The sequence below is a fragment of the Dendropsophus ebraccatus genome, chromosome 2, assembly GCF_027789765.1.
Source record: "Dendropsophus ebraccatus isolate aDenEbr1 chromosome 2, aDenEbr1.pat, whole genome shotgun sequence".
Taxonomy (NCBI): domain Eukaryota; kingdom Metazoa; phylum Chordata; class Amphibia; order Anura; family Hylidae; genus Dendropsophus; species Dendropsophus ebraccatus.
The window spans coordinates 202,719,717-202,791,805 of NC_091455.1; the positions used below are offsets into that span (position 1 = coordinate 202,719,717).

Sequence of the window (72,089 nt, forward strand, 5' to 3'; positions counted from 1 at the left end):
TACACACCGGTGCAGTATAAATCATATACACAGACACAGGTATACATTATATACATAAAGGTACAATACACAATGCATACACACACAGGTATAGATTATATACTGATATACAGCATATGCATACATACATATACACACACACAGGTATAGTACAAATCATATACATAAAGTAATACATTATATACATACACACAGGTACAGTACATACCACATACATACACAACAGTATACATTATATACATACACATAATATACATATAGGGACAGTATAAATCATATCATATACACATACAGGTATACATTACATACAGGTATAGTACACGTCATATACATGAAATCTTATATACACACACACACACACAAGTATACATTACACATTCTAAACATACAGATACATATTATACACACACACACGCTTTCCTGGTAGACACCTTGCTGACACATAACTGCCCTGTGTCTTGCCATGGTGTGTGACCTGACCCCGTCCTCCTTCACCTTTCCAGCAGAGTTTGGCTCTTCCTCCAAGTTTTAATCCTCAGGCACAGTTCTTTCTGTTTTAGTTAATGGATATAACAATATTATCTGGGAGTTCTAGAGCTACAACCACCTGCCTCCTCATAGTAGGAAGAACCCCCCACTGTACAGGAGAGTGGTGCCCTCTACTGGCTGCTACTGGTAATGCTAGTAATGGATAAGGGGTGGGAATGATAGGGAGAATAGATTGTAAGCTCCTGTGGGCAGGGATGCTGAATGTTCTGTATTGTATATAAAATAGGGGGATTAGATGGTGGTCTCCTAGTCTGAGATGATGGGAGTGATTAGATTGTAAGCTCCTGGGCTCAGTCCTCACTGTAGTTGGCTCTGGCTCTTTCCAGAAGCTGCTCCCTGCCCCCTCCCAGTGTAATGGACACCAGGCTCATTAATTAGTGATCCCCAGAGAGGCGGCACACTGCTCACTATATACCGCACTGTACACACTCATCACTACATACCGCACACTATATACCACACTGTACACACTCATCACTACATACCGCACACTGCTCACTATATACCGCACTGTACACACTCATCACTACATACCGCACACTGCTCACTATATACCGCACTGTACACACTCATCACTACATACCGCACACTGTACACACTCATCACTACATACCGCACACTGTACACACTCATCACTACATACCGCACACTGCTCACTATATACCGCACACTATATACCGGTCACTGTACACACTCATCACTACATACCGCACACTGTACACACTCATCACAATATACTGCACACTGCTCACTATATACCACACTGTACACACTCATCACTACATACCGCACACTATATACCGGTCACTGTACACACTGCACACCACACTGTGCACACTACATACCACACACTACATACCACACTGTGCACACTACATACCGCACACTACATACCACACTGTGCACACTACATACCGCACACCACATACCACACTGTGCACACTACACGGCTCCCCGGCTGTAGCAGCCGCTGTCCAGGTGTCCGGAGAGGAAGAGGCCGATCAGAAGGAAGATGGCGAGGAGCCGGGGGCTGCGGCTTCTCCTTCCTCATCTCCTCTACATCCTGTCCGTCAGATGCGCCCAGTGTCAGATGGTGGAGGTGAGACGTGCTGCAGCCGCAGAGCATTGCGCCACTCGCGCTGTATCCTTGTTGGTACAAGTTTTGTTTTGTGTTTATGTAACAAACTTTTCTCCTCCTGATACAGTGTGTGCGGTACCGCTGAGTGTGCACGAGGGGAAGGATGCGTTATATACAGGGAAGGCTGTGTTATATATCTCTGGATTGATGATTGATTTGCATCGGGTCCTTTATTCTCTGTATTGCATTAGGCTGATGTATTTTGGGGATCCTTCCCTGAACCCCTTAAATATCTACAAGCTGTGAGATCCTGCACAGGATCCTGTTCTTATTATATTATGTTGTAGCTTGTTTTGCATATGGGATTTTCTATACAGCAGCAGGAAGAGTTATATCACCTATAATAGAAGACATTATATCACCTATAATAGAAGAGTTATATCACCTATAATGAGGAGCACAACAATCATCACAATTACAACACACACCACACACTACAACAGCCCAGGACTGTATACACCGGCGCACACTATCACCTCTACCGCTCACTGCAATCATCACAATTACTGATATTAGTACAATAAGCAAAGTTATCACAACAGTCATCACAACACCTAAAGAGGAGCACAACCATCATCACACCACACACACCGCACACTACAATCATCACAACAGTCATCACAATACCTAAAGAGGAGCACAACCATCATCACACCACACACACCGCACACTACAATCATCACAACAGTCATCACAATACCTAAAGAGGAGCACAACCATTATCACACCACACACACCGCACACTACAATCATCACAACAGTCATCACAATACCTAAAGAGGAGCACAACCATTATCACACCACACACACCGCACACTACAATCATCACAACAGTCATCACAATACCTAAAGAAGAGCACAACCATCATCACAATCACACCACACACTACAATCATCACAACAGTCATCACAATACCTAAAGAAGAGCACAACCATCATCACAATCACACCACACACTACAATCATCACAACAGTCATCACAATACCTAAAGAAGAGCACAACCATCATCACAATCACACCACACACTACAATCATCACAACAGTCATCACAATACCTAAAGAAGAGCACAACCATCATCACAATCACACCACACACTACAATCATCACAACAGTCATCACAACACCTAAAGAGGAGCACAACCATCATCACACCACACACACCGCACACTACAATCATCACAACAGTCATCACAATACCTAAAGAGGAGCACAACCATTATCACACCACACACTACAATCATCACAACAGTCATCACAATACCTACAGAGGAGCACAACCATCATCACACCACACACACCGCACACTACAATCATCACAACAGTCATCACAATACCTACAGAGGAGCACAACCATCATCACAATGACAACACACACACACACACACCACACAATACAATCATCACAATGACAACACACACCACACACTACAATCATCACAATGACAACACACACCACTCCGCACAATCACTGGAATAAGTACAATAAGCAATGTTATCACAAAAGTCATCACAATAACTAAAGAGGAGCACAACAATCATCACAGTGACAACACACACACACCACACACTACAATCATCACAATGGCAACACACACAATAATCCGTACAATCACTGGAATAAGTACAATAAGCAATATTATCACAACAATCATCAGGATAGCTATAGAGGAGCACAACAATCATCACAGTGACAATGTTCACATCACACACTACAATCATCACAACACACACAACAATCCGCACAATCACTGGAATAAGTACAATAAGCAATATTATCACAACAATCATCAGGATAGCCAAACAGGAGCACAACAATCATCACAATGACAACACACACTACAATGATCACAATCACAACACTCATGACAATAATAACAACACAGACCACAAACTACAGTTCTGACAATCATTGCAATAAGTACAATTAGCAATGTAATCACAACAATCATTGCAATGACAACACACACTACAGTCACCATGGGCTTAATCACAACACGCAACAATCATCACACTATATAAGAGGAGCACAACAATCACAACACACAACAATAATCACGACAGACACCACAAATTACAGTCATTCCAATCACTCAAATAAGTACAAACAGCAATGTTATCACAACAATCATTATAATGACAATACACACCACACACAACAATCATCACAATCACAACATGCACAACAATCGTTAGCTAAAAAGGAGCACAACAATTATCACAATCAAAACACAAGCCTCACACTACAATCATCACAAGCACTGGAACAAGTACAATCAGCAATGTTATCACAACAATCATCATCATCACATCACCCATTACAATTATAAAAATCACCAGAATTATCACAATCCTGACCCACACACAACAATCATCAGGATAGCTATAGAGGAGCACAACAATCATCACAATGGCAACACACACCACACAACACAATCATCACAATGACAACACTCATGACAATAATACCAGTAACAACACAGACCACAAACTACAGTCTTGACAATCATTGTAATGTACTTATTTCAATGATTGTCAAGACTGTAGTTTGCCGTCTGTGTTGTTATTGTTATTACTGTCATGAGTGTTGTCATTGTGATTATTGTAGTGTGTGGTGTGTGTTGCCATTGTGATGATTGTTGTGCTCCTCTATAGCTATCCTGATGATTGTTGTCATAATATTGCTGTTTGTACTAATTCCAGTGATTGTGAGGATTGCTGTGTGTGTTGTAATTGTCATGATTGTTGTGCTTTTCTTTAAATAGTGTGATGATTGTTGTGTGTGGGTCGGGATTGTGATAATTCTGGTGATTTTTATAATTGTACTTTATAATAATTGTTGTGATAACATTGCTTATTATGTTAACACACACCACATACTACAGTCATCACAATCATGACACAACAATCATTATGATAGCTATAGAGGAGCACAACAATCATCACAATCACAACACATGCCTCACACTACAATCATCACAATCACAAGTAATCAGCAATGTTATAACAACAATCATTGTAATCACACCACCCATTACAATTATAAGAATGCTCTGTGAGCTCTAGAGCCTGGACTCCAGACTGATAAAATATAGCACTAAATTTATGCAGGTTGCTCCTGATATCTTTAGCTCACAGAGCATTGTCTGGACTGGATACAATGGTATTACTTCTCAGCATGATGGGAGTCGTGTCCTGTGACATTCCAGGAGAGTTTATTCTAGAATCCTCCTTATCTGCAGGGTCAGGAGTGGAGGGTAAATCTAGCGTGTCGGCTCAGATCCATCAACAGCTCTGCCCTATCAGCCATTGTCAGGATCAGTTCCCAGCAGAGCAGCTGCCACATTGTACAGGCTGTATTACACGGCTCGATAACGGTGCGGCCAGGGCTGGATACTTAATGTTACCGATGTCTGCGCAGTCCTTGCTTTAAAGGGGTACTCCGGCATCAGTATACAGAGAAAAATAAAGAAGCCATACTTACCTCTCCACGCTCCCCAGGTGCCCTCCTGTCTTGTCTTTATTACACGGGAGGGATATCTGCCTGATTAATAATCGATTTGTGCAATAGGGTCTCACACGCGGGGGAAATTCTGGAACTTTACACAGTGGTATGGAGCAGCTGTAGATGTTATGGTGGAGCTGTAGATGTTATGGTGGAGCTGTAGATGTTATGGAGGAGCTGTAGGTGTTATGGAGGAGCTGTAGGTGTTATGGAGGAGCTCTAGGTGTTATGGAGGAGCTGTAGATATTATGGAGGAGCTCTAGGTGTTATGGAGGAGATGTAGATGTTATGGAGGAGATGTAGATATTATGGAGGAGATGTAGGTGTTATGGAGGAGCTGTAGATGTTGATGTTATGGAGGAGATGTAGATGTTATGGAGGAGATGTAGGTGTTATGGAGGAGCTGTAGATGTTGATGTTATGGAGGAGCTGTAGATGTAGATGTAGATGTTATTGAGCTGTAGATGTAGATGTTATGGAGGATCTGTAGATGTAGATATTATGGAGGAGCTGTAGGTGTTATGGAGGAGATGTATATGTTATGGAGGAGCTGTAGCTGTAGATGTTATGGAGGAGCTGTAGGTGTAGGTGTTATGGAGGAGCTGTAGATGTTATGGAGGAGCTGTAGGTGTAGATGTTATGGAGGAGCTGTAGGTGTAGATGTTATGGAGGAGCTGTAGATGTTATGGAGGAGCTGTAGGTGTAGATGTTATGGAGGAGCTGTAGGTGTAGATGTTATGGAGGAGCTGTAGATGTTATGGAGGAGCTGTAGATGTTATGGAGGAGCTGTAGGTGTAGATGTTATGGAGGAGCTGTAGATGTTATGGAGGAGCTGTAGGTGTAGATGATATGGAGGAGCTGTAGGTGTTATGGTGGAGCTGTAGATGTTATGGTGGAGCTGTAGATGTAATGGAGGAGATGTAGGTGTTATGGAGGAGATGTAGATGTTATGGAGGAGCTGTAGATGTAGATGTTATGGAGGAGATGTAGGTGTTATGGAGGAGATGTAGGTGTTATGGAGGAGCTGTAGGTGTTATGGAGGAGCTGTAGGTGTTATGGAGGAGATGTAGATGTAGGTGTTATGGAGGAGATGTAGATGTAGATGTTATGGAGGAGCTGTAGATGTAGGTGTTATGGAGGAGCTGTAGATGTTATGGAGGAGATGTAGATGTAGATGTTATGGAGGAGATGTAGGTGTTATGGAGGAGATGTAGATGTAGATGTTATGGAGGAGCTGTAGGTGTTATGGAGGAGATGTAGATGTAGATGTTATGGAGGAGATGTAGATGTTATGGAGGAGATGTAGATGTTATGGAGGAGATGTAGATGTTATGGAGGAGATGTAGATGTTATGGAGGAGATGTAGGTGTTATGGAGGAGATGTAGGTGTAGATGTTATGGAGGAGATGTAGATGTTATGGAGGAGATGTAGGTGTTATGGTGGAGCTGTAGATATTATGGAGGAGATGTAGGTGTTATGGAGGAGCTGTAGATGTTATGGAGGAGATGTAGATGTTATGGAGGAGCTGTAGATGTAGATGTTATGGAGGAGCTGTAGGTGTAGATGTTATGGAGGAGATGTAGATGTTATGGAGTAGATGTAGGTGTTATGGAGGAGCTGTAGATGTTATGGAGGAGATGTAGATGTTATGGAGGAGCTGTAGGTGTTATGGAGGAGCTGTAGATGTAGATGTTATGGAGGAGCTGTAGATGTTATGGAGGAGATGTAGATGTTATGGAGGAGCTGTAGGTGTAGATGATATGGAGGAGCTGTAGATGTAGATGTTATGGAGGAGCTGTAGATGTTATGGAGGAGCTGTAGGTGTAGATGATATGGAGGAGCTGTAGGTGTTATGGTGGAGCTGTAGATGTTATGGTGGAGCTGTAGATGTAATGGAGGAGATGTAGGTGTTATGGAGGAGATGTAGATGTTATGGAGGAGCTGTAGATGTAGATGTTATGGAGGAGATGTAGGTGTTATGGAGGAGCTGTAGATGTTATGGAGGAGCTGTAGGTGTTATGGAGGAGCTGTAGGTGTTATGGAGGAGCTGTAGGTGTTATGGAGGAGATGTAGATGTAGGTGTTATGGAGGAGATGTAGATGTAGATGTTATGGAGGAGCTGTAGATGTAGGTGTTATGGAGGAGCTGTAGATGTTATGGAGGAGATGTAGATGTAGATGTTATGGAGGAGATGTAGGTGTTATGGAGGAGATGTAGATGTAGATGTTATGGAGGAGCTGTAGGTGTTATGGAGGAGATGTAGATGTAGATGTTATGGAGGAGATGTAGATGTTATGGAGGAGATGTAGATGTTATGGAGGAGATGTAGATGTTATGGAGGAGATGTAGATGTTATGGAGGAGATGTAGGTGTTATGGAGGAGATGTAGGTGTAGATGTTATGGAGGAGATGTAGATGTTATGGAGGAGATGTAGGTGTTATGGTGGAGCTGTAGATATTATGGAGGAGATGTAGGTGTTATGGAGGAGCTGTAGATGTTATGGAGGAGATGTAGATGTTATGGAGGAGCTGTAGATGTAGATGTTATGGAGGAGCTGTAGGTGTAGATGTTATGGAGGAGATGTAGATGTTATGGAGTAGATGTAGGTGTTATGGAGGAGCTGTAGATGTTATGGAGGAGATGTAGATGTTATGGAGGAGCTGTAGGTGTTATGGAGGAGCTGTAGATGTAGATGTTATGGAGGAGCTGTAGATGTTATGGAGGAGATGTAGATGTTACGGAGGAGCTGTAGGTGTTATGGAGGAGATGTAGATGTTACGGAGGAGCTGTAGGTGTTATGGAGGAGATGTAGATGTTACGGAGGAGCTGTAGATGTTATGGAGGAGATGTAGATGTTATGGAGGAGCTGTAGATGTAGATGTTATGGAGGAGCTGTAAATGGAGATGTAGGTTTCAGTGTTAGTGGTTAGTCTTTCAGTTTGCCTGTGATCTTGTTCTCTCTCTCCTATCAATGGATATACTACATACATATAATATTGACACTGTTTCAGCTCTGTCCCTCTGTGCTGGCTGCTCTGTCCTTGACTCTCTCCCATAATGCACTGTGCCTAGTAAAATCAAATTATCCTTCTCATATTCCTACAATTATGGGAATGTTGTTCCGTCATCTCATCCACAATAAACAGATCGATCCTGCAGAAGAAAAGGTTTACAGTTTTCTACAATAACCTGCACCCCTGAAGGTATCAGCTAATATTCTGCAGTATTATCAGTCAGTGTTATCAGATGTTATATAAAGCAAGTTTGCAATATACATTCATTATATTGTTGTTATCATGCTGTAAAACAAAGTTGAACTTACCAGAAATCCAGCTCCAGTCTCCTGGAGGCAGCTATATAACAGCTATACTTACTGTATCCAGGTCCAGTCTCCTGAAGGCAGCTATATAACAGCTATACTTACTGTATCCAGGTCCAGTCTCCTGAAGGCAGCTATATAACAGCTATACTTACTGTATCCAGGTCCAGTCTCCTAAAGGCAGCTATATAACAGCTATACTTACTGTAACCAGGTCCAGTCTCCTAAAGGCAGCTATATAACAGCTATACTTACTTTATCCAGGTCCAGTCTCCTGAAGGCAGCTATATAACAGCTATACTTACTGTAACCAGGTCCAGCCTCCTGAAGGCAGCTATATAACAGCTATACTTACTGTAACCAGGTACAGTCTCCTGGAGGCAGCTATATAACAGCTATACTTACTGTAACCAGGTCCACTCTCTTGGAGGCAGCTATATAACAGCTATACTTACTGTATCCAGGTCCAGTCTCTTGGAGGCAGCTATATAACAACTATACTTACTGTATCCAGGTCCAGTCTTCTGAAGGCTGCTATATAACAGCTATACTTACTGTATTCAGGTCCAGCCTCCTGAAAGCAGCTATATAACAGCTATACTTACTGTATCCAGGTCCAGCCTCCTGAAGGCTGCTATATAACAGTTATACTTACTGTATCCTGGTCCAGTCTCCAGAAGGCAGCTATAGAACAGCTATACTTATTGTATCCAAGTCCAGTCTTCTGAAGGCAGCTATGTAACAGCTATACTTACCAGAAATCCAGGTCCAGTCTCCAGAATGCAGATTTTCTGACTCGTGCTGGTTGAAAAAAAACGACTAAACAGGAGTTCCAGCCAGTACAGAGAGTCACAGCTCAATGTGTCCGTCAATCACATGACTGCCTTCTCTCTGTGAGCGCTCAGATGGCCTCAGAAAGGCTATGTTCACACAACGTTACTTTGAGTAAAGAACAGACACTGATTGCAATGGAACGGGAGAGAAAATAATGTACCTGCCTATTATTTCTGGACGCTGTCCACAGAACAGCCCCAGATGATCTACAATCCCTAATGCTGCATTTACACAGAGAGATTTATCTGAAAGATTTTTGAAGCCAAAGCCAGGAATGTATTTGTAAAGAGGACAAAATTCAGTCTTTCCTTTGCAAATTGCTCCTATTTAAAAATCTTCAGTATTCCAGTACTTATCAGCTGCTGTATGTCCTACAGGAAGTGCTGTATTCTTCCCAGTCTGACACAGTGCTTTCTGCTGCCACCTCTGTCCGTGTCAGGAACTGTCCAGAACAGCAGAGGTTTCTATGTGGATTTGCTGCTGCTCAGGACAGTTCCTGATATTGACAGAGGTGGCAGCAGAGATCACTGTGTCAGACTTGAAAGAATACAGCACTTCCTGTAGGACATACAGCAGCTGATCAGTACTGGAAGACTAGAGATTTTTAAATAGAAGTAAATTACAAATATATATAACTTTTTGAAACCAGCTGATTTGAAAAAAAAAAAAAAAAGATTACCCCTTTAATTCACATTGACCTTGTAAAAACTGGAGCAGCTTCAGTCACAGGTCACAATAAGAAACATAAAACTAGGTGAACTATCTGATACAGAGGTGGGAGCAGCCGGCGGGATCGGAAGCTGCAGGTATGGTATGTACTAGGACAGGGCTGTGGAGTCGGAGTCGTGGAGTCGGAGTTGGAGCTAGTTTTGGCTGGAGTCTGAGTCGGAAAAAAAATGTACCGACTCCAGCTTTAAAAAATCTATAAAGAATGTAGAATTGAATTTTAATATGAACTTTACAAGTTTTGCTCATGAATATATATTATGAGCAACATTCTAATAGGACACTGGCCCGATTAGATAAGGGTGGTCGGGGAATATATCAGTAATAGGACACTGGCCCGATTAGATAAGGGTGGTCGGGGAATATATCAGTAATAGGACGCTGGCCCTATTAGATAAGGGTGGTCGGGGAATATATCAGTAATAGGACACTGGCCCGATTACATAAGGGTGGCCAGGGAAAAGTTGTCAGTCACTATTTGGCAGTTTGTTTCTGAGCTGGAAGAGTCCATTGTGTGGGGGGAGATCTGTGCTGTTCTCTTCCTGGATGCTGGATGACTGTATATGAGCAGCAGTGTAATATGAAGATATCCTGTGTAATATAGAGGAGGAGAAGACATAAGTAGTGCAGCAGTAACCTCTGTCCGCAGTGTGGGGTTTTCTCTCTGGGAGAATATTGTGTGTTTTTCTTCCGTGTTCTATGGCTGCAGCTGTGTGTGTGTGTGTGTGCGTGCTATGGCTGCAGTAGGCTGTGTGTGTGCTATGGCTGCAGCAGGCTGTGTGTGTATGCTGTGCGCTATGGCTGCAGCAAGCTGTGTGTGTGCTATGACTACAGCAGGCTGTGTGTGTGCTATGGCTGCAGCAGGCTGTGTGTATGTGTGCTATGGCCGCAGCATGCTGTGTGTGTGTGTGTATGCTGTGCGCTATGGCTGCAGCAAGCTGTGTGTGTGCTATTGCTGCAGCAGGCTGTGTGTGTGCATGTGTGCTATGGCTGCAGCAGGCTGTGTGTGGTGTGTGCTATGGCTGCAGCAAGCTGTATGGGTGTGTGTGTGCTATAGCTGCAGCAGGCTGTGTGGGTGTGTGTGTGCTATAGCTGCAGCAGGCTGTGTGTGTGTGTGTGTGTGTGTGTGTGTGTGCACGCACGTGCTATTGCGTGCCCCCACAGTGACCTTCTATATCACTGTGTGACCCCTCTCTATATCACTATGTGTGACTCCTCTCTATATCACTATGGCTGACCTCACAGGGATCTGGCATTGTTAGCAGCGTTTCTTGTATGGTGAATATTTAGTTAGAAACATAGAAGATTGTCAGCAGGAAAAGACCACCTGCTCTATCTAGTCTAGTTCTGAGTAGTTCAGGACATGGAGGCTGGAGACTGGCTGCATCCACTGCACACACAGGAGAAGCTGCTTTAAATCTTTCCTTATTCCTTCAGAAGTCGACCCAGGATCATGTAGAACATTAGGGAGAAGCTGCAGAGCCAGTCTGATAAATAACTCCCCTGATATATGACCGGCCATTTATGAAGGAGTCGGAGTCGGTCCTTATAAAATTCAGGAGTCTGAGTTCGGAGCTGCGGCCTACCGACTCCACAGCCCTGTACTAGGGTATGGAAAGTGTGAGAGAAGTGTCCACAAACTGCAGCAGGCAGAATGTGTCATGTGCTGCGTGACCACTAGATGGCACTAAGCACCCACATAATATACCAAGCAGCAGTGTACATGTGAGCACTAGGTGGCAGTACTGACAGTGTGACTGATCTCAGGATAGTGTGCCTGTGACTTCATTACTGAGGACAATGGCTATGAACCTCATTGTAATGAATCACATCTTTTCTAATTGTCTTTGATTGGGATTGAATCAAGAACAGAAAAAACACTGTGAGCAGGAGGAAGCTGCGGGATGTCTGCTCTGGAGGGAAAAATCATGTCACTTCTCTCTCCATTTATTGTTTGCTTAAAAAAAAAGTTGCGTGTGTTATTTTGTATATAATATAATGTGACATTACATAAAAGATAATATAATATTACTAAATACTTAACATTGTATCATTGAACATAACAGTATAACATGAAATAATATAACAGAGTTACTTAATACAATAAAACTAGTGATGACCAAACTTGACATAGAAAGGTTTGGCCAAAGGCTAAAGCTCTGCATTGGACTCCTAATGGCTGAAGAAGTTAAATGCCGCCATAGGCAGTCCTGGAAAACATGAATAAAGCAATAGGCTCCATATAACATCTATATAACATTTATAACATCTACAGCTCCTCCATAACACCTACACCTACATCTCCTCCATAACATCTACATCTACTCCATAACATCTACATCTACAGCTCCTCCATAACATCTACAGCTCCTCCATAACATCTACATCTACAGCTCCTCCATAACATCTACAGCTCCTCCATAACATCTACAGCTCCTTCATAACATCTACATCTACTCCATAACATCTACATCTACTCCATAACATCTACATCTACAGCTCCTCCATAACACCTACACCTACAGCTCCTCCATAACATCTACAGCTCCTCCATAACACCTACATCTCCTCCATAACATCTACACCTACAGCTCCTCCATAACACCTACATCTCCTCCATAACATCTACATCTACTCCATAACATCTACATCTACATCTCCTCCATAACATCTACATCTCCTCCATAACATCTACATCTACAGCTCCTCCATAACATCTACAGCTCCTCCATAACATCTACAGCTCCTCCATAACATCTACAGCTCTTCCATAACATCTACAGCTCCTCCATAACATCTACATCTACAGCTCCTCCATAACATCTACAGCTCCTCCATAACATCTACAGCTCCTCCATAACACCTACATCTCCTCCATAACATCTACATCTCCTCCATAACACCAACACCTACAGCTCCACCATAACATCTACATCTACAGCTCCTCCATAACACCAACACCTACAGCTCCACCATAACATCTATATCTACAGCTCCTCCATAACATCTACATCTACAGCTCCTCCATAACATCTATATCTACAGCTCCTCCATAACATATACATCTCCTCCATAACACCTACATCTACAGCTCCTCCATAACATCTATATCTACAGCTCCTCCATAACATATACATCTCCTCCATAACATCTACATCTACAGCTCCTCCATAACATCTACATCTACAGCTCCTCCATAACATCTACAGCTCCTCCATAACACCTACATCTCCTCCATAACACCTACATCTCCTCCATAACATCTACAGCTCCTCCATAACACCTACATTTACAGCTCCTCCATAACATCTACATCTACAGCTCCTCCATAACATCTACAGCTCCTCCATAACATCTACAGCTCCTCCATAACACCTACATCTCCTCCATAACATCTACATCTCCTTCATAACATCTACATCTCCTCCATAACATCTACATCTACAGCTCCTCCATAACATCTACATCTCCTCCATAACATCTACACCTACATCTCCTCCATAACATCTACAGCTCCTCCATAACATCTACAGCTCCTCCATAACACCTACAGCTCCTCCATAACACCTACAGCTCCTCCATAACACCTACATCTCCTCCATAACACCTACAGCTCCTCCATAACATCTACAGCTCCTCCATAACACCTACAGCTCCTCCATAACATCTACATCTACATCTCCTCCATAACATCTACAGCTCCTCCATAACACCTACAGCTCCTCCATAACATCTACATCTACAGCTCCTCCATAACATCTACATCTCCTCCATAACATCTACATCTACATCTCCTCCATAACATCTACAGCTACAGCTCCTCCATAACATCTACATCTCCTCCATAACATCTACAGCTCCTCCATAACATCTACAGCTCCTCCGTAACATCTACAGCTCCTCCATAACATCTACATCTACAGCTCCTCCATAACATCTACTGCTCCTCCATAACATCTACACCTACAGCTCCTCCATAACATCTACACCTCCTCCATAACATCTACTTCTCCTTCATAACATCTACAGCTCCTCCATAACATCTACATCTCCTCCATAACATCTACATCTACATCTCCTCCATAACATCTACAGCTCCTCCATAACATCTACAGCTCCTCCATAACACCTACAGCTCCTCCATAACATCTACAGCTCCTCCATAACATCTACTTCTCCTTCATAACATCTACAGCTCCTCCATAACATCTACATCTACATCTCCTCCATAACATCTACAGCTCCTCCATAACATCTACATCTCCTCCATAACACCTACATCTCCTCCATAACATATACAGCTCCTCCATAACATCTACAGCTCCTCCTTAACACCTACATCTACAGCTCCTCCATAACATCTACATCTCCTCCATAACATATACACTACTGTTCAAAAGTTTGGGGTCACATTGAAATGTCCTTATTTTTGAAGGAAAAGCACTGTACTTTTCAGTGAAGATAACTTTAAACTAGTCCTAACTTTAAACAAATCCCCTCTATACATTGCTAATGTGGTAAATGACTATTCTAGCTGCAAATGTCTGGTTTTTGGTGCAATATCTACATAGGTGTATAGAGTCCCATTTCCAGCAACTATCACTCCAGTGTTCTAATGGTACAATGTGTTTGCTCATTGGCTCAGAAGGCTAATTGATGATTAGAAAACCCTTATGCAATCATGTTCACACATCTGAAAACAGTCTAGCTCGTTACAGAAGCTACAAAACTGACCTTCCTTTGAGCAGATTGTGTTTCTGGAGCATCACATTTGTGGGGTCAATTAAAGCTCAAAATGGCCAGAAAAAGAGAACTTTCATCTGAAACTCGACAGTCTATTCTTGTTCTTAGAAATGAAGGCTATTCCATGTGAGAAATTGCTAAAAAATTGAAGATTTCCTACAACGGTGTGTACTACTTCCTTCAGAGGACAGCACAAACAGGCTCTAACCAGAGTAGAAAAAGAAGTGGGAGGCCGCGTTGCACAACTAAGCAAGAAGATAAGCACATTAGAGTCTCTGGTTTGAGAAACAGACGCCTCACAGGTCCCCAACTGGCATCTTCATTAAATAGTACCCGCAAAACACCAGTGTCACCATCTACAGTGAAGAGGCGGCTGCCGGATTTTGGGCTTCAGGGCAGAGTGGCAAAGAAAAACAGCATAAAAGGAGAATATGTCAGCTCACCCTTGATAGACACAATTAGCGCAGGTGTGTGTGGACCTCCTGGAAGTGAAGCACGTTCTGGCTGTATTGCGGGCCGCAACCCGGAAAGTCCATGAAACGAAAAATTCCATCCATGGCTTCAATAAAATTATGGTACCTTTATTGGGTCATCACAAAAAAGAAAACAAAAAAAATATAATAATAAAAGATAAAAACACGCCGACGCGTTGCAGGGTTAGAACCCCTTAATCATGGCAATCAATTTTTTCGTTTCATGGCAAAGAAAAAGCCATATCTGAGACTGGCCAATAAAAGAAAAAGATTAAGATGGGCAAAAGAACACAGACATTGGACAGAGGAAGACTGGAAAAAAGTGTTGTGGACGGATGAATCCAAGTTTGAGGTGTTTGGATCACAAAGAAGAACGTTTGTGAGACGCAGAACAAATGAAAAGATGCTGGAAGAATGCCTGACGCCATCTGTTAGCATGGTGGAGGTCATGTGATGGTCTGGGGTTGGTGCTGGTAAGGTGGGAGATTTGTACAGGGTAAAAGGGATTGTGAATAAGGAAGGCGATCACTCTGCACCGCCATGCCATACCCAGTGGACAGCGCTTGGTTGGAGACAATTTCATCCTACAACAGGACAATGGCCCTAAACACCTCCAAATTGTGCAAGAACTATTTACAGCAGAAGCAGCAGCTGGTATTCTATCATAGGTAATGGAGTGGCCAGCGCAGTCACCAGATCACCACCCCATTGAGCTGTTGTGGGAGCAGCTGTACCGTATGGTACGCCAGAAGTGCCCATCCAACCAATCCAACTTGTGGGAGCTGCTTCTAGAAGCGTGGGGTGCAATTTCTCCAGCTTACCTCAACAGACTAATAGCTAGAATGCCAAAGGTGTGCAATGCTGGAATTGCTGCAAAAGGAGGATTCTTTGACGAAAGCAAAGTGTGATGTAAGAACAATGTTATTTCACATACAAATCATTATTTCTAACCTTGTCAATGTCTTGGCTCTATTTTCTATTCATTTCACAATGTATGGTGGTGAAGAAGTGTGACTTTTCATGGAAAACACAAAATTGTTTGGGTGACCCCAAACTTTTGAACGGTAGTATATATCTACATCTCCTCCATAACATCTACAGCTCCTTCATAACATCTACAGCTCCTCCATAACATCTACAGCTCCTCCATAACATCTACAGCTCCTTCATAACATCTACACCTACATCTCCTCCATAACATCTACATCTACATCTCCTCCATAACATCTACATCTCCTCCATAACATCTACATCTCCTCCATAACATCTACATCTCCTCCATAACATCTACATCTCCTCCATAACACCTACAGCTCAATAACATCTACATCTACATCTCCTCCATAACATCTACAGCTCCTCCATAACATCTACATCTCCTCCATAACATCTACATCTCCTCCATAACATCTACATCTCCTCCATAACATCTACATCTCCTCCATAACATCTACATCTACAGCTCCTCCATAACACCTACAGCTCCTCCATAACATCTACATCTCCTCCATAACATCTACATCTCCTCCATAACACCTACAGCTCAATAACATCTACATCTACATCTCCTCCATAACACCTACAGCTCCTCCATAACATCTACATCTACAGCTCCTCCATAACATCTACATCTCCTCCATAACATCTACATCTACAGCTCCTCCATAACATCTACAGCTCCTCCATAACACCTACATCTCCTCCATAACATCTACAGCTCCTCCATAACATCTACAGCTCCTCCATAACACCTATATCTCCTCCATAACATCTACATCTACATCTCCTCCATAACATCTACATCTCCTCCATAACATCTACATCTCCTCCATAACATCTACATCTCCTCCATAACATCTACAGCTCCTCCATAACATCTACATCTCCTCCATAACATCTACATCTCCTCCATAACACCTACAGCTCCTCCATAACACCTACAGCTCCTCCATAACATCTACATCTACATCTCCTCCATAACATCTACAGCTCCTCCATAACACCTACAGCTCCTCCATAACATCTACAGCTCCTCCATAAGACTGACAGTCCATTTTGTGGTTTTATGTGATGATTAAAGTTAAATGAACCTCCAGCACATTTTTCCGAAACTAAACTCTGGGCATTTGAATACCGGTGGCTGAAGAAGTTGGATACAGCCTTGTGGCTGCTTGGAAAACATATATAAAGCCATACACTGTATAATGTTTTCCAGGACTCCCCAGGGCTGCATCCAACTTCTTCAGCCTCCGGTATTCAAATGCCCAGAGTTTGGTTTCGGACAAATGTTCTGGAGGTTCCCTCATCTCCAGTAATGATGACCCTCTTTCCCATATTTGACAATGTATAATTCATCACTATTTGATCCTCATGAGGTTTATAAATTCTTTTTTTTCAGGCACCGACAGATCCTCCCAAGCAGAAGCCAGACCCGGTGACATCGGAGACGGTGGTTTTCTGGGGGCTGCGGCTCTGGCAGGTCATTGGGGTCTTTGCCATCTTTGTTCTGGCAGTCAGTAAGTCTCTTTCTGAACTATTGTCTGAACTATTGGTTTATTCTGCAGTCTCATCTTTTGGCCAGATGGTTGCTTAGCAACAAGAATTTCATCCACTGGGTGACCACCATGGCCCTCCTTGCCCTATGTAGACCAGAGTAGTCACCCAGTGTATTTCAGCAGCTAGGGTGAGGTCTATAGGACACCTGGCTCATAGTCCAGTGTAGTATCAGCCCCTTCTGATGGTTATGTAGACACTGTGTGACGTCCTATGCTCATTGTGTCTCGTCCAAGGTTACTCACAGAACAAAATGGATCAGTACGCGCTAATCTTCTGTCCGTGCAGGGGTTGGTCTTTAGACCTCTGAGAAACAGCATTGAACATTGAATGTTCATCATTTCCAGATCTAAGCGACACCTGATACTTTTCCTTCTCAGAGTCACAACTTCTGGGGTGTGGAGCGTACAATGGTTATAACAGTGAGCGGACACCAGGGGGCAGCAGTGATCAGTGAACATTTCACAACCGTCACCGCTCTGCTTATACGCTACAAATCTATAATGGTCTATTAAGAAACTATGATGATTGCAGACGGTTATGAGACCAATGTTTCCACACGCAAACCGAATCAGATATAATAGATCAGATATATGGAATAACATACAGGGGATCAGATATAAGGAATCACAGGGGATCAGATACAGAGGATCAGATATAGCGGATCAGATACTGGATCAGTTACAGGGAATCATATACAGGGGATCAGATATAGGGAAGGGAATCACATATATGGGATCAGATACAGGAGATAAGATACAGGGAATCACAGGGGATCAGATATAGGGAATCACAGGGGATCACATACAGGGGCTCACATACAGATATATGGGATCAGCTATAGGCAATCATATACAGGGGATCAGATATAGGGAATTACAGGGGATCAGGTGCAGGGAATCACATACAGGGCATAAGATATAAGAGATCAGATACAGGGGATCACTTACAGGGGATCAGATATAGGGAATCACATACAGGGAATCAGATATAGGGAATCACAGGGGATCAGATACAGAGGATCAGATATAGCAGATCAGATACTGGATCAGTTACAGGGAATCATATACAGGGGATCAGATATAGGGAAGGGAATCACATATATGGGATCAGATACAGGAGATCAGATATAGGGAATCACAGGGGATCAGATACAGGGAATCACATACAGGGGATTAGACATAGGGGATCACATAAAGGAGATCAGATATAGTGTATCAGATACAGGGAATCATATACAAGGGATCAGATATAGGGAATCACAGGGGATCAGATACAGGGGCTCACATACAGGGAATCAGATATATGGGATCAGCTATAGGGAATCATATACAGGGGATCAGATATAGGGAATCACAGGGGATCAGGTGCAGGGAATCACATACAGGGCATAAGATATAAGAGATCAGATACAGGGGATCACATACAGGGGATCAGGTGCAGGGAATCACATACAGGGCATAAGATATAAGAGATCAGATACAGGGGATCACATACAGGGGATCAGATATAGGGAATCACATACAGGGGATCAGATACAGTCGGTCAAAGTTGGGGGCTAGTTAAGGTCACAGCGCCATTATAGGAATGTTGTCTCCCCCCATGTTGTATACATCTGTGGATAAAGACTCATATTCATTTGTGACTGAATTTAGGGAGTGTCATTTACCTGACACACCCTGCCCCCCAAATATCCCCATACTGTGCGCAAGTGTTAATGTATAAAGTGCTCAAATAATATTTTAATATATTTTAACCATCAATACTGCCATGTAGTGCACCAATAAAGCCGCCATTCACAGTACACGAAATACCGCCATATTGTGCTAAAATAATGTTGAACATACTCCTATGTCTCTAGAATGCTGTTCCCCAACCTCTATCTCATTATTGCAGGTATGATAGGAGTTGTAGGTTTACCAATGCTGGGAAACAGAGGCTGAGGGGCAATGCTGTAGTATATGCCGCCACTTTATGCACAGTCAGGTATCCAGGGGGTTTGCTGAATTGAAGGTGTGTGCAGCATTATAGGTGACAACCTATTATAGAGAGCAGGAATATCTCTTTAAACTCCTAAATAATACCGCCATATATCGCTGAAAAGGGAAATAGCCAATTCTGACAGCGTTTCACCCCCAGAACACATGAATATAAGAAGCCTCAGAATAAGAAGTGTGACAGAAGAGGATGAGTCAAGGACTTGTGATTCCTGGGAGGCTGGCTGTTTCCCTGGCGGGGTCCCTTTAAGAGGACATTCAGCAGCTCGCTTGTCACGGCTGCTCTCATACCGCGGTGACCTCTGCGCTCGCTGCTGCTGCTTGTTAATTCAGCCATCGTTCTCTATTTTTGTGCAGTAAATACATGCGCCCGCCGCAATCCGCTCACAAATGAGTTTCTGTGTAAATGAGTGGCTGTAATGGCTGCTCCCCGTATCATGTGACCGCCCTCGGCCCTCGCTACGTTACTTCACTATATGGATTCACTGATGGAAATGTATTAACCTTGCAGATAGTTATATTGGACTCCTTCCAGCCATGCACTGTTTGTAAATGTGATGTTATAAGATATATTATACTTCGGTCACCTCCAGAGCTGCAGTTATAATTCTGCTATGACACAAAGTCTACCATTCCAGTTACCTCCAGAGCTGCATTTATAGTTCTTCAGGTTACCTTTTTGCTCTCATGGCCTATAATTCTATAATTTGCTTGTAGAGAAGCCGGGCAGATGCTGTGACATCTGTAAGAGGCGGAGCCTGCACCTTACTAACTCCTCCCACTGTTATGTGTCCGCTTCACCCCATTACCCACCATGCCTTGCTGCAGAGTCACCGTCCCTGTCTGTATGGGATCATCATTCTATCAATTGTTATTGCTATTACATTCTATCAGGGAGTGACACTACAACTCCCAGCAGAGCAGTCTGCAGCCTACAGTCCCGGATTGCTATTGGATATATAACTATGAATGACTGCAACAAAGTAACACGATGTAAAGTGTATGGTGTAGATACAGTGTAACAGTCATGTAGATGTGGATACAATGTAACAGTCCTGTAGATGTGGATACAATGTAACAGTCATGTAGATGTGGATACAGTGTAACAGTCCTATAGATGTGGATACAATGTAACAGTTATGTAGATGTGGATATAATGTAGCAGTCACATAGATGTGGATACAATGTAACAGTCCTATAGATGTGGATACAATGTAACAGTCCTGTAGATGTGGATACAATGTAGCAGTCCTATAGATGTGGATACAATGTAACAGTCCTGGAGATGTGGATACAATGTAACAGTCCTATAGATGTGGATACAATGTAACAGTCCTGTAGATGTGGATACAATGTAACAGTCATGTAGATGTGGATACAATGTAACAGTCCTATAGATGTGGATACAATGTAACAGTTATGTAGATGTGGATATAATGTAGCAGTCACATAGATGTGGATACAATGTAACAGTCCTATAGATGTGGATACAATGTAACAGTCCTGTAGATGTGGATACAATGTAAAAGTCCTGTAGATGTGGATACAATGTAGCAGTCCTATAGATGTGGATACAATGTAACAGTCCTGTAGATGTGGATACAATGTAGCAGTCACATAGATGTGGATACAATGTAGCAGTCATGTAGATGTGGATACAATGTAACAGTCCTATAGATGTGGATACAATGTAACAGTCACATAGATGTGGATACAATGTAGCAGTCATGTAGATGTGGATACAATGTAACAGTCATGTAGATGTGGATACAGTGTAACAGTCATGTAGATGTGGATACAATGTAACAGATAACCCTGGTTCCTTCTCTTGCAGTCATCACTCTCTGTTGCATCTTTAAGTGTCGCATCCCCAGGACCAAGAAAGAGATTGAAGCTCGCTATGCACAGCGCCAGGCAGGAAAGGAGTACGCCGACAAGCTGGAGTCTGTCCCGGCATTAAATGAGCTGACCGAGATCCCAGGAGGTAAGGACACAGGCAGCGTAGGGTAGGTGGGTGCAGGAGCCATGGTCATGAGCAAGGTGGTGGTGGTGGGGGGGGGGGGGGTGTATGTCAGAGGTCTCTGATGAGGTTCTGTAGGGGGCACAACCCCCCCAAGTGTAAACTATATCAGATCATCTCTGTGCAATAAGTCATATAGAAGCCTGACCTGGTCATGTGTTATACAATGTGACCTCCTAAGTAAAACTCTTCTGTACACATTGTCAGGTTCTTAAAGGGGTTGTTCAGGATTACAGAAGCATGGTGGCTGTCTTCCAGACCACTTGTCCATGGGTTGCGTCAGGTATTACAGCCCGGCTCCACTGAGCTAAATATGACTGAGCCGCAGACAGCCTGCAGACAGGTTTGGCGCTGTTTCTGAAAGAGAGCAGCCATGCATATTTATTCCTGAATTCCTGCTCAGTGCGTCCACCTTCAGACCACGTAGAGGTCTCGTCCATGTCTGCGGCACGTAGAGGTCTCGTCCATGTCTGCGGCATGTAGAGGTCTCGTCCGAGTCTGCGGCATGTAGAGGTCTCGTCCATGTCTGCGGCAGGTAGAGGTCTCGTCCATGTCTGCGGCAGGTAGAGGTCTCGTCCATGTCTGCGGCACATAGAGGTCTCGTCCGAGTCTGCGGCATGTAGAGGTCTCGCCCGTGTCTGCGGCACGTAGAGGTTTCGTCCGTGTCTGTGGCACGTAGAGGTCTCGTCCTTGTCTGCGCCATGTAGAGGTCTCGTCCATGTCTGTGGCACGTAGAGGTCTCGTCCATGTCTGTGGCACGTAGAGGTCTCGTCCATGTCTGCGGCAGGTAGAGGTCTCATCCATGTCTGCGGCACGTAGAGGTCTTGTCCATGTCTGCGGCACGTAGAGGTCTTGTCCATGTCTGCGGCACGTAGAGGTCTCGTCCATGTCTGCGGCACGTAGAGGTCTCGTCCATGTCTGCGGCACGTAGAGGTCTCGTCCATGTCTGCGGCAGGTAGAGGTCTCGTCCATGTCTGCGGCACGTAGAGGTCTCGTCCATGTCTGCGGCACGTAGAGGTCTCGTCCATGTCTGCGGCAGGTAGAAGTCTCGCCCATGTCTGCGGCAGGTAGAGGTCTCGTCCGTGTCTGCGGCACGTAGAGGTCTCGTCCGTGTCTGCGGCACGTATAGGTCTCGTCCGTGTCTGCGGCACGTAGAGGTCTCGTCCATGTCTGCGGCATGTACAGGTCTCATCCATGTCTGCGGCACGTAGAGGTCTTGTCCATGTCTGCGGCACATAGAGGTCTCGTCCGAGTCTGCGGCATGTAGAGGTCTCGCCCGTGTCTGCGGCATGTAGAGGTCTCGTCAGTGTCTGCGGCACGTAGAGGTCTCGTCCATGTCTGCGGCACGTAGAGGTCTCGTCCATGTCTGCGGCACGTAGAGGTCTCGTCCTTGTCTGCGCCACGTAGAGGTCTCGTCCATGTCTACGGCACGTAGAGGTCTCGTCCATGTCTGCGGCACGTAGAGGTCTCGTCCATGTCTGCGGCATGCAGAGGTCTCGTCCATGTCTGCGGCATGTAGAGGTCTCGTCCATGTCTGCGGCACGTAGAGGTCTTGTCCATGTCTGCGGCACGTAGGGGTCTCGTTTGTGTCTGCGGCACGTAGAGGTGTAATTAGCAGGTTTCCTCGGCTGTGAGGTTATTGAGTTTCTGTAACGATCCCTCCGGCAGAAGCTTCAGAAGTGGCGGCTCCGCCTGGCCGTGTATCTATTGTAATCACAAGATGTCAGCTCCGGAGCCGCGCTGGATACATAAGAGCTGGTGGCTGCGGATAATGGATGTGATACAACGAAAGGCGTCTCATCGCTTTACCTGACGGGACGAACACGTCTTCCCCTAATGTGTCGTTATTACCGCCTGATTCATTAGTCTGGACCGGCAGTGAACTAACCAGACAATCTCCCGGATAATGAACGGCCAATCAGGCGGGAAGGTTTATGTTCCTGTAGAAACGTTATTGATTGGGAATACTTGGTATTATGGAAGGTTTTGTGTGTGATGTGAGACGTATCGGTGGCCGCGGGGGCAGAGGATTATGGTGGTCCAGCTATGAGATGGTGTAGAGCAGGGACCGCACCAGCAGTGGAGAACCACATGACCTTACACATTGTATAACCATTCATCCAGGGGGCAGTGTTATGAATCCCAGGCTTGTGCAGTTCTGTGCGGATTATAGGGTATGTCTGTGACTTTATACCCAGTATTCCTTGTCGCTTGTATGATTCTTGTTCCTTCGGTATTTCTTGGTTATTTGTTTGTATTCCTGCTATTTTCATTAGTTGTTGCTGCAGTTTTGCTCAGTTTGTGTTGTTGCAGGTTATAGTGATTCGGGATTCGGCCTTACTTTTCTTAGAGCCTCCTAGAGTTAGTTAGTCCAGAGTTTCCATTAGGACATTGCAAGAACAGTGAGGTCAGTTTGGTGTTAGGCTGGAGTTCTGTCTTTGTATTTTTACTGTTATTGTCACCTTCTGCTTCATTACCAATCGTATGTGTCTTCATCCATTCCATCATCTCCACTTCCCGTTGCGCCTCCTGTTCTTGTTACTTTCCAGTACCGATACATGAATTACACGGCTTTATGTTTGCATATTATGCTTTTTGGCCTTACTATAAGCCCTGAGGGTCTCTGACCACTTGAGGGACACATGACCCAGGAAAAGCGACTACTAAAGGAAAGCCATCTAGTGACCAGCAGCTCAGTTATGCTTGTTTGCTGACGGTTGTTCCTCAGCTCATTGTGAGGTTTGTGACCGCATCGGTCAGACTTAGTTTCAGCATCTCAGGGCAGTAGCATCGGAACTTTGGTAATTTTACATGATGTTCTGCCTCAAGCTAAGAAAGTCCATGTTCTGCTGCCATCTATATGAGGCAGAATGATATTGTCCTCACTGCTCCATCATCCAGTGGCGTAGATACCATAGAGGCAGGGTAGGCAGTTGCTATGGGGCCCGTGCAGGAGGGGGGCCCGGGAGAGAAGGTAAGAGAGTGTGTCCTTCTGCTTAACCCTTATGTACTGCAGTGAGTAAGTGACCCAATGTTTACTTACATGCTGCAACACAAAGAAAGGGTTAACAAGCAGAAGACAGAGATCTCTGCTTCACTGCACTGGTAACCTCTGACCTCTGTTCTCCAGCTGCGCAATCAAGTAGGAAAGAAAAATGTGCGTGCAGAGGTCAGGGGTTATCAGTGCACGAGCAGTAAAGCAGATATATACATTATATATATATACACACACACACACACACACATGCAGTGCTTTGTGTTGTGCGTAGGGGAGGGGGGCCCCTAAAATTTTTTGCTATGGGGCCCCGTGAATCCTAGCTACGCCCCTGCCATCATCCCTAGAGTAAGATAATATGTGGAGCTCATGTTTGTCCAGTCTTCTTTAGGTATTATTGACATCTGCTATTACAGGAGAAGATTCCGGATCACCGGACACCACTTTATAAGGTTGTTTGTGACATCAAAACTTTTAATTCTTCTTCGAAACAGTTAAAGTCCGGCCATGTTTAGAATTTAGAAGTAAAAACCTACCTCTTCCCGTGCTGGTGGTGAGCGGCGGGACTGGCCTCGGGACCCCTGCCAGAAAGCCTTTTCCCCCAAGTTGTGATGACATCATGACTCGGGTGAGGGGGGGATGATGAGTGGGAGGCCTGTCCCGGCTAATGGACTGGCCGCTCAGCCAATCAGTGGCAAGAGCAGCGTCCCGCCCCAGTCACTATTGGCTGAGCGGCCAGTCTATCAGCTGGGTTGTGACTTGTTAGCGCTGGAGATACCGGAGCCCGGCGGGGGTCCCGAGGCCGGTTCCGTTGCTCACCGTGGGCACGGGGAGAGGTAAGTTAGTACTTGTTATCAAACTCCTCCCTGCCCCTGGCAGCTGCCAAATTTTAAAAATGGCCGGACTTCTCCTTGAAAGAAGGATCTGGGTTTATGTGTAGATCATAGATTTAGGAACAGCTCAATGTCAGTCAGCTGCTTCCGAGGCCAACAGCATATAGTCATGTATTATAGGAGGCCTGGACTTGCTGGACAGGAATATAACATTATCATTGTATAAAGCATTGAGTGATCTCACCTGGATGACGCTGTTCAGATTTGGGCATAGAATGTCCCTTAGCTGGAAACGGTACAAAGACGAGCGGCTGAACCGATCCAGGGCCGGAAGGTCTTACTATGAGAGAGGATTATGAGAAATCCATGTGTTTAGTCTTGAGATGTTTTCTTGTTTTCTTCCTTGACTGTAATACAAGTTCGGCAAAACTATAATTTTCCGAGCTCCAGCGTGGAGTTCTATTTATTGCCTTCTCTTTTCTTCCTCCATTCTTACAGATGTGATCAAATTATATGCTGGTTGCAAAACAATAAAACTTAAAAGTTGAAAAAAAGAAGTATAGAAACAAAAATTCAGTGAAACACACACACACACACAGACACACACACACACACACACACACACACACACACACAGACACACAGACAGACACACACACACACACACACAGACACACACATACGCACACACACACACACTGTGTAAAACACCTCTGGGGTAAAAATGATTCGGTCTCCAGAGGTTACAAAGCTTCTTTACTGTAGGGTCTGTAAGTCTCAGGAGCTGGTTCTTTACTGTAAGAGCTGTGAATCTGTAAGATAGCTACCTGGGCTCAGGCTGGCGAAGGGTGAGCTGGTTCTTTAGTGAAGGAGCTGTAAATCCGTGGAATAGACACCTCAGAAGCAGTTTGTTTTTATTGTGTAAGCTGTGACTTAGTCTACATAGGAGCTGTTTTTTTACTGTCAGAGCTGTAAATCTGTGGAATACTCACCCCAGGAGCTGGTTCTTTTCTGTAGGAGCTATGAAGCTAAGGAGATGGTTCTTTACTGTAAGAGCTGTGAATCTTTGTAATAGATACCTCAGGAGCTGGTTCTTTACTGTAAGAGCTGTGAATCTTTGGAATAGATACCTCAGGAGCTGGTTCTTTACTGTAAGAGCTGTGAATCTTTGGAATAGATACCTCAGGAGCTGGTTCTTTACTGTAAGAGATGTGAATCTTTGGAATAGATACCTCAGGAGCTAGTTCTTTACTATAATAGATGTAAATCTTTGGAATAGACATGTCAGGAGCTGGTTCTATACTGTAAGAGATTTGAAGCTGTGGAGTAAACATCTAGGAAAATGGTTCTTTACTGTAAGAGAGGTAAATCTTTGGAATAGACAACTCAGGAGCTGGTTCTTTACTGTAAAAGCTATGACGCTGTGAAATAAATATATCAGGAACTGGTTCTTTACTGTAAGAGATGTGAATCTGTGTAATAGACACCCCAGGAGCTGGTTCTTTTCTGTACGAGCTATGAAGCTGTGAAATAAACATCTAAGGAAATGGTTCTTTACTGTAAGAGCTGTGAATCTTTGGAATAGATACCTCAGGAGCTGGTTCTTTACTGTAATAGATGTAAATCTTTGCAATAGACACCTCAGGAACTGGTTCTTTAGTGTAAGAGATGTGAAGCTGTGGAGTAAACATCTAAGGAAATGGTTCTTTACTGTAAGAGAGGTAAATCTTTGGAATAGACACCTCATGAGCTGGTTCTTTTTTTTTTTAACTTTCCTTCTGATCAACAGATGTCACAGCTTTATTATTACGCCTGGAGCAAAATCCAACATTTAGACATTTATTGAAGTTCCGAGTTCCATGTAACTACAACAATAAAGTACAATATGTGTAGTGATATGTTAGGTAATGATATAAGTACATTATGTGACTATAGGTAATAATATAAGTATGTTAGATAACTATAGGTAATAATATAAGTATGTTAGATAACTATAGGTAATAATATAAGTATGTTCGATAACTATAGGTAATAATATAAGTATGTTAGATAACTATAGGTAATAATATAAGTATGTTCGATAACTATAGGTAATACTAAGTACTTTATGTAACTGTCACCATGTAAATGTTTCTGGGTAGTTAGTAATTGTCTGTAGGCGAGAAATGATTGGTTCAGTGACAGCATCTATTGTGGAGCGTCATGGCCCTTTGTCACTAATAAGGCATCATGATGGGGGTCCTGGTAATGAATACTCCCAGCAGCTGATGGGAGTGGGCGACCTTCTCATCTATGGCTAATCTTACATTGGTCTCTTCTAGTCCTGTTACATGTTTGCATTGTTCTCACCTCGTCATTTACTTCCGTTTCTCTCTTGTAGTTCACCGCCATCATTGTGCACATGAATACATATGAGCCTTTTCCCGGGTGGAGAGCGCGGTCTCACATGTATGTCTACATTAATCATCACCATTATTCTCATATATACATCCAGTCCCCCAAGTGTCCTCATCATCCATCCAGTGCTGTCTACCCAGGGTCGGTCAGTCCTCATCTGGAAATAAATGGAGGGATGAGATGTAACGGGCTGGCAGTAAGTGGAGTCAGTCACTGACTGGTGTAATTTATACAACCATACCATGACCAACACTGTTGTACAGTGGCCATATAGCAGCTCTGTACATTGTAATGAAACATCAGTGCTGTACCATGGTTGGAGTACATCGTAATATAAAGTCAGTTCCGTACCATGGTTGGAGTACATCGTAATGTAACATCAGTGCTGTACCATGGTTGGTGTACATCGTAATGTAACGTTAATGCAGTACCATGGTTGGTGTATATCGTAATATAAAGTCAGTGCTGTACCATGGTTGGTGTACATCGTAATGTAACGTTAATGCAGTACCATGGTTGGTGTATATCGTAATATAAAGTCAGTGCTGTACCATGGTTGGAGTACATCGTAATGTAACATCAGTGGTTGATGTACATCGTAATGTAACGTCAGTGCTGTACCATGGTTGTTGTATATCGTAATATAAAGTCAGCGCTGTACCATGGTTGGAGTACATTGTAGTGTAATGTCAGTGCCGTACCATGGTTGGAGTACAACGTAATGTCTCATCAGTGGTTGATGTACATCGTAATGTAACGTTAATTCTGTACCATGGTTGGAGTACATCGTAATGTAACATCAGTGGTTGATGTACATCGTAATGTAACGTCAGTGCTGTACCATGGTTGATGTACATCGTAATTTAACGTCAATGCAATACCATGGTTAATGTACTTTGTAATGTAACGTCAGTGCTGTACCATGGTTGGAGTACATCATAATGTAACGTCAGTGCTGTACCATGGTTGGAGTACATCGTAGTGTAACGTCAGTGCTGTACCATGGTTGGAGTACATCATAATGTAACGTCAGTGCTGTACCATGGTTGGAGTACATCATAATGTAACGTCAGTGCTGTACCATGGTTGGAGTACATCGTAGTGTAACGTCAGTGCTGTACCATGGTTGGAGTACATCGCAGTGTAACGTCAGTGCCGTACCATGGTTGGTGGGGAATAGACAGCAAATGTCCCAATATAATAGTCTGGATTGCCACCCCGATGTGCCAGAATTCCATAAAGGAGTGGAGATAGTCAGGGGCCACGTGTAGTGATGAGCGAACCCGGACACTTTCCTGAAGTTCACTCATCACTAGCCACGTTTCTTTTGACCTTCCAAGACCTGTCTACCTTTTCCATCTTCTCTGTCTTACTCTTGTATCTCTGCTTCTTCTCTGCTTCTCCTTCCTCCAGGTTCCTCTGAAAACCTTCACACTCTCTCCAGCCAGGTGCAGTCTCGATCCCACAGGGTCCTACCTGTCGTCAAGGAAGAAGACGAGATGATCCTTCAGGGAAATCAGTGACGACTTCTTCTCCTTCCAGACTCTTCTAATGAACTTTCTCAGAGTTTTTTTTTTCTATTCTTAAATCTTTCCAAATATTTATTTAACTTTAATCTGGAAATATTGTAGATATATTAAAACTTGGTTCATGTGGGAGTCAGACCGGGTGACATGACTTCACTTCATTGTGTGCGGAGCAGCGTGGACAACGTGCCAGATAGATGTGGACAGGGTCTCCTTCTGTGTTCTATTAGTCACTGATCTCTGTACATGTATCCGCATTACCTTTCCGCAAATTTTATACAAGACTCCAATTTCTCATGATACAAAACGCTCCACCGGCTGCAGTTCACATCACAACCACCAGGTGACCACATATAGATACATAGGGGGAGATTTATGAAACATGGTGTAAAGTGAAACTGGCTCAGTTGCCCCTAGCAACCAATCAGATTCCACTTTTCATTCCTCACAGACTCTTTGGAAAATGAAAGGTGGAATCTGATTGGTTGCTAGGGGCAACTGAGCCAGTTTCACCTTACACCATGTTTGATAAATCTCCCCCATAGAGCATAGACTACTCTGAGAGTAATTGGAGATCATGTTATTCATAAAGCCGATGTCTCTGCTCTTCTTGGGATATGTTGAAAGGTAAGGAAAGACTTGTATGTGGATGATAAACACCATGGTGACCATTACCGCTCTACCCAGAATCAGACTTCTCTCCGGGCCTGTATTGTGGTCAGGGCAGCCTCCCTCGTCTTGGAGTGTGGTATACAGTCCAACATAAGACTCTTCTAGGCAGGAGGCACATGAGCTGCCGTTTTCACACGCTGCGGTTTTGCCACTTCTTTCTACGATACCGCTGATACTGTGATTGGAAAATTGCAGGAAAAACAAAGGGAAAAAAAGCTAAAACGTGTTGTGTGAACACAACCTAATACACGTACCTAAGGAACTGGGAGTTGTTTTTGGGCCACGCAGCAGAGAAAGGAATGATGGGTGACCTATCTGTGTCTGTCCAGCAGGGAAGGTGTGCCGTGACCCGGGGTTAGGTAGTAACAGCAGGGGGTAGGTGGTGGTGTTTTGAATGGGCACGTATGGCAATGCCCAGGAGTGGTGATGCCCACCCCCGGGTATACTAACACTGGGGTTTGTAAAAGGTAGAACTAGGTGTGTGGGTGCACGTGTGGCGGAGAGGAATGAGCACAGAGTCCAGCACTTAACCAGAATATCTACTACATTACAATCAAGTAAAATAAGTGCAAAAATAATCACAAAGACTGGTATAACAATGTCCTCCGTCCTGATGGACAACACAGAAGGTTCAGGCTTAGGTGCTTGTAGTAGTGTGGTAGTAAGTAGAAAGGGGGGTTACTTGAGCGTGGTAAGGTTTATGGGCTGTCTTGGGGCTTTGCCTATTAGTACAGTATTCTGCCGGGATGACTTGTAGAAGAAGAATCTCATACTCACGGTTAAGACTGAGAAAGAAGAAGAAGATCACCTTTTGCCAGAAGAGCCCACAGAATGTCAGGTCTGGTAGTACGAGTTCCATATTTGAACAACTGGGTATAGCAAGTTCCAATGGAGTACTTCAGCTTTTGCTCTTTGCTCCCCTGCAGACTAATCCTAGACAGATAGATTGTCCTGAAGAGTAGAGTATCCCAGGCATAGGGAAGGTGTACCCAGGTGTCAGCTACCCACCTCTGGGTTTAGCACTGCATAGCTTTTATCTCATAGGCCCTAACAAACTATCTTCTGTCTTCAAACTCCAGCTTACAGAAAACCCCTGGTCTGAACCAAGCCTGGCTGTAAACTGCAGCAGTAACTCTTTCTCTCTTTTGTTCTCCCACTCTACATTAACAGGTAAAGACCCTCTCACCAAGAACTAACTTTTTTACATAGGGGTGACCAGGACTAACCTCCTATTGGTTGGGAAAGTGCTGGAAGAAAGTGGTGTAAGTGTGTGATAGGCTAAGATAGTGTGAGGTACCTAAACCAGTGATTGGATAACAGCAGAACAGTGAACAGACAAAGTTAACCCTTTCACCTTCAGCTGTGCAGTTAGTAAAGGGGTGAGTGAGACACCAAGTGGTGAAAGTGTGGAAAGGCACTCATCATCCCAGAGTGTGACATCTGACAGAGATTCTTTTTCACAGGTGGAATACAGGACTAAGTGGCACACATGTACTGGGACACTACAGGTGGATTCGGCTTAGGGTTGGTGGTGGCCATGGCACAGGTCAATTTAGAGACTAGTTGTTTTCTTATGTCTGATTCTGTATATTACCTTATGTTACACTTTTCTTCTGTGTCTCTAGAATAATCCAATTAGGCAGATATCACTCTGCATAATAAAGACAATGATCAGTGTAAGAGCCGACCATTGTCTGATCATTGTCTTTCAGCAAGTTAAAAAATTATCAGCCGCCGGCCATGCATCGCTCTGTGTAATACTGATGAGCGACCAGCGCCTCTCCAGCTTCCCCCAGTGTCCTGCTGCCGCTTATTGGCGCTGTCCTGTCTTGGCCAGTGATTGGCTAAGCAGCGGCTGCTACAGGGAGCAGGAGAAAGGCAGCAGGATACCAGGGGAGTCTGAAGAGGTCAGTACTTTATTATTTTCTTCATACATCAAGGGCTGCACAGACATCGCCAAGAATATATATATTTATACAGCCCTTGCTACACAATCATTGAGCCGTATAATAGGCTTGGTAAGCGAGATCTGATCTAGCAGATCAGCACTCGCTTACATAGGGAATGTAATCCATGTAACATAGCTAGTGATGGTGAATTATTGCTAGTGACGGGCTGCACCTGCATTGTCCATTCTTTTCACGCCACAAGGCCTGTCCTACAGCCACTCCCCCCCCCCCCCAGCCTGACATGGCTGATACCAGAGAGTAATAGATTGTATATATACCTGTCCTACAGCCACCTCTTTCCAACCTGACATGGCTGATACCAGAGAGTAATAGATTGTATAAACCTGTACTTTAGTCACCTCTCCCAGCCTGACATGGCTGATACCAGAGAGTAATAGATTGTATATACCTGTCCTACAGTCCCCCCCCCCCCAGCCTGACATGGCTGATACCAGAGAGTAATAGATTGTATATACCTGTCCTACAGTCACCCCCTCCCCCAGCCTGACATGGCTGATACCAGAGAGTAATAGATAGTATATACCTGTCCTACGGTCACCTCCCCCCCAGCCTGACATGGCTGATACCAGAGAGTAATAGATAGTATATACCTGTCCTACAGTCACCTCCTCCCCCCCCCCCACAGCCTGACATGGCTGATACCAGAGAGTAATAGATTGTATATACCTGTCCTACAGTCACCTCCCCCCAGCCTGACATGGCTGATACCAGAGAGTAATAGATTGTATATACCTGTCCTACAGTCACCTCCCCCCCCCCCCCCAGCCTGACATGGCTGATACCAGAGAGTAATAGATTGTATATACCTGTCCTACAGTCACCTCTCTCCCCAGCCTGACATGGCTGATACCAGAGAGTAATAGATAGTATATACCTGTCCTACAGTCACCCCCCCCCCCCAGCCTGACATGGCTGATACCAGAGAGTAATATATTGTATATACCTGTCCTACAGACCCCCCCCCCCCCAGCCTGACATGGCTGATACCAGAGAGTAACAGCTGGGTCCTATTAACCCTGCTTTTCCCACTACACTGGAGCAGGACTGTGATGGCGATACCGGAGATGTGTCTGCTAGGATAATAATGAGGAGATGAAGCAGGAACTGCCGCCGCGCCAAGGTTAATGGAAAGGGTCAATGTAATAAGCTGCAAATTATCCTCATCCTCCATTTTTTCATCCATTTTCATTCTCTGTAATTGATCCCATTGTAATTCACTTATCCCGAATGAATTTATAAATGTCTGCAAATGAACGAAACCTCCGGATCCTGAGATCATGTGACCTGAGCTGTATCAGCGGACGACGCATTATTCTGATATATTGTGCCGCCATCCTGTGCCAACTGGAACATTATGCCATATAATAAAACCCGTAGTCTTTGGCGAAGGGTTGAGAATATTTGGAATTCTCTGACTTTCCTGATAATGCTGAGTGTGTCCGCAGCGCCGGGGAACCTGTAACAAGCCGGCGGTAAAAATAAACCTGTTTTTAACATTTATTTTATTTCTTTTGGCGGCGGCGGCTCGGAATAAATAGCAGAGTTGGACAGAAGTGAAGAGGTCGCGCTCGGCCAAAGTCAACTCCTCGCAAATATGTCGACTATTTTTGCCGTGAAAAGAAGGAAGAGGATCTGAATGCGTTTTAGTCACAGGCATTATAGGAGATTTATTGTTACTGAGGTCACAGATCAGCGCTGATCCTGCGAATCTGAAGTTTGGAGAGTTCTGCTGGAGGAGAAGCAACGCAGATCGGGGGATGGGTGGGAATGTCTGGCGTTTACTCCTCGCTCAGGGTCCAGGCTGTTGCATCCCAGATTATGACAAGCGTGAAAAAAAAAAAAAAAAAAGTTTTTTGGCTTTTAATTACACTTTGTTTAATTTGTTTTAATTATTACCTTAACTCTTCAGGGCACATGGACATTGCTTAGGATCCCTCCTGTGATGCAGAATGGTGAGCCAAGATGTGGAGGCCTGGTGGTAATAGGCACAGATGTGGAGTCCTAGTCGTGGTAGGTCAAGATGTGGAGTCCTGGTGGTGACAGGCCAAGATGTCGAGTCCTGGTGGTGAGAGGCCCAGATCTGTAGTCCTGGTGGTGGTAGGCCAAAATGTGTAGTCCTATTGTGATAGGCCCAGATCTGTAGTCCTGGTGGTAGGCCAAAATGTCGAGTCCTATTGTGATAGGCCAAGATGTGGCGTCCTGTGGTGATAGGCCATGTGGTGGTAGGCCAAGATGTGGAGTCCTGTGGTGATAGGCCCACATGTGAAGTCTTGGTGGTGGTAGGCCAAGATGTGGAGCCATGTGGTGGTAGGCCAAGATGTGGAGCCATGTTGTGATAGGCCCAGATGTAAAGTCCTGGTGGTGGTAGGCCAAGATGTGGAGTCCTGTGGTGATAGGCTGAGATGTGGATTCCTGGTGCTGGTAGGCCAAGATGTGGAGTCCTGGTGGTGGTAGGCCAAGATGTGGAGTCCTGTGGTGATAGGCTGAGATGTGGATTCCTGGTGCTGGTAGGCCTAGATGTAAAGTCCTGGTGGTGGTAGGCCAAGATGTGGAGTCCTGTGGTGGTAGGCCAAGATGTGGATTCCTGGTGGTGGTAGGCCAAGATGTGAAGTCCTGGTGGTGATAGGCCAAGATGTGGAGCCATGTGGTGGTAGGCCAAGATGTGGAGCCATGTGGTGATAGGCCCAGATGTAAAGTCCTGGTGGTGGTAGGCCAAGATGTGGAGTCCTGTGGTGATAGGCTGAGATGTGGATTCCTGGTGCTGGTAGGCCTAGATGTGGAGTCCTGGTGGTGGTAGGCCAAGATGTTGAGTCCTATTGTGATAGGCCAAGATGTGAAGTCCTGGTGGTGATAGGCCCATATGTGGAGTCCTGGTGGTGGTAGGCCAAGATGTGGAGTCCTGTCGTAATAGGCCAAGATGTGGAGTCCTGTCGTAATAGGCCAAGATGTGGAGTCCTGTGGTGATGGCCCAGATGTGGATTCCTGGTGGTGGTAGGCCAAGATGTAATGTAGTGGTCTTGGTGGTGGTAGGCCAAGATGTGGAGTCCTGTGGTAATAGGCCAAGATGTGGAGTCCTGGTGGTGGTAGGCCAAGATGTGGAGTCCTGGTGGTGGTAGGCCAAAATGTGGAGTCCTGGTGGTGGGAGGCCAAGATGTGGAGTCCTGGTGGTGGTAGGCCAAGATGTGGTGTCCTGGCGGTGGTAGGCCAAGATGTGAAGTCCTGGTGGTGGTAGGCCAAGATGTGGAGTCCTGGCGGTGGTAGGCCAAGATGTGGAGTCCTGGCGGTGGTAGGCCAAGATGTGGAGTCCTGGCGGTGGTAGGCCAAGATGTGGAGTCCTGGTGGTGGTAGGCCAAGATGTGGAGTCCTTGGGGTGGTAGGCCAAAATGTGGAGTCCTGGTGGTGGTAGGCCAAGATGTGGAGTCCTTGTGGTGGTAGGCCAAAATGTGGAGTCCTGGTGGTGGGAGGCCAAGATGTGGGGTCCTGGTGGTGGTAGGCCAAGATGTGGTGTCCTGGCGGTGGTAGGCCAAGATGTGAAGTCCTGGTAGTGGTAGGCCAAGATGTGGAGTCCTGGTGGTGGTAGGCCAAGATGTGGAGTCCTGGTGGTGGTAGGCCAAGATGTGGAGTCCTTGTGGTGGTAGGCCAAAATGTGGAGTCCTGGTGGTGGTAGGCCAAGATGTGGAGTCCTAGTGATGATAGGCCCAGATCTGTAGTCCTGGTGGTGGTAGGCCAAAATGTGTAGTCCTATTGTGATAGGCCAAGATGTGGAGTCCTGTGGTGATAGGCCCAGATGTGGATTCTTGGTGGTGGTAGGCCAAGATGTGGTGTCCTGGCGGTGGTAGGCCAAGATGTGGAGTCCTGGTAGTGGTAGGCCAAGATGTGGAGTCCTGGTGGTGGTAACTCCCCCAAAAGACAAAAGCATATGCACAAAAAGGTAGCACATCATAACAATACTTTATTTAGACAATAACAAAATTACAAAAAATACCATCAACTATGCAGGGGTAAAGCAATAAGGGAGACAAATCCCAAACACTACCCTACATTAAAAACACTTAAAATGTCAACATGAGGCATGCCGGTGTACCAGCAAGGTCTAACAACCACTCTGACCCCGGACCATATGAGTTCTAACAAAGCTGCCTAAGCAGTATCCCTATGACATATAATATCAAGAGAAATAATTAACATGAACAAAGGGTAGAGAAATGAAACGATCACCATGTACAGTCCAAAAAAAATTAGGAGCGGGTCAGATAGGCAAGAGTCATCCCACGCGTTCCGCCACCCAGCGGCTTCCTCAGGGATGTAGGTAATGAGACATAGGGACATATTATATATACATGTGGAACATGTGAAAACAATTCCCAACCTTGATGAGATCATGTGCAGGAGAATCCGGCGTCCTATAATGACGGGCGCCATCTTGGGGAGGCCGAGCATGCGCCGTAGGAACCAAAATAAATACAAGAGGCCAAACTAAAAAACTACAAAAACATGGCGACCGCAATTGAATACAGAGCGATCGCGCATGCGCGATGGGAGAATGGGCAACCAATGACATGTACAGATAACTGAAGCATAATGACAATGGCGCCCGCATGCCTCATGTTGACATTTTAAGTGTTTTTAATGTAGGGTAGTGTTTGGGATTTGTCTCCCTTATTGCTTTACCCCTGCATAGTTGATGGTATTTTTTGTAATTTTGTTATTGTCTAAATAAAGTATTGTTATGATGTGCTACCTTTTTGTGCATATGCTTTTGTCTTTTTGGGGAGTTGTCTGTTACTTATATGTATTGGTTTAGCACTCCTTACTTTTAGCGGTGCCCACTAGTCCTATATATCCTGGTGGTGGTAAGGCAAGATGTGGAGTCCTGGTGGTGGTAGGCCAAGATTTGGGGTCCTGTCGTAATAGGCCAAGATGTGGAGTCCTGTGGTGATAGGCCCAGATGTGGATTCCTGGTGGTGGTAGGCCAAAATGTGGAGTCCTGTGGTGATAGGCCAAGATGTGGATTCCTGGTTGTGATAATCCAAGATGTGGAGTCCTGGTGATTCCAAGAATCAGTGTCTCCAGGGCTGTGTACATAGTAGAGAAAGATGCTGTGATGCTGTAACAATTCTTATCTTGAGATAATCTGAGATGCAGCTGCTATCTCACATCAGTCAGGCTCCTCCCTTGCTCCTCCTCCATACCTTACCCTGCAGCTACACTTGATCCAGTTGGTTGTTGTATATAAACTCAGTAAACGTCAGGACGGAAAACCATTTCAGAGACATTGACGAGGAAATGGAAGATCAACCTCACCAGAGAGAACAGTGTGATGGTGTGCCGCCATACGGTGGTGTGTGTACGACCGGTCACTTGCTAGGCGGTAACGTACTACTGTACGTACTGTGGTGGTTGATCAAGATATAGCTCGGCTGGATGGTACAGTGTTGTGACACCAGTGCTAGGTGGGCATACAGGTATGGAGGCACACCTGCTTTTAGTTTAGTGTGGCGAGCTGTACCCTTTCCAATGTGGTCGATGACCTGCTGGGCTGTGAGAGGGTCCCTTGGGTGCTTAGAATACTGAAGACTTGAAAGTAGACATTTACTTGTGCCCATGTTTCGACCTTAACTGTGGTGTACCACCTGTTGCCCACCAGTGTCGGGTGACCCGTCCTAAGAGGGTGACACAAGTCCCAGACCTTGTTACTTGAGTTGAGCAAGGTGGCCAATTTACTTGGTTACACCTGCGCTGCAAGATAGAGTATGTAGGCTTATAGCAACTTTGCTCTATCCTGATCAGTTCATCTGCTATAGGATACCGTCCTGCACCTTTAGACTTTAGACTCAATGTGGTTTGGGGTTTCTCTGAATTGTCCTCTCCATTGAGTGGTTTAGCACTGCATAGTGTGCAGAAGTGCTGCTTTCAAGAAACTGGTGTCTGAGTCTCCCATGTGCGTCTGCTCTACTTAGGAACCTAACTAAGGCCAAGACTGACTAAGACTAACTAAAAGTGGGTGTATGCTTGGGTCCCTTGACCGTCTGTTGTACTGTATGGATAACGCCTTGTCATTGTTCTCTCTTTTTTGATGTTGTTTTATGTTTTGATGAGGACTCAACGTCCTTTGTTTGTTATTCTCATATAAAAATAAATAAAACTTTAAATATGAAAAAAGTGGGTGTATGCTTCCTTTTCCCATTTGACAACTTCCTACAGGAGGTGTTATGTCCCCTGTGAGTGGTGGAGAAGAAAGCATAGAAAGAAAGGAACTTAGAGATAGATAGAGAAGAAGAGAAGGTCCTCATTGGTGTACAGATCACAACAAACAATATCCCTTTGGTTACCTGCAGCTGTGCAAAACACAAGTACAGTTATATACAATAGCGATAGATTGGGGCAAAATTTAGGTACTTCTTCACTGCCACAGTTACTTGAAGTATAGACTTTTGCGAGGGGGTGTAACATACTAGTAACACCCGTGGTGGGATACCACACCAGCAGAGGAGCAAGATCTAGATGGGACCTTAGAGATTTCAGAGGTGGTTAAGTCCACCATCTTCCTTATCATCTGATAACTGGCCAGGAACTCCACGTGCTCTCCGTCACTTTCCTCCCTCAGCCCACTGAGGAACTTTCAGGTATTTTACCCCTTTTTTGTTACTTTCTTAATTCTAGACCAAGTTTACCCCAAGGATGGAGCCAGCTTTAGCTCTGGACCATAGGCCTGGCCCTTCATTGCAGTCTCCATCCCACCAAGATTCATGTATTTGCAGCCGGTTATGGGTTTCTGATGTTTTTTTGGCTTCCTGGAGGATTCGCTCCTATTTTTGTTGTGCTCTTTAAATATCTGGTTTTGTTCCAAGATTCATTAAATCAGTTTATTCAGAAAATTGAGTGAATGTCGTCCTAAAAATAGTCTGCGGTGGGTACAGTGTCTTCTGTTATTACATATTATGTGAGTCTGTAAGAAGCGGTCAGATGAATTAGCTTGTATAGGGTCCCACATGTGTCACATATAGTGTGGATGATGTATAGTGTGCACATGGGTGAGGTTTATTGCTTTATCACATACGTGGGGCACCATAAGGGGATGACGTTTATCATGATGAGTGTGCACCATGAGGGGATGAGGGTTATCATGATGAGTGTGCACCATGAGGGGATGAGGGTTATCATGCAGGGTGTGCACCATAAGGGGATGAGGGTTATCATGCAGGGTGTGCACCATAAGGGGATGAGGGTTATCATGCAGGGTGTGCACCATGAGGGGATGAGGGTTATCATGATGAGTGTGCACCATAAGGGGATGAGGGTTATCATGCAGGGTGTGCACCATAAGGGGATGAGGGTTATCATGCAGGGTGTGCACCATGAGGGGATGAGGGTTATCATGATGAGTGTCCACCATAAGGGGATGAGGGTTATCATGCAGGGTGTGCACCATAAGGGGATGAGGGTTATCATGCAGGGTGTGCACCATAAGGGGATGAGGGTTATCATGCAGGGTGTGCACCATAAGGGGATGAGGGTTATCATGCAGGGTGCGCACCATAAGGGGATGAGGGTTATCATGCAGGGTGTGCACCATAAGGGGATGAGGGTCATCATGCAGGGTGCGCACCATAAGGGGATGAGGGTTATCATGATGAGTGTGCACGATAAGGGGATGAGGGTTATCATGCAGGGTGTGCACCATAAGGGGATGAGGGTTATCATGCAGGGTGTGCACCATAAGGGGATGAGGGTCATCATGCCTGTAGAGCAAAAGCTAGATCTGAAGTCTTTCTGTATCAGCTGCTTTATGGTGTTTTCTTTCCAGTCTGACACAGTGCTCTCTGCTGCCACCTCTGTCCATGTCAGGAACTGTCCAGAGCAGGAGCAAATCCCCATAGAAAACCTCTCCTGTTCTGGACAGTTCCTGACATAGACAGAGGTGTCAACAGAGAGCACTGTGTCACAATGGAGAGAATACACCATTTATTGCAAGACATACAGCAGCTGATAAGTACAGGAAGACTTGAGATTTTTTAATTGAAGTAATCTACAAATATGTATAACTTTCTGGCACAAATCAGTTGATTTAAAAAAAAAAATCTTTGGTGTTTCCCTTTAAGTCGCGGAAAGATTTGTTCATTGCAGGAAAGGAAATGAATTAGGAAAACAGAAGATTGTTCCTGAGTAGTAGAGGAGGAGGTGGCGGTATAATATATACTTGCCTGTATTACATACCTTGTCTTCGTTCTGCTGGGGGGCGCGTGACCTATATAAAAGGTTGAGCTCTCAGATATTCTCCGCACGCCTCTGCTACATTACTCCGACCCTTTACTTGTAACAAGTGTCATTCGCGTGAAAGGATAAAACAAATCAAATTCCCTCTAGATGTTTTCCCAGAGCCGATGGGTGGGTGTGATTACATGGGCGCCATATGGTCGTATTGTATAAGTACAGTGCGGTGCTATTATTTGTGTACTGCATTGCAGTATTATCCAGTCTCTGTATCATTTAGTCATTTTATTGTTATATATAATACTATTGTCCTGTTATATAAGAATTACATCACATAGTGGTGATATATGGCTGGGGGTAGTATCGGAGCATTATATGGTGGCATTATACATATAGTGGTACCTTGTGGCACTATATGGTGGAATTATCTGTCCACTGTATAGTTATATCTGGGCACTGTATGGTGGTAGTATCTGGTCACTGTATGGTGGTGGTATCTGGTCATTGTATGGTAGTGGTATCTGGGCACCGTATGAGGGTAGTATCTGGGCACTGTATGGTGGTAGTATCTGGGCACTGTATGGTGGTGGTATCTGGGCACCGTATGATGGTAGTATCTGGGCACTGTATGGTGGTGGTATCTGGGCACCATATGATGGTAGTATCTGGTTACTGTATGGTGGTGGTATTTGGGCAACGTATGATGGTAGTATCTGGGCACTGTATGGTGGCAGTATCTGGGCACTGTATGGTGGTGGTATCTGGGCACCGTATGATGGTAGTATCTGGGCACTGTATGGTGGTGGTATCTGGTCATTGTATGGTAGTGGTATCTGGGCACCGTATGAGGGTAGTATCTGGGCACTGTATGGTGGTAGTATCTGGGCACTGTATGGTGGTGGTATCTGGGCACTGTATGGTGGCAGTATCTGGGCACTGTATGGTGGTGGTATCTGGGCACCATATGATGGTAGTATCTGGTTACTGTATGGTGGTGGTATTTGGGCAACGTATGATGGTAGTATCTGGGCACTGTATGGTGGCAGTATCTGGGCTCTGTATGGTGGTGGTATCTGGGCACCGTATGATGGTAGTATCTGGGCACTGTATGGTGGTGGTATCTGGGCACCATATGATGGTAGTATCTGGTTACTGTATGGTGGTGGTATTTGGGCAACGTATGATGGTAGTATCTGGGCACTGTATGGTGGCAGTATCTGGGCACTGTATGGTGGTGGTATCTGGGCACCGTATGATGGTAGTATCTGGGCACTGTATGGTGGTGGTATCTGGGCACCATATGATGGTAGTATCTGGTTACTGTATGGTGGTGGTATTTGGGCAACGTATGATGGTAGTATCTGGGCACTGTATGGTGGCAGTATCTGGGCACCGTATGATGGTAGTATCTGGGCACTGTATGGTGGCAGTATCTGGTCACTGTATGGTGGTGGTATCTGGGCACCGTATGATGGTAGTATGTGGGCACTGTATGGTGGCAGTATCTGGTCACTGTATGGTGGTGGTATCTGGGCACCGTATGATGGTGGTATCTGGGCACTGTATGGTGGCACTATCTGGGCACTGTATGGTGGGGGATCTAGGCACTGTATGGTGGTAGTATCCTAGCACTCTATAGCGGTGGTATCTGGTCACTGAATGGTGGTGGTATCTGGGCACTATATGGTGGTAGTATCTGGGCACTGTATGGTGGCAGCATCTGGGCACTGTATGGTGGGTATCTAGGAACTGTGTGGTGGTATTTGGGCACTGTATGGTGGTAGTATCTGGGCACTGTATGGTGGTAGTATCTGGGCACTGTATGGTGGTAGTATCTGGGCACTGTATGGTGGTAGTATCCTAGCACTCTATAGCGGTGGTATCTGGTCACTGTATGGTGGTGGTATCTGGTCACTGAATGGTGGTGGTATCTGGGCACTGTATGGTGGTAGTATCTGGGCACTGTATGGTGGTAGTATCTGGGCACTGTATGGTGGTAGTATCTGGGCACTGTATGGTGGCAGCATCTGGGCACTGTATGGTGGGTATCTAGGCACTGTGTGGTGGTATTTCCCTCCCTTATGAATCTTAATAAGAATTAAGGGATTGTCCGTCCAAGCTACCTCAGTGCTGGGATGTGTAATCACATAATGGTAGGAGGACAGAGGTCGGAGTGGGGAGCACATCATGTAGGAGCTGGGCGCCACACACACACCAGCCCCCCTACTGCCCCTAGTGACAGGGAACTAGAAAGAGAGTCTATACTGTGTGCGGAGAAGACCTGGGCGCTCAAGCTCCACCACATTATCTCCCTCACTCCAGAGGTCACAGAATCCGGTCACATTGTAGACCTGCATTTGAGTGGATTTATTTTTTCCCCTTTAATCCTGAAGGTATAGACTTATGTATTATATACAAAGACGCAGGTTACAGATATATGAGAAGTCGAGGTAATAGCCGACATTGCACCTGGTATCCCGAGAGGTGAATGAATCCTGATCCGCTCTTCTCTAGAGAGTCCTCCGGAGGTGACTGATCATTATTTGCTGCAAGTCTCAAACATGATGAATCTGTAGACTTGTAATTATGACTGATATCAAGTATTATATAGTCGACGTGAATGGAATGCTATTTATTTTATAGGCGTAAGATTTTTACAACTTTCTATTACTGCAATGGGGATAAATTTCTGGCAAAATAATTTGGGACATTTTTATCTTTTTTTTCCCCACCCATCTGTGTAAATTCAATTTTCTGTCTTTGTCTTTTACAGCTCCTAAGACGGAGAAGAAGAAAGAAGTGGCCACTGTATCGGGGAAAGTAGATGCAGAAGACGCCAAGAACGCCAAAGGAGGCAAGAAGAAGGAAGGAGAGAAAGGTAAAGAAAATGGCAAGGCCGAAGGGAAAGATGGGAAGGCGAAAGGAGAAGGAAAGGAGGACAAAGATGGTGGAAAGAAGAAGGAAGGCGAAAAAGGTGGTCCTGATAAGAAGGGCGGCAAAGACTCTGCAGGGGGCGCTAAAGCTGGGGGCAAAGGGGGTGACGCCAAAGCTGGCGGCAAAGGAGGTGGTGACGCTAAAGCTGCGGGCAAAGGAGGAGGTGACGCTAAAGCTGGGGGCAAAGGAGGTGGGGACGCTAAATCTGGGGGCAAAGGAGGCGGGACTGCTAAAGCTGGGGGCAAAGGAGGAGGCGGAGAATCCAGGAAACCGCCAGCTAAAAAGTAAAGACTATGACAATGGACACTGAATTCTGCTGCCAACCAGAGCGTCTGGACTCATCCATGTTCTCTATTTATGTATTTATTTGTTTAGATACAAAACTTTATAATTTTTTTTGTAATTTAGCCAAAGATTGAAAAAAAATTTCTATGGAAAATTTGAGAAGATGGAAGGAAGGTCTTTTTGAGCTTGGATCATTTAGAATAATAAGAATGAATTGTAAAAAAGTGCAATAATAAGACTCAAAAATGGAGAAATTATTGGCGGGTTTTGTATTTAGTGAGATGGTGGAAACTGCTCCTCGAAATCTACAATAAAGTTCCGTCTTCACAAAAATTAAACTACAAGTTTATGGCTATCTAGGAAGCTTTACAGAATAAATAGGGCATATGATTCACCCAACTCCAGCACACTCCCTAGTACTACATGAGTATCAGCCACACACCAACTTACTTCCAGAAACCAGCTCTTATATCACCTCTGCATGGTCTCTGCTATAACAGTGTCATCTAGTGGTAAAAGCTGATATTACACTATAAAATCTGATTAAACAGTGTTCACACAGTCACCCCAGTAAGAGACACCAGGCCATACATCTTATACCATATCCTATGTCTTGTAGCGATGTCTCAGCTTGAAACTGACTTCACTGAATAATAATGACATATCTGATTAATAGAGGTTGTTCCCGCAGTCACATGACCATACCACATACACAGCCACGGGGGCTGAGCTATAATCATAGTGAGGGGATCATAATAAGCAAATGACTGATTCCCTCCATTTACAAGTGATCAGTGCTGTCGACGCATGCCGGGGTAGCTGTGCAGTGTTGTGGGTGTTGGGTCATTTGGGCACGTGTCATGATGGCCAGGTGTGGTGTTAGAACCCACCCCCCGGAAAAACAGGCACTGCTCTCGAGGTTTGGATAACCCAAATGTAGACAGGTGTATAGGTGCGAGCGCGAGAAATAACTGACCGGAGTCCAATGACTTAACCACGAGAACTTGGTTTACTGATATAAACTTCGGAGCAATACAGGTCAAGTACACTTTGGTAACTGCAGGTGCAGGTCGGAGGTAGTAAGAAGAAGGTTGTAACGGCAAGGTAGAGTAGAAGAACGGCTTGAGGGCCCTGTCCAATGTAGCAGTGTACTCTGCCAGGATAGCATAGGGGAGAATAGAAGTAGCAGAAGAAGATACTCGTATTCAAGTATAGTGTCGGGCTACCCGTCCTGCTAGGGTAGTACGAGGTTCCAGGTCCCTGTGCTGAGTTTAGCAGACTTCCAAGATTTCCCAGAACCACTGTGCGTTAGAGGAGGATACGTCGGCATACCTGCTCTTTGTCCTACTGGGGCCAGAACCTAAGTCCAGATGACTGCTCTGTGTGTTGCAGAAAGTATCCCTGACGTGGACAAGGTTTTCCTCAGAGGACGTCACTCCCTCTTTAGGTCTCTTCAGCAAGCAGCATGCTTGAGTGTCTCAGTCCCTCCCCACTTCTACTGAAAAAAAGACCAAAGACCCTACCACCAGGGACTGGCTCCTTTTTATAGGGACACCTCAGCTAGCCTGTGACTGGTGGGGCTGTGTGTGGAGAAGAGAGAAGAAAGAGGATAGGCAGAAAACTGAGGAAACAAGTCTGCACCTGTGACAGGAGGAAACATAACATGTGACAAACAGTGGTTAACTCTTTTTTCCCTTAAGCTGTGCGTAATACAGTATATGCAGTACAATAAATACAACAGTGACACCTAGTGGGAAAAACACATAATTCAGACTCCTACATCCCCTTTTGTGTGAACCTGAGAGAGTCACTTTACCCAGGTGTATAAAACTTAGTGGCACACCTGTGCTGGGGCACTATACTGTATTCACTATTTACAGTGAGTCTGCATAGAATGCTATATCCTCTGTATCAGGTGGCACTGTTGAGGCTTTTAGCTTTTCTTGCTTTCAATGCCATCGCCTTTACTGCTTGATATCATATTTATTATCGCTGGCGGGTAAACTCCTTATTTCCTCTTCATGGCTTAATGCAGATAACAAGCAGAAGTAATCTGGATGCGATGGAGGAGCGATCCCCCTCCGGACATATGAGAACAATTATATTTTATGCCCCACAACAATGGAAATCCAGATAGGACGCATCAATCCTGAGATGTCACAGTCAGCGGCTCAGAACTCACAACTTCTAACAATATAGAAATTTACATCTTTGATTTTGTTTGAACTTCTGAAGGGGGATTAAGGGAGTCCTGTGCATGAGATGAGGGGATCTCGGTGCTTCGGGCAGCTCTCGTCAATTGTGAGCCTTATGAAGCTGGCACTTTAGGCTATGTTCACACATGGTAAGACACCAGCCGTTCCATGACTCTGCAGTACTGGCTGGATGATCTTCAATGCCGCAGAATTTGTGTGCGCCCGCATCCAAATTCCTCGCTGCACACAATGGAGCGTGCGGCCGAAGCCACACGCTCCATTGTGTGAACTGACAGGGTTTTTTGCGGCCGCTGAAAACTGACATGTCAGTTTCTTGCTGCGCCGCTAGGGATCCAGAGTGTATAGTATCAACAACTGCCGTGATCACTACGACACTTACGTAGTGTGAACATAGCCTTACAGTGATTGTGGTCTATACTGTAAACCTGTGACTGCTGGGGACCCCTGTGAGTCTGGCCCTTTGGGGGCCAGTTTATACTGAGATACTGAAACCTATTCAGATGGAACGTATTGAATACCCTCAGGCTTTGCAGGCAGCCTCCAGACACCTGGATAATAGTCTCGCTGGCGGCAGATAATGACTCCTCATCCGATCAATTCCTTAATATAAGAGCCTCAGCTGACAGCGGTTTACAGAAAACATCTCGTCCATTAAATCTGCTGATCTCGGCACAAAGCGTCGGGCGTCATTCTTTCTTCAGGAGACGAGAGGCGCCCAATGACCTCTGCCGCGTGCTCCGCAGGATTCATCTCCCAGAGAGTCCTGCCTCATACAGTAAACACCCGGATCGCCATCTGACCGCTATTCACTTTCCGCTGATTAATTCCACTTGTAGACCCGCGCCGGCCCCAGCTGGAACTAAACGACAGACAATTGCGCATTAGTCGCCGTGTTCTCTGGGATTTATAGCGGCCTTTAGATAAGAAAGTGAACCAGGCAGAAAATGGGACAGAGAAAAGAGATATTATTAACCCGAATGGCGGAGACGCTAATGAGGAAATGAAATTCTACCTTTAGGTAATGGTGAAAATCAGAAATTACAACAGAGATTATGTACGCTGAGAGGGGGAATGGAAGAATATCAGACTCAGATGAGTGACAGCTTATCTCCTTAGATGGGGAAGGGGGTACTCGGAGAACAAGCTCCCCATCTTCTGCTCTTCTTTAGATACTCTTTCCTTTTCTGCTGAGTGGGCGGAGTCTCCCTGTATGATGACAGAGCTGTATTATGAGAAACAGATCACTGATCTCAGGGAGACCGACCAAACGACAACACTGCCAGCTGCTAGTGAAAGCGCTCAATGCAGTGAAGTCCTAGGTGCATTGCCCCCTGGGAAACAGGAATATGCAAAAGAAGAGCCTCATCAAAGAGTCTCAGAACACAGGACTAGCCAGATATCCCTCCGGGAAGGACCCAGCCAAGGGGCAGCTCCTGTTAGGAAACCACCAAAACCACCATATTAAGCGCCCTATAAATCAATGCAATGACAAGCTGTTTCAGGTTGTTGCCCCTCTTCAGTGTGGAGCAGGATTCTGGCTAGTTGGGAGCAATGCCTAGTAGAGCCATAAGAGAAACAGATCACTGATCTCAGGGAGACCAGCCAAATGACAATACTGCCGGCTGCTAGTAAAAGCGCTCAATGCAGTGAAGTCCTAGGTGCATTGCCCCCTGGGATGAATAAGCAAAAGAAGAGCCCGTGGAGCCTCATCAAAGAGTCTCAAAACACAGGACTAGCCAGATATCCCTCCGGGTATTATGACTTCTGAACCAATCAGAAGTCGTGGTGAAATGACTTTGGGTTGCTAGGTGTTGATGTACCGACTAGTGGACAACACAGATCACTTGAGCTGGGTGCTGTGGTATATAGGTCTCTGTGTACTTAGGTTTTTTGTAGGTTAGGCTTAACTTAGGTTGGGCTTGACTTAACTTGTGAGGAGGCTAGGGAGCTACCAAGGTGACCTTGCCTATGAAGTAGCAGAACTCTTTCAAGGTGACTGGACTGTAGAATACTTGTAAAATACTGTACTCGCAGTTTGGAGAATATTGCCTCTTGCCAGAAAGATCACGAAGTGCCAGTTCTGTTCTGGTAGCACAGGCCCTGGGCTTGCACAGCAAGGTTTAACTAGCCACTCAAGATTTCCCAAGATGACCAAGCGGACATTAATGGAGTATTTCGGCTTAACTGCACTTTGCTCCACAACAGACTAACCTCTTTTGTACTAGAACATCCTAACTTGATAAGAAAGGATAGTTGCCCCCTGTCAGGGGACCTGGCCTCTAGGCCAGGCCCTGGGGTTTACCTCTGCAGGAAAAAACTTTCTGTTTACTTTCTTATAAACATAAAACTGGATCTACCTGATTCCACCTACGGACATTCAGGAGCTTTAGAGGAGTGGACGGGACCAATCTCACATTGGTGGGGAACTATCTGGAACAGACTACACCTTTGTGTGTGATAAGTGGAAGTCTGTGGTACCCAGCTTAAGGATAGGATAACAGTGCGGCAAACAATACATAGCATAAGTGCAGTGTTAACCCTTGTAATACCTTCAGCTGTGCAATAGACAAGAAAAGTGAGACACCTAGTGGTAGGAAAGTAAAGTGCAAACCTTCAGTCCAGACCATAGAAATACACAGGTAATACCTGACGACAGGTGCGCCAGTAGGGTCACACCCGCTCTGGGACACTACATAATCACTGCTTCTTCACTCTCACAGCCTGCAATCTGGCAGATACACATGCAGCTTCATACCCCTCCTACTTTTATAGTATATACAATGTGAAGAAGGTGATGCAAAAATACACACATTCTATTCAATATCAGATTCAGCTAATCCAGCTTTAGGCAAAAGGTAAGCGTCCACAGCTTCTTAGAATACAAAAATCTTTAATATAGCATCAAGAGCATAAAAGGACAAACAAAAAGTGAATAGTGGGCTAAAAAAACGCCTACGCGTTACGAGGTTCTACCTCTTAATCATGGCAAGGTTGAAGCATGAATGACAAATTTTTATACATTGCCCTATGTGATGCAACAGGAATAGGGAACGCCCCTCTAAGGGAGGGGAAATCTCTCGTCAAATCGATCACATGATCGGCTTACAATTTATATACAAGAAAAGAGACGAAAGAAAAATAACAAAACACATAATAATAAATTCTCCCAAAAAATAATAATAAACAGCAGTTTATACCTGGTGGACTCAATAGATATATAGTAAGTCTGATTTATAGTTCAAACCTCTCGGGAATCTGGTATCTAAAAGGAGAATCCACAAGGCTTCTCTTTTCCGTAGAAGAGAAGTCCAATTACCTCCTCTTCTGGGTTGTTTAACCCTTTCCACGGCACTAATACGGAGACCACTGATGTCACCCGAATGACGCCGATAGCGTCATTCGGGTGACATCAGTGGTCTCCGTATTAGTGCCGTGGAAAGGGTTAAACAACCCAGAAGAGGAGGTAATTGGACTTCTCTTCTACGGAAAAGAGAAGCCTTGTGGATTCTCCTTTTAGATACCAGATTCCCGAGAGGTTTGAACTATAAATCAGACTTACTATATATCTATTGAGTCCACCAGGTATAAACTGCTGTTTATTATTATTTTTTGGGAGAATTTATTATTATGTGTTTTGTTATTTTTCTTTCGTCTCTTTTCTTGTATATAAATTGTAAGCCGATCATGTGATCGATTTGACGAGAGATTTCCCCTCCCTTAGAGGGGCGTTCCCTATTCCTGTTGCATCACATAGGGCAATGTATAAAAATTTGTCATTCATGCTTCAACCTTGCCATGATTAAGAGGTAGAACCTCGTAACGCGTAGGCGTTTTTTTAGCCCACTATTCACTTTTTGTTTGTCCTTTTATGCTCTTGATGCTATATTAAAGATTTTTGTATTCTAAGAAGCTGTGGACGCTTACCTTTTGCTCATTGCTCTACGGGTTGTGGCCCGCAATATGTTTTTCCCACGTGCTTCAAGACAACACTGCCAACTGAGTCAACCACTATAGCAAGAAAGGTGAGCTGACATTTTTTCCTTTTTTCAAATCCAGCTTTAGGACCCCTCATCATTGTGTAGGTCCCAGGGGTCAGATCCCTACATAACTTACTTTTATAACTGAATGACAACAGATTTAGCTGTCTGGGTCTCAGTATTGCTGTAGGGGGTCATGCATTTGTCACTTCTGCAGGGGGTACTAATAGCCTTGATTGGGCTGGACAACTGCGGCTTACATACTATATCTCATAACTAATGCCCAAAGCTACACAGGAGAAGGCTACTGTATACTGCAGTATACCACAGTATGTCGTACATTATAATGCAAGGCATTAAAAATCTCAAATCAACTGGTGTCAGAAAGTTATATAGATTTGTAATTTATTACTATTTTAAGTCTCAATTCTTCCAGTACTTATCAGCTGCTGTATGCACTTCAGGAAGTAGTGTATTCTTTCAGTCTGACACAGTGCTCTCTGCTGCCACCACTGTCCATGTCAGGAACTGTCCAGAGCAGTAGCAAATCCCCATAGAAAACCTTTCCTGCTCTGGACAGTTCCTGACATGGACAGAGGTGGCAGCAGAGAACACTGTATCAGATTGAAAAGAATACACCACTTTATGCAGGACATACGACAACTGATAAGTACAGGAAGACTTGATATTTTTAAAGAGAAGTAATTAATAATCTATATAATTTCTGACACTAGTTTTTTAGAGAACACCTTCAGCTCTGCTAGATGAGGCACATGAATACATTTTATGATCTCATTCCCTGGTTTATTGCATATATGGACACTGCGGAGAGTCATCTAAAGTCAAAGACGTAAATTTAATGTCTAGAAAAAACTCTGGGGTTTCTTGGACGCAGATGTTCTACTTAATATTTCATCTTAAAACTAAATTATAAAATGGCGTTTTATGGCTTCCTGATGCTTCAAATGACTTAAACGTCTCCCACAATGCACCAAAACGTATCTGTTTAATTACCGACATCAGACCATTCCGAAAAAGAAAAGGGAAACGTTCTTTAAAAAAAAAAAAAAAAATTACCCTCAATGTAATTAATGGACGACAAATCCTGCAAGTTTATAAACACTGATTAAAGGAAACGTAATTACTGCGCCGATCAGCAGGAGCAGAAATCCTTGAGGCGTCCGATTCTTTCATGCCGAGGATTCTAATTAGAATCTAAGAGTCTTCTGATGGAGTGACAACCAATAAGAGCATTATGTATGGAAACACAGGAGAGGCACAGGCGCAGAAGAGAGGAGAAACCAAATCCAAAAACTTATATATGGAACCTACAATCTACTTCTGCTGTTATAGATAAGAACTGTTATAGATAGGAACTATAACACTGTTCCTATATACAAGAAAGCCATTCCTTTCTTTGTGATCTTTATAGAAATTATTTGTCTCCATATAGTAGTTAGGTCACTCTGTGTTCCCATATAGTATTTAGGCCTTCTCTGTACATCCATTTAGAAGTTAGGTCCACCTTTGCTTCCATATAGTACAGACGCCCCCTTTGTCCCCCCATAGGTTAGTAAGACCTCTCTGTGCTCCCCATTAGTAATAAGGTCCCTCTTCTTTCCCAATGTAGTATTTAGGCCTGCTCTGATCCTCCATATAGTAGTTATGCCCCTCTGTGCCTCCATATAGTAGTTAGGCTTCACTTTACCTCCATATAGTATAGGTGCCCCCTGTTCCCCCATATACTAGTTTATTTATAACATAAGTACTTATTTATATAGTACTTTATTTATATATAAGTACTATAATACTGCTCCTATGTACAAGAATCCAACTACTATAATACTGCCTATATATACAAGAATATAACTACTATAATGCTGCCCCCTATATACAAGAATATAACTACTATAATACTGCCCCTATATACAAGAATATAACTACTATAATACTGCTCCTGTGTACAAGAATATAACTACTATAATAATGCTACCTATATACAAGAATATAACTACTATAATACTGCTCCTATATACAGGAATATAACTACTATAATACTGCTCCTATATACAAGGATATAACTACTATAATACTGCTCCTGTGTACAAGAATATAACTACTATAATAATGCTACCTATATACAAGAATATAACTACTATAATACTGCTCCTATATACAGGAATATAACTACTATAATACTGCTCCTATATACAAGGATATAACTACTATAATGCTGCCCCCTATATACAAGAATATAACTACTATAATACTGCCCCTATATACAGGAATATAACTACTATAATACGGTTCAGGGAAGAAAAAGAGTGCTGCACCTCACACCTATGGCTGATACTAGTACCTCTCGGCTGCATAAAAAACATCAGAATTCTGTATGTGAATTGATCAAGCCACACTGCCCCATGTACCTCGTGCAGGTATCTGATACACATGGGTCGTGCAGGTATCTGATACACATGGGTCCCCGCCGGTGGTGCTGGCTGGGTTTTGGTGGGGCTTTTTGGGTCTGGTCCTGTACATTGGGGTTGCAGGGCCGTTCCATGGCCTCCCTTCCCTGCATGTGCACTCTTTGCGGGGTTGGCGGTCGCTGACCGACACGGTGTGGAGTTAGCGTAGGGACCCGTGTGGACCAGAGGACCTGCGCGGTGGTACACGGGGCAATATGGCTTGATCAATTCATATACAGACACTCTGGTGTTGATTTTTAATATAGGCCTAGCGGCACTAGTGTCAGCCATAGATGGGATGTGCAGCCGTTCCACTCTCTCCAGTTCGTGTTTCACAGTTCTCCCTCTCTGAACAGCTAGCACTCCTTTATAAGACCCACATGACCAAAATTAGCAGGATATGTCTGTGCTCACATGTCTGGAACCTATGTCTTCCCCATTCTGTGAGAGCAGCAATGGTAAGTGTAATACCATATCCATACTTGTGTCGTTTGGGGGCAGCCTTCCCCGCCGGTGGTGCTGGCGTGGTTTTGGTGGGGCTTTTTGGGTCTGGTCCTGTGACATTGGGGTTGCAGGGCCGTTCCATGGCCTCCCTTCCCTGCATGTGCACTCTTTGCGGGGTTGGCGGTCGCTGACCGACACGGTGTGGAGTTAGCGTAGGGACCCGTGTGGACCAGAGGACCTGCGCGGTGGTACACGGGGCAATATGGCTTGATCAATTCATATACAGACACTCTGGTGTTGATTTTTAATATAGGCCTAGCGGCATTAGTGTCAGCCATAGATGGGATGTGCAGCCGTTCCACTCTCTCCAGTTCGTATAACTACTATAATACTGCTCCTATATACAAGAATATAACTACTATAATGCTGCCCCCTATATACAAGAATATAACTACTATAATACTGCCCCCTATATACAAGAATATAACTACTATAATACTGCCCCCTATATACAAGAATATAACTACTATAATACTGCTCCTATATACAATAATATAACTACTATAATACTGCTCCTATATACAATAATATAACTACTATATTACTGCTCCTATATACAGGAATATAACTCTAATACTGCTCCTATATACAAGAATATAACTACTATAATACTGCTCCTATATACAAGAATATAACTACTATAATGCTGCCCCCTATATACAAGAATATAACTACTATAATACTGCTCCTATATACAAGAATATAACTACTATAATACTGCTCCTATATACAGGAATATAACTACTATAATACTGCTCATATATACAAGAATATAACTACTATATTACTGCTCCTATATACAAGAATATATCTACTATAATACTGCTTCTATACACAAGAATATAATACTATAATGCTGCCCCCTATATACAAGAATATAACTACTATAATACTGCTCCTATATACAGGAATATAACTACTATAATACTGCTCCTATATACAAGAATATAACTACTATAATACTGCTCCTATATACAAGAATATAACTACTATAATACTGCTCCTATATACAATAATATAACTACTATATTACTGCCCCTATATACAAGAATATAACTACTATAATACTTCTTCTATACACAAGAATATAACTACTATAATAGTGCCCCCTATATACAGGAATATAACTACTATAATACTGCTCCTATATACAAGGATATAACTACTATAATGCTGCCCCCTATATACAAGAATATAACTACTATAATACTGCTCCTATATACAAGAATATAACTACTATAATACTGCTCCTATATACAAGAATATAACTACTATAATACTGCTCCTATATACAAGAATATAACTACTATAATACTGCTCCTATATACAAGAATATAACTACTATAATACTGCTCCCTATATACAAGAATATAACTACTATAATACTGCTCCTATATACAAGAATATAACTACTATAATGATCTTTTTATTTAAAACTTACACCAAATTATTACAGTGTATTTACATTAAAATCATAGAAAATAAAGATATTGTTACATTACTTGATAACATTACAGAAAACATGACACATGGATGTTTCTCCAATACACATTGTGCGGGTCACATTTCAGGTCTCTCTTATATACAGTCTTTAGAGACTCTATGATGTTACATGTGACTCTATGGCAGGAGATACTTTCCTTATTGATGACCAGGCAGCAGCGAGCACACCACAGATGGTAAATGGTCACCATATTTATTACATATAAAGTACTCTTGTTATAATTACCAAGCCCTGGAGGAAATTGTCCATACAGCAACTGATAGTACGGCTGTCCCACAAGATGATGGAGTTTCAGAGACAGGGACACAGCCTCCCATACCTCTCCACTAAAGGGGCACTCTAACAGCAGATGCTCCATGGTCTCAGTCATCTGGCCACACTCTTCTCTAGGACAGGATCGGTCTGGAACGTTCCTACACTTCAGATTTTCTCTGACATACATCTTGCCATGGAATCCCAGCCAGGCCACGTCTCTCATATGAGGGGGGACTCTAGGGTCTGATAGGATTTTTGCCGCCTGCCTCACCTCAAGGTTTGGGGCACCCCTCAATTCTATCTGGACCTTAAACTGAGACCTGAGAAGGTTATTATACATCTCCTTCCTAGTGAGTGCTCTGATGTCCTCATATAGGATCCCCCATCTAATAATCTTACTGATCACCTGCACACCGTACCAGGACACGCTGCACTTAACCCGCCCGCAGATCCTCTTAATGGGGTCACCCACCGACCACACAGACAAGAACTGATGGATCTGGTTCCTGAACAAACTACACCATGGCTTCTCCTCAGAGATTTTACAGAACGAGAAATTCTTCATCAGGAACATTAGACTGAAGAAGAGCTCGGGGCAAGGCATGGAGAGACCCCCCTCCTTATGGGGGAGATAGACAATGTTCCTTCTCACAACATGTACCCTGCTACCCCACAAGAAGTGGAAGAAGGTGTTTGTTAGTCTGGGTAACAGATTATTGGGCACAGGGAATACCACACTGAGATAGAGGAAGATGGGCAACAGGAAGGTTTTTACCAGGCGGACCTTCTCCTGATATGCCAGCCTCCAATGCCTCCAGCTCCGTACCCTCAGCTCACACTCCAGCAGCTTCTCCTCCCAGTTCACCTTCCCTTCATCCACATCCCCAAACACAACGCCAAGGATCCTAATCTTATCCTGCACCATCTTGAAGGGCACCGGGAAGACACCATTGTTACTGCCCAACCACAAGGCCTCACTCTTCTCCATGTTTACAGCAGAGTTAGACACACTGGAAAATGCCGAAATCTCCTGCTCTAAGGCCAAACAATCCTGCCTAGAAGACAACAGAAAAGTGACATCATCTGCGTATGCGCAAAACTTCACCTCCTCCACCTTATCCGGCAGGTGACATCTCAGGCCTGTAAACTCCCTGTTCTCCTGCAACTTCCTTAAGAAAGGATCTAGGCTGAAGACATATAATAGCGGGCTGAGTGGGCAGCCTTGCCTCACACCGGACAGAATCCTGAAGGGATTTACTAGGTGACCATTGACTAGTGGCTGGCTTACCGCCTCTCTATACAAGATCCGCAGCCACTGTACAAAGTCGGCAGGAAGCCCATACTCCAACAACACACGGTACAGATAGTCATGGTGGACTCTATCGAATGCCTTACTCTGATCTAGGCCTATGACATAAGCCCCCACCTTATGCTGCTTCATGTAGGTAATGGTTTCTCTTACCAGCAATAAAGAGTCATCTATTGATCGACCTTTCACCCCACAGGTTTGGCTGGATATGATCAGCTGATCTGCTACATCACTCAGTCTATAGTACAGGATCTTAGCCAGAATCTTATAATCAGTGTTTAGTAGAGATAATGGACGCCAGTTTCTGATATCTTTTAAATTACCTTTCTTGGCCAAAAGGACCAGCACGGATGTATATTGTGACTGGAGCAGCCGCCCAGCAGAGAGGGAGTCATTATACACCTGCACCAGGTCTGGGGCTAACAGGTCCCTGAACGTCTTGTATAACTCACTGGTGAGGCCGTCCAGCCCCGGACTCTTGTTGCTCTTCAGGGAATCTATGCTCCTCTTCACCTCAGCCTCAGTTATGGGGTCAGTCATGCTATCTGCCTGTAGGGGATCTAGTCTGGGCACAGTCACGCCTCTCAGGTAGGTACTGATGTCCTCTTCCCTAATCTGACAACCTTTATACAGATCCCTGTAGAATTCACTGATGATGTTACTGAGGTTCTCCTGCCCCGACTGCTCCTTCCCGCCATCATCTAATAAGGAGGTCATAAGCTTCCTGCTGACTCTGTTCTTGCAGGCAATGAAGGGGTCCGGGGTGTGAACCCCCCAATTGTCATACTGTCCCTCAGCCTTGAGAGATTTGAGGCGGTCATACTGCAGATCCCTCATCTTCTGCTTCACCTCGCTGACCTTCTTGCTGTCCACATTCTCTCCACCATTCATCCTGCTGTACATGCGGCTGAGCTGCAATCTGAGGGCAGAATACCTCATATACTGCACATTACTGCGTCTCCTGGCTGCCCCCATAATAAACTGCTTGATGTCCCCTTTCATGCACTCCCACCACTCGGCTGTATCATCAAACATACACTGGGTGGTCCTGCGGTCACTATAGAAGGTGGTAAAAGCCTCTACAAACTCTGGATCCTGAAGCGCCGAGCTGTTCACCTTCCAGTAACCTCTACCATAAAGCACAGCATGAGCCAGGTCTAAGGTCACACTCACCATACAATGGTCAGAGAACTCTATGGGGCTGATCCTGTACTGAGAACACATCATGTCTCTCTTCACATACACTCGGTCTATTCTGCTGGCGTTCCCTGCCTTATGGTAGGTGTAAGCTTTACCGCTACATTGTGAGCTATAGGGATCCACTAGATGAGCCTGCTGCACTACAGTATTGAGAAAGGTCTCATCATATCTCAGTCTCTTATGACTACTGGACCGGTCCACATTACATGCAACACTATTAAAGTCACCACACAATATAAACACCTTAGATGTAAAACAATATGGCTTCATCTGCCTGAACAGTTCTCTCCTCTCCTTCCTAGTCTGCTGAGCATAGACATTTATAGCTCTATAATGTACAGTGTCCAGTGTGAAGTCCAGCATCAGGCAGCGACCCGGACAGATCTCTAGGACCCGCTCCACCTGTACGTCCATGACATTGAAGAGAATCCCCACCCCATCATTCCTCTCCAGCCCAAAGGACCAGAACGATGGGCCATGTCTCCAGTCTTTCCTGGCTGCAAACACATGAGTGCTGCTCTTCAGATAAGTCTCCTGAAGGAAGAAGATGTCAGATCTCTCCTGAGACAGAAGCTGGTAGATCGCCTGTCGCCGGCTCTTAGTCCTCACACTATTTACATTGATAGAGCTGAGTCTCAGTCTCATTCACTTGGCCTTCTTAGTCCTTTTTCTCCTTCCACTGCTGTGACCTGTAGTTCCCCATCTCTTGGTGGACACTGAGGGTTCAGGGTCATCATCAGGAAGGGTTGAGGGAACTTGTTCTATTGTTGTCTCCTGCTCTTCTTCTCCCAGAGCACTGTACCTTCCAGAGGTGATCTCCAGCGCTGGCGGCTCAGCTGGCTTCTTGGTTGCAGTGATCTTTCTAGAGGAATCCACTGTTGTGTTTTTTCTTTTTACGATCTGGAGCCCGTCATCATCTACACGGGTACTTGCAGCTGGATCTGTAGAGGTGCTAGGCTGCTGTTTGGAGGGTTTAGTGACTGGTTCTCTGAGCACTTTACTTGTCTCTTCAGTGGCTGATGAGAGTTGTTGTGCAGTATCCGCAGGTGGTATGTCAGTGGCTGATGAGAGTTGTTGTGCAGCATCCCTAGGTGGACTAGCAGACTCTGCACTGGTGGATAATACTTCAGGCTCTGCAGTGATTAGTGCAGCATCCATAGATGGTTCATCTACATTGTCTGCTGGTACATGTGGTGCAGTATCCATAGACAGAACATGAGGCACTGCAGCAGGGTCACTGGTACCTTGTTTGACATTAGTACTGGTACTGGCGACTTCTGGGGCTATGCCCACACTTTCAGTGGCGTCCTCCTGCTCTTCCTCCATGGCCTCGATGAGGGTCTCATTACACTTATTGTGTTCTGCATGTGGGCAATCTTTGAATGTGTGACCTGGGCCAGAGCACAGATTACAGATCACCGGGCCCGTACAGTCCTCCTTTCCATGTCCAAACTGTCCACATAACGAACACTTGATACGAGAACAGTTCATGGCCAGGTGTCGGCCCCCACATCTATGGCAAAGACGTGGCTGACCTGGGTAATAGCATATCCCACGCTCTGAGCCCAGGTAAAAGGAGTGTGGTAGGTGCTTGGTCATGCCACTCTCTCGCCGGAGCTGAATCTTTACTGTATACCCACCATTCCAAATCCCCTCCTCATCGTATATTTTAGCCGGATGGCTCTTCACATCACACTGCCGGCTCAGCCAGTGGATTAGATCCGCCAGAGCCACCACCTCGGACTGGAACAGGATGGTGACGGTCACTACCTGAAGCTTGGACAACTGTATTACCTGGAGGTGTTCCCACATCTTGTGACCTTTAGTATCATTGTAGATATTCCAGAATAAGTCCAGACTATACTGCAGCTTAAAGCTGATATCATAGATTCTGGTGGAGGGGATATGGATTAGGGCATACACCTCCGAGGCCTCAAACCGCATAAACTCTTTTAATAAAACTTTTCCAATGTACAGTCTAGAGGGGATGCTATCTTCTGGACCCGTATACCGGATCCTTACCGCATTCCTCCTCTGCGGTGTGGGGTTAGCTGACCCTGTAACACTGGAGAACAATCTGTACTGAGGTCTGCCGGCAGAGGGATCAGTGCTGGGCCTCTCCACAGGATTACTGACACCAGGCTGTCCTGCTGATCCAACTGTGTGTGCTACTGGTGGCTGTGCACCCTTTACTCTACTCCCTGCAGGCCACAGAGAGCCCCGTACACCGTGTGCTGCAGGCCGCAGAGAGTCCTGTATACTGTGTGCTGCAGGCTGCAGAGAGTCCTGTATACTTTGTGCTGCAGGTCGCAGAGAGTCCTGCACACTGTGTGCTTCAGGCCGCAGAGAGTCCTGTGTACTGTAAACTGCAGGCCGCAGAGAGTCCCGTACACTGTGTGCTGCAGGCTGCAGAGAGTCCTGTATACTGTGTGCTGCAGGCTGCAGAGTGTCCTGTATACTGTGTGCTGCAGGCTGCAGAGTGTCCTGTATACTGTGTGCTGCAGGCTGCAGAGTGTCCTGTATACTGTGTGCTGCAGGCTGCAGAGTGTCCTGTATACTGTGTGCTGCAGGCTGCAGAGTGTCCTGTATACTGTGTGCTGCAGGCTGTGCGGTTGGCTCTGGCATTAGCCGGCTCACACTCCCACTGTTCTGTGGGGTATCATATACAATGTCAGTACTTTGCTGCATAGTGGAGTCATTCTCACTCATATGACCAGAATTACAGTCAGAATCCTCTGCGTTTAACCCCTTGCTGGCTGGCACAGAACTCTCTGCATCATCATCACTGTTAATGTTTTTTACAGATCCGCCATTTTTTGTCTCTGAGTGCAGCGATTCCTCAGTAGCTGCTCCCCCAAATCTCACAGGTTTTCCCTGGTCCACAATGTCATATACTGTGTCATAGTTAATATCTTTTTTGATAATAATGTCTCTCAGTCTCCTTCTCATACCTTGGTCTCTGGCCTCTCTCTTTCTCTCAATCGCCCAGTTTTCCACTTTGGGTGCGGTGTTTGTTCCCTCATCCAGTCTGCCCTTCATTATGGCCAGCTCACGTCTACAATCATCCAGCCTTTCACATTTCATCAACTTTACTTTAGGATCAGTCTCTTTCTTAATTTCATCTCTCAATTTGCCAATCTGCATTTCCAGCATAAATATATTTTTCCTTGTAACTTTTCTGTTAAATCCAACAACATTGCAAGATTCTGAAGACTCACCAGCCACCATGTCCAAATCTCCACTTCCACCAGCTCCATGCTGCAGGCCACACTCCAGACCCTGGACTCTCCCAGGATCATCTGCCCAGCTTCCCTCCCCTCCTCCTGGGTCAGAAGCCATGCCTCCTCCCCTCAGGGAGCTCACAAGCACACGTCTATCCTCTCCTATATACAAGAATATAACTACTATAATACTGCTCCTATATACAAGAATATAACTACTATAATACTGCTCCTATATACAAGAATATAACTACTATAATACTGCTCCTATATACAGGAATATAACTACTATAATACTGCTCCTATATGCAAGAATATAACTACTATAATGATCTTTTTATTTAAAACTTACACCAAATTATTACAGTGTATTTACATTAAAATCATAGAAAATAAAGATATTGTTACATTACTTGATAACATTACAGAAAACATGACACATGGATGTTTCTCCAATACACATTGTGCGGGTCACATTTCAGGTCTCTCTTATATACAGTCTTTAGAGACTCTATGATGTTACATGTGACTCTATGGCAGGAGATACTTTCCTTATTGATGACCAGGCAGCAGCGAGCACACCACAGATGGTAAATGGTCACCATATTTATTACATATAAAGTACTCTTGTTATAATTACCAAGCCCTGGAGGAAATTGTCCATACAGCAACTGATAGTACGGCTGTCCCACAAGATGATGGAGTTTCAGAGACAGGGACACAGCCTCCCATACCTCTCCACTAAAGGGGCACTCTAACAGCAGATGCTCCATGGTCTCAGTCATCTGGCCACACTCTTCTCTAGGACAGGATCGGTCTGGAACGTTCCTACACTTCAGATTTTCTCTGACATACATCTTGCCATGGAATCCCAGCCAGGCCACGTCTCTCATATGAGGGGGGACTCTAGGGTCTGATAGGATTTTTGCCGCCTACTACTACTATAATACTGCCCCTATATACAAGAATATAACTACTATAATACTGCTCCTATATACAGGAATATAACTACTATAATACTGCTCCTATATACAGGAATATAACTACTATAATACTGCTCCCTATATACAAGATTATAACTACTATAATACTGCTCCCTATATAAAAGAATATAACTACTATAATACGAACTGGAGAGAGTGGAACGGCTGCACATCCCATCTATGGCTGATACTAATGCCGCTAGGCCTATATTAAAAATCAACACCAGAGTGTCTGTATATGAATTGATCAAGCCATATTGCCCCGTGTACCACCGCGCAGGTCCTCTGGTCCACACGGGTCCCTACGCTAACTCCACATCGTGTCGGTCAGCGACCGCCAACCCCGCAAAGCGTGCACATGCAGGGAAATGAGGCCATGGAACGGCCCTGCAACCCCAATGTCACAGGACCAGACCCAAAAAGCCCCACCAAAACCCAGCCAGCACCACCGGCGGGGAAGGCTGCCCCCAAACGACACAAGTATGGATATGGTATTACACTTACCATTGCTGCTCTCACAGAATGGGGAAGACATAGGGTCCAGACATGTGAGCACAGACATATCCTGCTAATCTTGGTCATGTGGGTCCTATAAAGGAGTGCTAGCTGTTCAGAGAGGGAGAACTGTGAAACACGAACTGGAGAGAGTGGAACTGCTGCACATCCCATCTATGGCTGATACTAATGCCGCTAGGCCTATATTAAAAATCAACACCAGAGTGTCTGTATATGAATTAATCAAGCCATATTGCCCCGTGTACCACCGCGCAGGTCCTCTGGTCCACACGGGTCCCTACGCTAACTCCACACCGTGTCGGTCAGCGACCGCCAACCCCGCAAAGCGTGCACATGCAGGGAAATGAGGCCATGGAACGGCCCTGCAACCCCAATGTCACAGGACCAGACCCAAAAAGCCCCACCAAAACCCAGCCAGCACCACCGGCGGGGAAGGCTGCCCCCAAACGACACAAGTATGGATATGGTATTACACTTACCATTGCTGCTCTCACAGAATGTCCCATCTATCTGTCCCATTCTATCTTTGATAGCTATGGTGAGTGCAATACCTTATCCAGACTTGTGCTGTTTGGGGGCAGCTTCCTCCGCCGGTGGTGCTGGCTGGGTTTTGGTGTGGCATTTTTGGGTCTGGTCCTGTGGCATGGGGGTTGCAGGGCCGTTCCATGGCCTCCCTTCCCTGACTGTGCACGCCTGCGGGGGTGGTGGTCGCTGACTGGCACAGTGTGGACTTAGTGTAGGGACCCATGTGTATCAGATACCTGCACGAGGTACATGGGGCAGTGTGGCTTGATCAATTCACATACAGAATTCTGATGTTTTTTATGCAGCCGAGAGGTACTAGTATCAGCCATAGGTGTGAGGTGCAGCACTCTTTTTCTTCCCTGAACCGTATTTTGTTTCTCTCTTTTCTCCGTGTTTTGCACTCCTCCTGGTGAGACCCACATGACCGCAATTAGCAGGAGACACCTGAGTGCTCATGGTTTTAATCCCTCCTATCTGTCCCATTCTATCTTTGATAGCTATGGTGAATGCAATACCTTATCCAGACTTGTGCTGTTTGGGGGCAGCTTCCTCCGCCGGTGGTGCTGGCTGGGTTTTGGTGTGGCATTTTTGGGTCTGGTCCTGTGGCATGGGGGTTGCAGGGCCGTTCCATGGCCTCCCTTCCCTGACTGTGCACGCCTGCGGGGGTGGTGGTCGCTGACTGGCACAGTGTGGACTTAGTGTAGGGACCCATGTGTATCAGATACCTGCACGAGGTACATGGGGCAGTGTGGCTTGATCAATTCACATACAGAATTCTGATGTTTTTTATGCAGCCGAGAGGTACTAGTATCAGCCATAGGTGTGAGGTGCAGCACTCTTTTTCTTCCCTGAACCGTATTTTGTTTCTCTCTTTTCTCCGTGTTTTGCACTCCTCCTGGTGAGACCCACATGACCGCAATTAGCAGGAGACACCTGAGTGCTCATGGTTTTAATCCCTCCTATCTGTCCCATTCTATCTTTGATAGCTATGGTGAGTGCAATACCTTATCCAGACTTGTGCTGTTTGGGGGCAGCTTCCTCCGCCGGTGGTGCTGGCTGGGTTTTGGTGTGGCATTTTTGGGTCTGGTCCTGTGGCATGGGGGTTGCAGGGCCGTTCCATGGCCTCCCTTCCCTGACTGTGCACGCCTGCGGGGGTGGTGGTCGCTGACTGGCACAGTGTGGACTTAGTGTAGGGACCCATGTGTATCAGATACCTGCACGAGGTACATGGGGCAGTGTGGCTTGATCAATTCACATACAGAATTCTGATGTTTTTTATGCAGCCGAGAGGTACTAGTATCAGCCATAGGTGTGAGGTGCAGCACTCTTTTTCTTCCCTGAACCGTATTTTGTTTCTCTCTTTTCTCCGTGTTTTGCACTCCTCCTGGTGAGACCCACATGACCGCAATTAGCAGGAGACACCTGAGTGCTCATGGTTTTAATCCCTCCTATCTGTCCCATCCTATCTTTGATAGCTATGGTGAGTGCAATACCTTATCCAGACTTGTGCTGTTTGGGGGCAGCTTCCTCCGCCGGTGGTGCTGGCTGGGTTTTGGTGTGGCATTTTTGGGTCTGGTCCTGTGGCATGGGGGTTGCAGGGCCGTTCCATGGCCTCCCTTCCCTGACTGTGCACGCCTGCGGGGGTGGTGGTCGCTGACTGGCACAGTGTGGACTTAGTGTAGGGACCCATGTGTATCAGATACCTGCACGAGGTACATGGGGCAGTGTGGCTTGATTAATTCACATACAGAATTCTGATGTTTTTTATGCAGCCGAGAGGTACTAGTATCAGCCATAGGTGTGAGGTGCAGCACTCTTTTTCTTCCCTGAACCGTATTTTGTTTCTCTCTTTTCTCCGTGTTTTGCACTCCTCCTGGTGAGACCCACATGACCGCAATTAGCAGGAGATACCTGAGTGCTCATGGTTTTAATCCCTCCTATCTGTCCCATTCTATCTTTGATAGCTATGGTGAGTGCAATACCTTATCCAGACTTGTGCTGTTTGGGGGCAGCTTCCTCCGCCGGTGGTGCTGGCTGGGTTTTGGTGTGGCATTTTTGGGTCTGGTCCTGTGGCATGGGGGTTGCAGGGCCGTTCCATGGCCTCCCTTCCCTGACTGTGCACGCCTGCGGGGGTGGTGGTCGCTGACTGGCACAGTGTGGACTTAGTGTAGGGACCCATGTGTATCAGATACCTGCACGAGGTACATGGGGCAGTGTGGCTTGATCAATTCACATACAGAATTCTGATGTTTTTTATGCAGCCGAGAGGTACTAGTATCAGCCATAGGTGTGAGGTGCAGCACTCTTTTTCTTCCCTGAACCGTATTTTGTTTCTCTCTTTTCTCCGTGTTTTGCACTCCTCCTGGTGAGACCCACATGACCGCAATTAGCAGGAGACACCTGAGTGCTCATGGTTTTAATCCCTCCTATCTGTCCCATTCTATCTTTGATAGCTATGGTGAGTGCAATACCTTATCCAGACTTGTGCTGTTTGGGGGCAGCTTCCTCCGCCGGTGGTGCTGGCTGGGTTTTGGTGTGGCATTTTTGGGTCTGGTCCTGTGGCATGGGGGTTGCAGGGCCGTTCCATGGCCTCCCTTCCCTGACTGTGCACGCCTGCGGGGGTGGTGGTCGCTGACTGGCACAGTGTGGACTTAGTGTAGGGACCCATGTGTATCAGATACCTGCACGAGGTACATGGGGCAGTGTGGCTTGATCAATTCACATATAGAATTCTGATGTTTTTTATGCAGCCGAGAGGTACTAGTATCAGCCATAGGTGTGAGGTGCAGCACTCTTTTTCTTCCCTGAACCGTATTTTGTTTCTCTCTTTTCTCCGTGTTTTGCACTCCTCCTGGTGAGACCCACATGACCGCAATTAGCAGGAGACACCTGAGTGCTCATGGTTTTAATCCCTCCTATCTGTCCCATTCTATCTTTGATAGCTATGGTGAGTGCAATACCTTATCCAGACTTGTGCTGTTTGGGGGCAGCTTCCTCCGCCGGTGGTGCTGGCTGGGTTTTGGTGTGGCATTTTTGGGTCTGGTCCTGTGGCATGGGGGTTGCAGGGCCGTTCCATGGCCTCCCTTCCCTGACTGTGCACGCCTGCGGGGGTGGTGGTCGCTGACTGGCACAGTGTGGACTTAGTGTAGGGACCCATGTGTATCAGATACCTGCACGAGGTACATGGGGCAGTGTGGCTTGATCAATTCACATACAGAATTCTGATGTTTTTTATGCAGCCGAGAGGTACTAGTATCAGCCATAGGTGTGAGGTGCAGCACTCTTTTTCTTCCCTGAACCGTATTTTGTTTCTCTCTTTTCTCCGTGTTTTGCACTCCTCCTGGTGAGACCCACATGACCGCAATTAGCAGGAGACACCTGAGTGCTCATGGTTTTAATCCCTCCTATCTGTCCCATTCTATCTTTGATAGCTATGGTGAGTGCAATACCTTATCCAGACTTGTGCTGTTTGGGGGCAGCTTCCTCCGCCGGTGGTGCTGGCTGGGTTTTGGTGTGGCATTTTTGGGTCTGGTCCTGTGGCATGGGGGTTGCAGGGCCGTTCCATGGCCTCCCTTCCCTGACTGTGCACGCCTGCGGGGGTGGTGGTCGCTGACTGGCACAGTGTGGACTTAGTGTAGGGACCCATGTGTATCAGATACCTGCACGAGGTACATGGGGCAGTGTGGCTTGATCAATTCACATACAGAATTCTGATGTTTTTTATGCAGCCGAGAGGTACTAGTATCAGCCATAGGTGTGAGGTGCAGCACTCTTTTTCTTCCCTGAACCGTATTTTGTTTCTCTCTTTTCTCCGTGTTTTGCACTCCTCCTGGTGAGACCCACATGACCGCAATTAGCAGGAGACACCTGAGTGCTCATGGTTTTAATCCCTCCTATCTGTCCCATTCTATCTTTGATAGCTATGGTGAGTGCAATACCTTATCCAGACTTGTGCTGTTTGGGGGCAGCTTCCTCCGCCGGTGGTGCTGGCTGGGTTTTGGTGTGGCATTTTTGGGTCTGGTCCTGTGGCATGGGGGTTGCAGGGCCGTTCCATGGCCTCCCTTCCCTGACTGTGCACGCCTGCGGGGGTGGTGGTCGCTGACTGGCACAGTGTGGACTTAGTGTAGGGACCCATGTGTATCAGATACCTGCACGAGGTACATGGGGCAGTGTGGCTTGATCAATTCACATATAGAATTCTGATGTTTTTTATGCAGCCGAGAGGTACTAGTATCAGCCATAGGTGTGAGGTGCAGCACTCTTTTTCTTCCCTGAACCGTATTTTGTTTCTCTCTTTTCTCCGTGTTTTGCACTCCTCCTGGTGAGACCCACATGACCGCAATTAGCAGGAGACACCTGAGTGCTCATGGTTTTAATCCCTCCTATCTGTCCCATTCTATCTTTGATAGCTATGGTGAGTGCAATACCTTATCCAGACTTGTGCTGTTTGGGGGCAGCTTCCTCCGCCGGTGGTGCTGGCTGGGTTTTGGTGTGGCATTTTTGGGTCTGGTCCTGTGGCATGGGGGTTGCAGGGCCGTTCCATGGCCTCCCTTCCCTGACTGTGCACGCCTGCGGGGGTGGTGGTCGCTGACTGGCACAGTGTGGACTTAGTGTAGGGACCCATGTGTATCAGATACCTGCACGAGGTACATGGGGCAGTGTGGCTTGATCAATTCACATACAGAATTCTGATGTTTTTTATGCAGCCGAGAGGTACTAGTATCAGCCATAGGTGTGAGGTGCAGCACTCTTTTTCTTCCCTGAACCGTATTTTGTTTCTCTCTTTTCTCCGTGTTTTGCACTCCTCCTGGTGAGACCCACATGACCGCAATTAGCAGGAGACACCTGAGTGCTCATGGTTTTAATCCCTCCTATCTGTCCCATTCTATCTTTGATAGCTATGGTGAGTGCAATACCTTATCCAGACTTGTGCTGTTTGGGGGCAGCTTCCTCCGCCGGTGGTGCTGGCTGGGTTTTGGTGTGGCATTTTTGGGTCTGGTCCTGTGGCATGGGGGTTGCAGGGCCGTTCCATGGCCTCCCTTCCCTGACTGTGCACGCCTGCGGGGGTGGTGGTCGCTGACTGGCACAGTGTGGACTTAGTGTAGGGACCCATGTGTATCAGATACCTGCACGAGGTACATGGGGCAGTGTGGCTTGATCAATTCACATACAGAATTCTGATGTTTTTTATGCAGCCGAGAGGTACTAGTATCAGCCATAGGTGTGAGGTGCAGCACTCTTTTTCTTCCCTGAACCGTATTTTGTTTCTCTCTTTTCTCCGTGTTTTGCACTCCTCCTGGTGAGACCCACATGACCGCAATTAGCAGGAAACACCTGAGTGCTCATGGTTTTAATCCCTCCTATCTGTCCCATTCTATCTTTGATAGCTATGGTGAGTGCAATACCTTATCCAGACTTGTGCTGTTTGGGGGCAGCTTCCTCCGCCGGTGGTGCTGGCTGGGTTTTGGTGTGGCATTTTTGGGTCTGGTCCTGTGGCATGGGGGTTGCAGGGCCGTTCCATGGCCTCCCTTCCCTGACTGTGCACGCCTGCGGGGGTGGTGGTCGCTGACAAACATAGTGTGGACTTAGTGTAGGGACCCATGTGTATCAGATACCTGCACGAGGTACATGGGGCAGTGTGGCTTGATCAATTCACATACAGAATTCTGATGTTTTTTATGCAGCCGAGAGGTACTAGTATCAGCCATAGGTGTGAGGTGCAGCACTCTTTTTCTTCCCTGAACCATAACTACTATAATACTGCTCCTATATACAAGAATATAACTACTATAATACTGCCCCCTATATACAAGAATATAACTACTATAATACTGCCCCTATATACAAGAATATAACTACTATAATACTGCCTCCTATATACAAGAATATAACTACTATAATACTGCTCCTATATACAAGAATATAACTACTATAATACTGCTCCTATATACAAGAATATAACTACTATAATACTGCTCCTATATACAAGAATATAACTACTATAATACTGCCCCTATATACAAGAATATAACTACTATAATACTGCCTCCTATATACAAGAATATAACTACTATAATACTGCTCCTATATACAAGAATATAACTACTATAATACTGCCCCTATATACAAGACTATAACTGATATAATACTACCCCTATGTGCTGTGTCTTTAGTATATGTAGGATATAAGTGCATGTAGATATGAGGTATGTGTCAGATTCTGCAGTCTCTCGCACTTTGCAGGTTTCTGCTCTGTCTTAGTTACTTTCCTCAGTTTCTCGTGGCGCTGACTCACTTTATTATTCGCCTCATTTACAGCCCATTAAACAATTTTCTCCAGATTTTGTCTTTTCTGTTTCTTGGAGACTCATCACATTTTGCAGAGTAAATCCATAAATCTAGATGACAGGTCGGAGTTTCATCCATTATGTTAGTTCATGTTCTTTATATTGACGCTGTTCTCCTGTGTATACAGTGCCTCAGTATATCCATATATATATATGTCCTCTCCCACCATTTCCTCTATGTGCAGTGGTTTACTTTATGTCGTCTACATACTTTCTCCTGTATTGAGTCAATAGAAATTACTGATCTCAGGACGCTGTGTCTGCTGTACAGTAGGAGAGGAGATCGTACCTGATCAGAATAGAGCAGGGGAGGGTAAGTATGGCTTGTTTGCAGTTATACGCTACCAGGAAGAAGTAGAGAGAGTTTATCTTCACCCTGGGCAATCTCTTTAAGCTGTACTGTGATCTCCACATGGATAGATAGATCAATGTATGCCTGCATCCTCGCCTGCATCCTCTGTCAAGCTTCTTGAATGCCATGGTCTTTATAGACTGCAGCATCTAAGGGGTGAAACAGTCAAAATCAAAGGGTTCGGTAATGTCACCCATTACAGCTGTTATTCATCACCATTCCCTTCAGACAATGATACCACAGTAATGATGCGTCATATCTGATTACTAATCCCGTTACTGCAGCGTCTTCACTTTATTGATACAGTGTTCTCGAATCCTGGTGGCTTAACCCTTTAGATGCTGCAGCCCTGTCCATACTAAAGAGTAAGTATAGAAAGTGCTAGAGGTAGCGGGTTGGGGTGCACAGATAACAGCCATACCCAGACCCTGGTATCTAAAGGGTCACATTCCTGTCTGGAACATAATAATCTGTATAATACATAGTGAGGGCCCTGGTACACAAGGTATCAGTATTTTGCAGGTGAGAACACGGCCCTAATCCAAGACCCTGACACCGGCTCCAGATGTAAAGCGATTACAGGAGAGGAAAGCGTTGCGACCATCTGCACTGCAGACCGCGCTCCTCGCCACAATTTGCTGTAAATAACAGGTTTTTTGATCCGGTCGATGATTCTGCAGTTTCTCCCTGACAGGAAAGCACGAATCCCTGCATCAGTCCTGACTCTCTAAGAGTGCAGCGTTAAGTGTTGTGCCAGGAGCGGCGCCGCACGGTTATCTTCTCTAATAACGCTTGAGTGAAATCCTAGAAATATGTCACATTACCAGCGTGGCTCATAATTGAGTCACTTAGAGGAGGCTCCGGGGACTGCTTCACATTGTTCAGTCAGGGGGATGAGGGATATTCTAACAATACGGGAGGATATGGAGGGGGCACAGCTGGAGGGGGGTCCTGGTGACAACTGTGACTTAGAATGGAATATTAAACAGAATAATAGGATGAAATAGAAAATCACATATAACAAAATAAAGATGAATATAAAACACAACATAGAATAGGATGTAGACTACAGTAGAAGTAGAATTTAAAGGAATATTCCAGGAAGAACTGCTATAACAAAGGTGTCCTTAAAGGGGTACTCCAGCCAAAAGCTTTTTCCCAGTAATTAAAACACATTCCAAAGTGCATCATGGGAAACTATGTTTATGACTGATTTTTTTTTTCTATCAGCGCTGGAGTACTTCTTTCATCTAGACCAACTCTTTGACTGGTTTACCCACCAATGTGCTGCTTTTTGTACCCCTTCTTCTTGTTCACCTCCTTCTTTTTCTTTCTCTTTCTACTGCATGCTTCTCATTCCTCTTCTCTTTCTCCTGCTTTCACTTTTCTTTTTTCTCTTACTGTTTCCTCCTCTCCTTCCTTCTTTTCTTCCTTTCCTTGTCTCCTCCTCTTTCCCCTACTCCTTCCTCTTATTAATCTTCTCCTCCTCCTCCTCCTCCTCATTACTCTTATTTCTTATTCTTCTCCTCCTCTTTGTTCTTCCTCTACTTGCTTCCTCTTTCCCTTCTCCTTTCTCTGCTCCACCCTCATATTCTTTTCCTCTACTTCCTTTTCTCCTTCTTTTTTTGTTCTTCCTTGTATTTCTTCTTTATCTTCTTACTTCCTTTCCCCCATTATCCTCTGCTCCTTCCTCTCCTCTGTCTTCCTCTTTCATTCTTTCATCTGCTCCTCATCATATCTCTGCTCTTTCATCGTCTCCATCTTTCCTTTTCTCCTTCTTCCTCTTCTTTGTTCCTCTTTTCCTTCTGTTTCCCTTTCCCTGTCCTCTTCCTCTTCTCTTCCTTGCTTCTCCTCTTATCCTTCTTTCTCTACCCCTTAATTTTTCTTCTCCTCTTTACCTTCTTTCTCTGCTGTTATTTTCTTGTTTCTCCATTTGCCCTTTTTCTCTCCATCATTTCACTCTTTGTTCTGTATTCTATATTCTCCTCTTATTTCTACCCCTTTCATTGATCATTGTCCATCTTCTTTTTCTTCCATGGTTGTTGCTCTTTTCCTCCCTTCCTTTGGTTCACCTAATTTTGCTGGAAGTACCACAACACCAGGTCAGGACAGAGGAGGCTTCCCCTTCATCTCTCTGCCCTAAGATTGCTCCAGTACACAGTCCCCAGACAGGGACACACCAGATATCCAGCTGAACTGTGGTGTCCCACCACGGTGGTGCTGTTAGTTACACCCTTTGTAAAAGCATGCACTTTTTGGATGTAAGTGGTGATGTTATAGTGCCAAAGTTTCACCACAAGATGTCTCTATTGTAAGTATGTGTATTTCATTATTGCACAGCTGTAGTATTAAAGGGGTTATTGTTTGTTTATATGTCACATGGATCTGTAGACCAATGAGAGTACTCTCTTCTTCTGTCCCATTTCTCTCTTTACTTCTCACATATGCACTCCTCATCCATTCACAGCACACCTTACAGGGGCTGTAGATAGGAAGTCACGTGGGTAGAGGAAGTGAAAGGTCTTGTGTTGCTAGACTCTGTAGAGGAAGGACACAAGCCAGAACGCTCTCTACAGCGGTCCAGTTGGGCCCTGGCCCCTGCCAGGTCCCCAGTCTCAGTGTGCTGCAGTCTAGAAGCAGACCCAGGCACATGCAACCTACAATTTCTTCTCAAGCAACTCTACTCAACACTATTCAGTGTTAAACCCTTCACTAGAGAGGACAAGTCAGGGATCATCCTAACCCATGCCATGGACAAGGAGAGACATAGTGCAGGACAGTATCCATAAAGAAAGTAAAGGAACTGATCCGGATAGAGAAAAGTTGCTAGAAGCCTATGAACTCTATCTCGCAGCACGGGTGTTAACAGGGAACCCTCAGCATTCCGCTCATCCCAGGTAACAAGGTCTGGGACTTGTGTCACCCACTAGGACGGGTCCCCCAACACTGGTAGGGCAATAGGTAGTGCAAAGACCAAAGAGTCAAAACACAGACACAAGTATTCTCTCTCTTTTCATGTATTCTTCTATTT

General features: G+C 45.1%; 1 protein-coding gene across 1 annotated transcript; it reads left to right on the top strand.

The window, feature by feature from the left end:
* The first annotated feature begins 950 nt into the window (after window positions 1-950).
* Window positions 951-43,914, top strand: TMIE (transmembrane inner ear). The gene is made up of 4 exons (XM_069959164.1): window positions 951-1,648; window positions 17,687-17,804; window positions 21,673-21,822; window positions 43,239-43,914. The coding sequence occupies exons 1-4, from the start codon at window positions 1,562-1,564 to the stop codon at window positions 43,685-43,687; spliced, it is 804 nt and encodes a 267-aa protein (XP_069815265.1). The 5' UTR covers window positions 951-1,561; the 3' UTR covers window positions 43,688-43,914.
* The last annotated feature ends 28,175 nt before the right edge of the window (window positions 43,915-72,089 follow it).

Coding starts and splice junctions, on each gene's coding strand:
- TMIE (XM_069959164.1), top strand. CDS start 1,562: ATGGCGAGGAGCCGGGGGCTGCGGCTTCTCCTTCCTCATCTCCTCTAC. Junction 17,805..21,672: donor CATCTTTGTTCTGGCAGTCA/GTAAGTCTCTTT, acceptor CTTCTCTTGCAG/TCATCACTCTCTGTTGCATC. Junction 21,823..43,238: donor GCTGACCGAGATCCCAGGAG/GTAAGGACACAG, acceptor TGTCTTTTACAG/CTCCTAAGACGGAGAAGAAG.